The sequence below is a fragment of the Adiantum capillus-veneris genome, chromosome 18 (assembly GCF_014529385.1).
Source record: "Adiantum capillus-veneris isolate H3 chromosome 18, ASM1452938v2, whole genome shotgun sequence".
Taxonomy (NCBI): domain Eukaryota; kingdom Viridiplantae; phylum Streptophyta; class Polypodiopsida; order Polypodiales; family Pteridaceae; genus Adiantum; species Adiantum capillus-veneris.
The window spans coordinates 24,336,508-24,408,596 of NC_140948.1; the positions used below are offsets into that span (position 1 = coordinate 24,336,508).

The 72,089-nt window shown below is 42.2% G+C and overlaps 2 protein-coding genes across 4 annotated transcripts; both read left to right on the forward strand.

The window, feature by feature from the left end:
• Nucleotides 1-33,301: 33,301 nt before the first annotated feature.
• Nucleotides 33,302-34,546, forward strand: LOC147435360 (uncharacterized). The gene is made up of 4 exons (XM_086488438.1): nt 33,302-33,455; nt 33,660-33,750; nt 34,269-34,371; nt 34,451-34,546. Exons 1-4 carry the CDS (start codon nt 33,302-33,304, stop codon nt 34,544-34,546), a joined length of 444 nt encoding a protein of 147 aa, XP_086344564.1.
• On the forward strand, nt 33,872-43,554 carry LOC147435361 (uncharacterized). Of its 3 annotated transcripts, XM_086488437.1 has the most exons (7): nt 33,872-35,077; nt 35,213-36,608; nt 39,200-42,268; nt 42,447-42,474; nt 42,563-42,645; nt 42,722-42,836; nt 43,178-43,554. In XM_086488437.1, exons 1-6 carry the CDS (start codon nt 34,920-34,922, stop codon nt 42,770-42,772), a joined length of 4,785 nt encoding a protein of 1,594 aa, XP_086344563.1. In that variant the 5' UTR covers nt 33,872-34,919; the 3' UTR covers nt 42,773-42,836; nt 43,178-43,554. The 3 variants fall into 3 exon arrangements, with proteins under 3 accessions (XP_086344563.1, XP_086344560.1, XP_086344561.1); XM_086488434.1 differs by lacking the exon at nt 43,178-43,554 and having other exon boundaries at nt 39,200-42,474; nt 42,722-42,777; XM_086488435.1 differs by lacking the exon at nt 43,178-43,554 and having other exon boundaries at nt 35,213-36,581; nt 39,200-42,474; nt 42,722-42,777.
• The last annotated feature ends 28,535 nt before the right edge of the window (nt 43,555-72,089 follow it).

Sequence of the window (72,089 nt, forward strand, 5' to 3'; positions counted from 1 at the left end):
TTGGAGGTCTTCAATGAAGCTAACCCTAAGGTCTTATGCTCCATTGGTTAGCCTTGCTCTTTGATAGACCATCTCTCATTTGGGCCCCTTTACGATTGGCCCCGTGTTGAGATAGATCTATAAGCACATATCTATATCTTAACACTTGTTCCCGTTTATTCTCCCACATTAAGTGATCAATTTAATATGAGAAAATCATTTGGGTTGGTTAGATATTAGATTTTATGACATATTTTATGTTTGCTAGTATGGTAAGTTGCAAACCTGTGGTTTACTATGTAAACATCACACAATACCTAGTTCTATCTTTCACCTAAGAGGACTCCTCAAGATGGTGAAAATAGACCTGCTCCACGACAACCTTGGTCAAGGGGAAGAAGCTTGCTCTAATACCAAATGTTGGATTTAGGGGTGTAAGAATGCACACAAAGCTCGGAGAAGAAGGAGCTCAAGAGCACACATTACAAAAGTAGTAAAGATAAAGATGTCCTAGAATGGTGATGGGCATATATACAATGCACGGAAAAAAACCTCCTAGCGAGGGAAAAAGTGCCTCGACAGTCCTAAGTATGTTCACACACATCATTGCCTTATCATATCAACATGCATCCACTTTAGATAAGACAAATAATTAACCATCTTGTAAATTTACATGTATAAAGAAGAGGGAGGGTCCAGGGACATTCAAAATGATGAAAAACTAATCGTTTGAATACACATGTTCTTTAGAGCTCCTTGAGATTAACAAATTAGTTAAATACTAATATGGACATCGGCCTTCAGCCACCTCTCTGTCTCTCTCCTCCCGCACCTTTCTCTCTCTAGTTGTGCGCGCTGTCATCTGTGCCGTCGAAGCTGCAAGGCACACAAGCCGGATCAAGGAGCTCGCGACACGTGTCAAGAGAGGGGGGGGGGGGGTCACTCCCCCTTTTATAATAGTATAGAAGTATAGATATACTAGGATTGAAGAGATGGAGCGGGAGCGAGGGAAGCACAAAGTTGAAGAGGGTGTTAAGGATGCATTCCATGCAGTTTTTCTCATTATCGAGGTATATTTTAGCCTTGGCATGTGTGTGTGTGTGTGTGTGTGTGTGTGTGTGTGTGTGTGAGAGAGAGAGAGAGAGAGAGAGAAAGAGACTGCCTGAAATTGTAAAATCTTGGTTTGATTTTGAGCTTCGCTTGAAGAAAACCACATAAATTGTAGTGTAAACATCGGCAAAAGCTTCAAATTTTGACCCAAAAACCGGGAGAGTTTCAAATTTGCACTAATTTTCTTAAGTTTAGGAAAAATTTAATTTTGTAGCCTTGGCCTACATGAGAGAGAGAGAGAGAGAGAGAGAGAGAGAGAGAGAGAGAGAGAGAGTTGCCTTTCATAGGATTAGAGTTCGGGAAAAGTGTGTCAGCTTACATTCGTTTTACTGTGAAATTCAAAAATGCAAGAAAAATTCTCCATTAAGTGTTGACAAAAGATCCTGTAAATATTAAAAGATTAGGTATGTAATTCAAAATCTCCTTTTCCAAAACCCATCAAGAGACCAGCTCATTTCATTCCGGCAATCATGGTGGGGCTGAGCTGAATTGCTCTTGATAGTGAATCACTCTCCCAGTTGGGTTGTGGATCGAGTTAGTGCGTTTCATGATGTCAAGCACCAAAGACCGACATGAGAGGAGGACAGCCATAAGACTTACCACAGTTCAAGATCAGGTCTTTGATATTGACTCAAATTATTGATATGATATGGGTACGTTCAAAGACATCAAACCGTCGGAGGTGATAAGTGTTGTGAGTCAACCAACCCTCGAAGAATGGCTCAAAGTCGAGTGCAGAATGAAGAAATGATGTGGCCGATCGTACGACGTCTATAATTGATGAAGACTTCCTTCACATATGGACTCATTTTTTATCAAAACCTTTTTAGAAATGCTGGTATTGTCATTCCAGATATCATTCGAAGTACTGTTGTTTGTCAAAATACAAAAACTGGAGATTCTTTCATAGATATCATGCTTGTTCGCATGAAGATCTTTCGGCAATATTGGAAGTTGTCAAGGAATGGTGGCAACGAATTCTTATTCACAATCTTCAACCAGGCAAGAGGTGTGACCATTGTCACAAGAGAGGTCACAAGGTTTCTAATGTTGAGGATTTTCCATACTTAATTCTTCAAAATTTGATAAATATTGAGATACAAGTTCACAACCAATTGCATGTAGATACCCAGATCCAAATGGAATTTTATAGATCGTCCAAGTCTTCAAGTGATTTATTGACTGATTTTGATTTTGAGCAGCAATGCAAGAATGATCCAAAGAATTCTTATGAGGAGCTGCTAATGGTGGAGATTGATGTTCCACAGCTAGATGAAGATAGGTCACCTTTGTCATCAGCCATGACCAATTTTAATGTAAAAGAGCAATACGTTAGCAATAGAGATTTGAAATGCACTACAAGCCATGCTTAACATTAGCGATGCTCATAGTGCGACGCTCAAAAATGAAAATGCACGGCGTCTCTATATGCGTCGCTATGAGCGTCGCTTGTAACATAGCGACGCATATAGCGACGCCAACAGGGCTAAAAAAATAACCGAGAGCGTCCGAAACTCAGATCTCAGATCTGAGTTTTTGACGCGTGCTCAAGCAAGCAAGGTAACGCTTTCCATCTCTCTCTCTCTCTTTCTTCTCCACACACACACATACACACACACACACACGAGGAGAGGAAGGAGAGCCAGGTATGCTCCTTCCCTCTCCTCACTCTCATGTTCCCTTCCCCTCTTTCTCTCTCCTTCTCTCTCTCTCTCTCTCTCACACACACACACGAGGAGAGGAAGGAGAGACGGGTATGCTCCTTCCCTCTCCTCACTCTCATGGTCCCTTCCCCTTTTTCTCTCTCCCTCTCTCTCTCTCTCTCACACACACACACACATTGTGTTTTTGAGAGAGAGAGAGATAGAACGAGAGAGAGAGAGAGAGCACAAGCATAAACAAAAAAACGCACACACACATGCATACACAAAGAAAGCACACACACATTGAGAGAGGAAAAGAGAGAGAGCACGCATAAACCAAAAACGCACACACACACATGCATAATCAAAGAAATCATACACACTTTGAGAGAGGAAAAGAGAGAGAGAGCATGCATAAACCAAAAACGTGCACACACACATGCATAATCAAAGAATGCACACACATTGAGAGAGGAAAAGATATATATATATATAACAAAGAGAGAGAGAGAGAAAAGAAGAAGAAGAAGAGAGTCTTAACATCGTAGGAAAGTATCCCAAGAGACCTTAAAGATCTAGTCGACAGGAGTTGAACTCAAGACATGTTATTCATAAGGGAAATGGCATAACCAATCTATCACACTTCGGTGATAGAAAAGTTATACTATTTTTCTCCTTTTTTTATTGGCGTGCACACACACCCGAGAAGAAGAGAGTTTAATTTAACATCGTAGGAAATTAATTAAAGAGACCTAAAAATCTAGCCGACGAGGAGTTGAAACCAAGACTTGTTATTCAAGAGGAAAATGGTATAAGCAATCTACCACACTTGGGTGATAGAAAGGTTATACCATTTTTCTCTTTTTATTGGCACACACACACCCACACACACACACACACAAGAAGAAGAGAGTTTTAACGTCGTAGGAAACTATCCCAAAAGACGTTAAAGATTAGGTTAGATGTAGACTTACGTTAAATTAGATTTAGTTTATTTAAGTTAAATTAAATTAGATTTAGGTTTATTTTTAGTTAGATTTACGTTTGATTAGATTTAGGTTTATTTACGTTAGATTTAGATTTACGTTATATTAGATTAGATTTAGGTTTATTAATTTAGGTTTTTATATGTTATAGTAGATTAGATTTAGGTTATTTAAGGTTAGAAGAAATGGCGAGAAAATTTTATGCGCTCACAGCCTCGACAGTTCATGCGGACCAGCAATTCCACATGCATGTTCGACTGCTGCTACCATACAATAAGCCGTCATGTTCAGCTAATGGAAGAGCAAATTGAGCCTACACAGAAATTAGTGATGCAAGATGACGATTCCAAGGGTCACACACACACACACACACCACATCCCATCAAATCTAGAATAAGAATTAAGTGCCTTGAGTAGACATCAGCTACATTGCAAGAATGACGTACCTGCATGCTACAAACAAAGATCTACTATGAAAAGATATTAAGATGCTGTACATGTGAAATGCTACAGCTAGAGAAGAGGCAAAGGGGTTTTGTCCACTACATGCAGTATCATGTAGACGTGGGTATGTAGATTTTGTACCCAGAAATATAGGCATTGACCCACAAATATAGGCATTGACCAATAAAGACGAAAATAGCCGGCACAGTACATTCCAGATGGATGTTCTTTTTAGAACGTTTCATGAAAACGCTCAAGGGATATGTACGTCAGAAGACACGTCCGAAGGGTAGCATGGCAGAAGGTTGACTGGTATCAGAGTCCCTAGTGTACATTGGAGAGTGGCTAGACGGATTTGATAAAGCCCGGGACACGCCATGGCGAACCATAGACGATGAGCGCATATCTGGAATTGTCATGTGCAATCTCGGTGTTGAGAAGAAGATGACGGAAGATCTAGAGGCTAAAATGAACCGATTTTGCATGCTTCACAATCCAGTCATGCAGAAGTGGATCTCACAATATGAGGATGCAAAGCAAGAGCGACAAAGGGCAAGAATCGAGTGGAGACGAGGAAGACGACCACCGATGCACTATCCGACGGGTCTGGAGAGCCTACCAACATTCATGAGCTTAAGATGGTTCCACAACCAACTGAAAAGCGCACAACAGTGCGGTGAAGAAGTGACTGAGGAAGAGTGGGAGTACTCTAGGGGTTGCACGACCAAGGTAAGTTTGCAATGTATGACTAGCAACTTTCTAGATGTTTGAACGGCCACTCATAATCTTTGTTGGTTGTAGTATAAGTCATACACAGCAGCATGGTGTAAAGGTCGACATTTTAGGGTGGAACGGATCGACAAAAAACGTTTTACTCAAGATTGTGGAATCATGGCAAAATTTGAACAGTCTAGTCGACGACGGTCCTCTGATGCAGATCCTGTGGTGGCGGAACTCACTTACTTCGGCACGCTACAAGAGATTTTGAGGATCGATTATAGAGGATATTTTGTCGACTTGTTCGACGTGCAATGGTTCAAGATAATCATGGAGGGTCGCAACGCTACTGTGCGTAGAGGAGAGTCTGGTTTTCTTGAGGTGGATTCAACTAAGAAATGGACTGACCTAAGAGACACTTTTGTACTACCCGAGCATTGTGAACAAGTAAGTATGTAAATAGTTAACGTGTGTTTTAGAATTTATGTGCTTGGAAGCTCTCATGTAAGTTATGTGGCTCTGGAAGGTGATATTTCATCCCACAAAGTCTGCATCAAACTGGTGGTACGTCATAGAGGTAGCCCCTCGTAGTGCACGGATGTATGAAGGCTACCATGTGCCAATCACAGTGGCATCAATGGAGGAGATCAGAGAAGATGCTCAGTCAGAAGCCGTGGAGGTAGTGCCAGACGAACATCAAGCTGCTACTCTCTATGGGGTGCATGCAGAGGATCTACAAAATGAAACAGAGGACATCTGTTTAAACGGAGAGCTCTACATAGATATAGGAAGTTATGTTGAGCTATGCGAGGATGAGAGAGAGATCTCTTAAAGCCATAAATATTGTATTTGAACAATTTTGCTTTGTTTTGTAAATTCAGAGTTATGCACTTGCCTCTTCCATCACTCAAGTTGAATAGAAGAAGAACGCTTTCTGTTGCTGCTAGCCTTTGAACATTCCAAGCTACAAGCACATTCAAGTTCTTGTACGATTCTCCGGCTCTTTAAGTATTTGCGTCATTGCGTCATTGTATTTATATGTGTCATTGCGTCATTGTATTTAATGGTCTTTGCGTCCACTCTAGGTACGTATGCTCTAGGTATGTTCTCATAAGCAGAGACGACGAGCACCTCCTCTCTCTCTCTCTCTCTCTCTCTCTCTCTCTCTCTCTCTCTCTCTCTCTCTCTCTCTCTCTCTCTACTTGTCCATTTTTTCTACTCCATTCATTCAATATTAAGTTTAAATGTTCGTGTGTTTAATGCAGGTATGGATGATGAGGAGTTTCTTTCTTCTTTGTCACCCCAGCAGAGATAGTGGTACGTGGAGAGTCATCGCTCTGGCGCACCATCGCGCGTTCCTACTCCATCCGCATCTCCCTCTGTTTCGGAGTCCTCAACGCGCTCAGAAGCTTCGGTGTCGATGAGACGATCTTCACACTCGTCTAGGCACTGGCGCTTTAGTGGTGGCGGTGGTGGTGAAGGTTGTTGTGGGGGTGGCGCCACCGATGCTTCGACACCGCCTCGTGTTCGACGAGGCTCTTTACCCTCCCCTTCTTTGCCCGTCCCGACACCAGCCATGACATCGCCATCGACACCAGGTTTTACGAGGCTGAGTGCCGTTCCCCACAGCTACACACCACTAGCTACTCCTCCAGGAGTCACTCCAGTGGACACTCCTCGCTTCGGGGCTCAGACTCCAGTGGAGACACCTGGCGTCCGTACCCCCGTTGACACGCCGCTAGAGACCCCTGCCGAGACACCCAGGTTCACGCGTCAGCGGCGAGAGGGCTTGCCTTACTCCGTTGACTTCAGCGGCGGCATCATCTTGGATGATGACTGCAAGAAGGTAATTTCGTGCATGCGCGGTCTTTGCTCTCAGGTGTTTAGGCAGTACATACTAAACACTTAGAGTGAAGTACCGAATGAATTAAAAGAAAGAGTCATCAGCATGCTTCATGACGAGTTTCCCGTTCCAACACCGGATGACCGCTTCAATGAAGATGTGATGAAGGTTCGAATGCCCGAATACTGCAAGCATAAGCGTTTTGAAGTGCAAAAAGCAATCAAGCATGGATGGAACAGACCAGATTGGCTGGCCAAAGAAGATTGGAAGCATGCGAAGAAAGAAGCGCGCGAGAATCCCGACAAGTGGAAGCAACAAAAGGAGGCAGCTAGAGCGCGAGTAGAGGTAGGGAGCTCGCACCACTTGGGGAGCGGCGGGTGGGCATCATTTAAGGCCGATTTTGTAAGTGTTTTCGCATCTATGTTCGATAGTTTAGGGTTTATGGGATTTGAAATTCTAACATAATGGATTCTTTGTATGTTTTGACAGTGGTCGTTTACACGACGTGATCCCACACCGTACGAGCGTGAGTACGCAGGTAGGAAGGGCTTAAACGCCCTTATAGGCATCCTGACTTCTCGTGGCGGCATGGTTAGTATTAGGGTTTATTCTTTTCTATTTATTGTATTGTTTTATAAATGTCGCTCGCTATATGTTTATACTTACAAAAAGCTATATTATTGTTTTTTTTTTGCAGAATCCGACAGATACGCCGCTTGGACGCGATGAGACGTCTGATTAGACGACGTCAGTTTAGCCATATCTAGATAGCAGTAGTTTCTTTTTGTCATAGCTTATGTATCATGAGACCATGTAACTATGTATTTTTGAAAACCATGTATATTTTTTAAATAATGACAATGGTTTGTAACTATTACATTTGCAATGATTAACAATCAAGTGATTTTGCTGTTGTGTACAATTGTCATTTATTTACTTCCATCAATTCACGCTTGTCATTTTTGTATCTTTATTTTGCAAACAATACGTACTATGGATGATGGAGTTAATGATTATATTGTCTTGTGGGTGACTATTTTGGGTCTATATTTACCTTTGCACTTTTTTTTCAAAGGTAAATAAAAAAATGAAACATTCAATATGGTTGATGGGTGAAATGCCCTGCCACCAAAAAATTTTAATCTCGGGCGTTGCTATGGGCGTCGCTATAAGCGTCACTATCTATGGCCCTGTAGCGTCGCTATTGCCGTCGCTATATATCGACGCTTATAGCGACCACTATAGCGACGTTCCCGTATCGACGCTAATAGAGACGCTTTTAGCGACGCCGGGGGTTTTAAAAACCCAGTGTATTTCCGTCGCTATAAGCGTCACAAGAGCACACAACCTCTTGTAGTGATGGTCCCCAGTTCAGTTTCAGATCACCAAGTCTGGCATCAATCCAAGGTTATATGTTCCTTAAAAGTATGATGATTCTAAAAGCATTACCAAAAACACAACACTGGAACACTGTCTTTCCTACGTTATGATGGAGGATGTAACGGCTCCACAAGTGAGTGTAAGTCCCAACTAGCTAGAGACACTCATTATAGAGGAGGTAATGGTGTTCCATGAGGAAGGTGATGTACTTGTCACAAAAGGGAGAAGGGTACCAGACCACTACAGTAAGGAAGATGGTTGTGAAGATGGTTGTGATCACGGGATACTGGAAGAAGCTCTATTGTCCAAAGGTAGATGGTTGGATAAGAGAATGTTAGGTAATCATTGTAAAGACCATTGTCATGACAAGGGAAACCAACAGCAAGTCCAGATGCAAGTTCAAAATCAATTGGATCCATACACGCAGATTCAAGCAAAATTATACCTGAGCACCCCAAAAGTCCAGTATTTGGGTAAATATCAGAGTCCGATAAAACGAAAGTGTTACGTTCAGGAGTATCCAGATAATAAGAGTTCAGAAGGGAGCAGTGGTGAATGCACAGTCAAGAAGGGTAGAGGAATTCGTCTCGGCATCACCATAACCATCCATTGGAATGTAACCTTTCAAGGTCTGATCAATGATAAGAACAGAGAATATCGTGTGTGGAAACCAAATAGTCAAACTTCTAAAGCCAGATGGCCACATTCCAGAATTATTGCTTTTCAGATGGTTGCGGTTCATGAAAGATCAAGAAATTAGACTTTAGGTGTTTGGATACTTGCGTTTCAAACTTTGCATATTCAGATATATTGGATGTCAATTGGTCTAATAATGCTTGTATGGTGGGTACCAATTCATCATATGATCAAAAGATCAACAATCCTAAAGGATGAATGGCTAGCAATTGGTCTTCGGTTTTGAGAGGGTAAAGGCACAAGAGACAAATGCCAACTTGCAAATTTCAAAGAGCTGGCAATACCCATTTTAGATTTCAAAGTTCATAGAACTGCCAATTTCAGATTTCAACTTTTGAATTTTCGAGAGCTACCAGTTTCAGATTTTAGGTTTTAGAGAACTAAATATACCCATTTAAAAGAACTGGCTATATCATATTCTGAATAACTTGATTTCTAAGGATTTACTAGCAAACACACGTCTAGTGATAGGTATTCTGATGATCAGAGCAGTCTCTAGTACATCAGCTTGGGGACTGAGGTTTCAGTTGGGGAGAGTCGAGAGGACAACCTCCAGCCAACAATGGAGTGTCTGATGGTTCAGCCAGGGATACACTTCAGATTTGAGGTTGAAAATTTGGGATCCAGCCATTACATGGAGTTCCTTTACTAAGAATAATCAGTGCGCTACTGTTATTTTCAGCACAAGTATGATAAGGGAGGTTTCATTCGATCAGCATCAGCATCCGATGATCCCGTCACAATTATGGTCAGTGTTGGCTCGACTTCTGGTTGTTATTGGACATTTCCTCGTCATAGATCAGCTGGGCCATTTCAGTGCATTGGTTGGCACAATGCTAGATATCGTGATGGCCAAGAAGCATGCCAGATTGGACCTGGTGGAGACCATATGGTCAGGCATTCACATCTAGATGTATTTGATATAATTCATCAGCTAGGAGCCGGATCTTCCGCATCAACATCTGTTCACGTCAGAAATTGGCTCGCATTAACAATTGGTCATGCCAGCATTAGAAAGCATAGCTTTCTAAAAAATTTGGTACATACCAAAATTCAAGAAAGGGGAGGAGAAATGTAGATGGTGGGAACTGTCTCTAAGCTGGAATTCTAACTGGCAGCTGAGCTGGTAATTACCAAGCCATTACTACAGTAATTGCAGAGTGGACAATCAATCAGAGACCCAGTCCAACACCTATATTGGAGCCATTACTTCATTAGAAGGGGCAATTGACATTGTACGCTTTGAGTTATGACTTAAGAGCCACATGTTGTTGTAGTGTCCTGGATCTCACTATACTCTCGTATTCTATTACTGATAAGCTGAGATCATTCCCTTGGCTCACATTGGACTTTTTCCAATTGTACTGATTTGATCTTAATACAATTCAGTTCTAGCTCCAGTTCCAGTACATGTGTCATTTCCAGTTTAGTTATTAGTTCTAGTTCAATTCCAATATCAATGACTTGTCTGATCTGAAGTTTGTCTGTCTGAATTGAACTCTCTTAACCCAACACTGGAATAGCTGTCTGAATAGACCAACTCATTCCAGCGTGTAACGACAAGCTTTACAAAACCTTTCGAATTTGTAGATGGAAAATATCCACAATTATAAAACTCTCTCTCTCTCTCTCTCTCTCTCTCTCTCTCTCTCTCTCTCTCTCTCTCTCTCTCTCTCTCTCTCTCTCTCTCTCTCTCTCTCTCTCTCTCTCTCTCTCTTCTTGAGGCAAACAAGTTGACGTGCGGTGCTCGAAAATGAGAGAACATATGTATACTACTTCTAAAGTTTTTTCAGAGTAGTACCCTTCTCTAGCATTTGTAGGTTTTCTCACATGCTGAAAACATGAACCATAAGAGTTTGATGTTAAGTGGTATCATTTGACTTGGTTGCATCCTCTAATGGCATTAGGAAACAATGATGACATTAAAATGACTGTAGTTCTCTTCTAGAATTTTCTTCACTAGATGTAAGGTCGGCAATTGACGATGCTTTGCGCTATTCATAATGTGTGACATTGTGTGCTTTCCCAATCTCTCTCTCTCTCTCTCTCTCTCTCTCTCTCTCTCTCTCTCTCTCTCTCTCTCTCTCTCTCCTTATTTGTGAATTTACTTTTAAAAGAATAAGGAACAAAGTTAGATAAAAGTTAGATTTTAAAATTCTTATAATCAAAATCTAATAGTGTCTTTAGAATCAAAGCAATTTTTTGAATGCTATGCATTAAAAATCAAATTTGTTTGTTACATGGAAGTGTGTCAAAATCTATTAACACAATTAAGGTCTGCTTTTTTAGATTAGAATGGCCACTCTTGAGGAGCAAAAGAAGGCTATGTTAAAATCCCTACGCATGTCCTTGTGTACAAAGGTCATTGCACTCAAAGTGCATGAGATTGCTCACACCTTGGAGCGTCCTATTCTCTTAGACCACTTCCTTAGATAGGTCATTGCACTCACATTGCATGAGATTGCTCACACCTTGGAGCAATACTGGGAAAAGCATGGTTTATCATATTGAAGTGGACAAGGCACACTTATGTACGTCCTCAATCATCAACAACATGACAAAATGTGGCATTAATTTGCGTGATGGCTTGCCGTTTGGTGTGAACTTTGAAAGGTTGAAGGAATGGGACTTGCAATGGTGTGCACAGAAGGCAAAGACCAAGCATGCCTGCGACATACAATTTTTCTTCTCCAAGAAATTGAGAGCGGCCCACGCTCATAGGGCCATTGCTGTGGAAGATAGAGAAATATTTATGAAAAATTCTCCTAGCCTGCTGACTACTTCGATAGCACACTTAGAAATTATTCATGTACTTTCTCTATTGGCGTTGAGCATGATGCAATCTTCCGCCTTGCTACGCTAGGGTGTGGATCATATGCAAAGTGCCAGAAAGTGCAACTAAAGGGCATCTCCTTCTTCCCAAGAGGTACATTTTATGTTGCAAAAAAGTATTTGGGATGCCTTGAAATTTGTCTCAAGTCATTTGAAAAAGAGTTGAGTGTACATCTCATGCATAATGGGATTGTTCGAAGCATCGGACATACATAAGAAGTCCCATGGGATAAGTATGTTCCCTTATTTCAACGCGGATTCCATTTGCAAGATGCTTGTGTCTCTACCTTATGAAAAAGGATCCTATGTTAGAATTATAAGAAAGCTTCAAGGAGATGGCCAAGGGATTCATGAAGGTTCTTATCCAGTATTGTGTGAAGGTGAAATATGCCGCATTAAGGAATTTTGTAACAATGCACTACGCTCATTCATGCTATGGTGTAGAAGATAGCTTTTTCTCATAGCAAAGGTGTGCTACATTGTGACTTGCATTCAGGAAATGTTGTGCTAGATTTCACCTAGGATCACCAACCTCGCATTGGTATCATCGACTGGGGTTTAGCCATGAGCCTGAGTTATGAGAAGCGCATGCCCGAGACTCCACAAAGGAAGGGCCATGACTTGATACCATGGCTAGCTCTAGAGCTGATGGGAGCTGATGATGAAGATGTCTACATATATGCTTTATCTTGGATGGTTTTGGCAAATTTGCACTTTTTGTGAAGAATTTTCTTCACTCCACAAGACCAGCTGGGAGGATACTGATGCAGCAAGTCAAATACAACACATTTCTTTCATTATGAGAGCATACTACTTTTGATTTAGTGAAAGAAAGTCATTGATGGACCATGATAAGAAGCTCCATCGTATGCGCTTGGATCCTTCACAAAAATGATGCCAGCTTTCTACCTAGGGTCTAAGAAAATTCTTTAGGGGATTTAAGGAAGGAAAGTAGCTGAGTCTATTTTGTAAGGTAGTCTATGCAGCCTGGGAGGCAAGAAAATGTTTTTAGAGTATCATACTAGATGAACTTTTGTTATGTAGGCTAGCCTTTTGAGTTTGGAAATGAATTTGGAGCGTTCGTTTAAAAGCTCTCTCTCTCTCTCTCTCTCTCTCTCTCTCTCTCTCTCTCTCTCTCTCTCTCTCTCTCTCTCTCTCTCTCTCTCTCTCGTTCGTTTAAAAGCGTTGGTAGACACACGGGTTGAGGAGTCAACGTTGACCTTGGCATGGGTGATTCTCATTAAAACATAGAGAAGTCATGGTCGCCCTTTGCAAGAGATGGACTCTCTCTCTCTCTCTCTCTCTCTCTCTCTCTCTCTCTCTCTCTCTCTCTCTCTCTCTCTCTCTCTCTCTCTCTCTCTCTCGCGCGCGCGCCCACACACACAATCACACAATAACTATAGCTAATCCCTCCCTCCCTCTCTCTCTCTCTCTCTCTCTCTCTCTCTCTCTCTCTCTCTCACACACACACACACACACACACACACACACACACACACACACACAAAATAACTGCATCTATTCTCTCTCTCTCTCTCTCTCTCTCTCTCTCTCTCTCACACACACACACACACACACACACACACACACACACACGCGCGAGTTTTTGAAAGAGATATTGTTCAAGTGGTTGCTGCATAACTAATTTTGGGTCTATATCACGATATATCTACACAAACCACCACACATGTGACCGTAATTAAAGACCTTGAAAAGTGTCAATTGACCAATGGAAAGCTTGTAGTTGCCCACAATCGATGCCCAGACCATAAACGATATAGAGGGTGTCATCTTAGACTTCTTAGTGACCCCGCTTTATATTATCTCAACACTTTGATGACAACTCTCTCTCTCTCTCTCTCTCTCTCTCTCTCTCTCTCTCTCTCTCTCTCCCCTCTGTGTGTGTGTGTGTGTGTGTGGTACATAAAATTCAAAAGTGTTTTTGAAATGAAAACCAATCTTTCTAATGCTATATCAAACTCATGTAAGGTCATCATCTTAAAGCTCCAAGTGGTCCACCTTTACTCAACCCTTGATGAAGAAATCAATCTCTCTCTCTCTCTCTCTCTCTCTCTCTCTCTCTCTCTCTCTCTCTCTCTCTCTCTCTCTCTCGTGTGTGTTTTGTAGATAGGAATATCGAATTGTTTAACCAAAATACATTTTTTGTGTGTGTGTGTGTGTGTGTGTCTGTGTGTGTTGTAGATGGAAAAATGGAATTGTTTAACAAAAAGACATTATATGTGCGTGTGTGCGAGTTTTTATTCCCTCGGCATTGGGTCATTAATTTGGCTATATTGTATGCACGAGTAATCTAGGTGAAAAGACATCATCTCAATATCGCACTTTATTATATATTGGTTGTGCGTGCTATATTGAGTCGATACATATGTCAGTGTTTGACATTTAGTCATGCAATATTTGTCCATTCGTGTCACTATATATACCACAATGTCTACCTATAGAGTGTCTTCTAGATACACGTCTTCTTTTGGTGTTGCACCATGTTCTTTGGTGTTGTGCATCACGTACTCTTCAAAACATAAACCATGGAGTTTGATAAGTGATATCATTTGACTTGGTTGGATAATCTAATGGCCTTAGGGAACAACAATGGCACTAAATTTGGTGTAGTTTATTTGTTTGTAGAAATGTGAGGTCAACAATCGACAATGGTATGTGCTAATGATAATGTGTGACATTGTGTGCTTTACCAAGATCTCTCTCTCTCTCTCTTTCTCTCTCTCTCTCTCTCTCTCTATTTGTACTTACAGTTTTTCTTTTAAATGTTTAAAAAGTAAGGAAAAATGTTGGATAAAAGCTAGAGATAGATAAAATATTCTCTCTCTCTCTCTCTCTCTCTTGATTTTTTGAAAGAGATATTGTTTTTCAAGTGGTTGTGGCATAACTAAGAATAAGTCTCTATCAGCTATGTCTACAAAACCACCACACATATGATCGAAATTGAAGACCTTGAAAAATTGACCAATGAAAATCTTGCAGCTACACACAATCAATGGCCCCACCATAGCACCATAGAGTGATAGTAAAACGTGATTTTCCAAAACTTCCTAAGAAGAGTGCAAGGGTCTTTCTTCCTCAAAAGGGAAAGGAGTTGCGAGAGCATATCTATGTTGGGTATAAATATGTTGTGGGGAATTGTTAGTATAGATGGATAGCACTACAAGAGGTTGTGTGCACTTGTGACATTGTTAGCGACAAAAATACATTGGGTTTTTATACTCCACGGCATCGCTAAAACCGTTGCCAACAGCGTCGCTACGGATGTCGCTATAACGGTCGCTATATAGCGACGCCTTTAGCGACGATCATAGCAACGTTTATAGGCCACCTATAGCGACGTTTATAGCGACGATACAGAGCCTTATATAGCGACGGTCATAGCGATGCACGAGAGAGAAAAAAATTGGTGTCAGGGCATTGAATTCCCTGCCACCCATCAACCATATTGAATGTTTCAATAATTGAGTAAACCTAAATGAATCCAAGATAAGCCCATATTCACCTTTGAAAGAAAGTGCAAGCTTAGATATAGACCCAAAGTAGTCACCCACAAGACAATATAACCATTAACTCCATCTTCCATAGTATTGTTTGCAGAATAAAGAATAAAGAAAAACTGACAAAAGTAAATTGATGCAAGTAAATCAATGAAAATTGTACACATCATAGGCAAAATCACTTGATTGTTAAACTTTGCAAATGTAATTGTTATAACACCATTGTCATTATTGAAAAAATATATATGGTTTTCAAAAAGATGTAAAACGTCATCTGATGATACATATGCTATGGCAAAAGGAAACTAATGCTATCTAGCTATGGCTAGACTGACGTCGTCTAATCAGATGTCTCATCACGTCCGGCCAAGCGGCGTATCTATCGGATTCTACAAAAATAAACAATAAGACAGCTTTTTGTAAGTATAAACATATAATTTATAAAACAATACAACAAATAGAAAAGAGTAACCCTAATACTAACCATGCCGCCACGAGAACTTAGAATGTCCATTAGGGCGTTTAAGCCCTTCCTGCCTGCGTACTCGTGCTCGTACGGTGTGGGGTCATGTCCTGTCATCAACCACTATCAAAACATACAAAGAATCCATTATGTTAGAATTAAAAAACCCCTAAACCCTAAACTATCAAACCTAAAGAGTAATGCGAAAACACTTACAAAATCGGCCTCAAATGATGCCCACCCGCCACTCCCCAAGTGGTGCGAGCTCTCTGGCTCTACTTGCGCTCTGGCTGCCTACTTTTGTTGCTTCCACTTGTGGGATTCTCGCGCGTTGCTTTCTTCGCATTCTTCCAATCTTCTTTGGCCAGCCAATCTGGTATGTTCCACCCATGCTTAATTGCTTTTTGCACTTCAGAACGCTCGTGCTTGCAGTATTCCCGCATTCGAACCTTCATCAGGTCTTCATTGAAGCGGTCATCGCGTGTTGAAACGGGAAACTTGTCATGCAGCATGCTGATGACTCTGTCTTTTAAATCACTTGGTACTTTACTCCAAGTGTTTAGTATGTAGTGTCTAAACACCTGAGAGCAAAGACCGCGCATCCGTGAGATCACCTTCTTGCCTTCATCATCTAAGATGATGCCGCCGCTGAAGTCGACGGAGTAAGGCAAGCCCTCTCGCCGGTGACGCGTGAACCTGGGTGTCCCGGAAGGGGTCTCTAGTGGCGTGTCGACAGGGCTACGGACGTCAAGTGTCTCCACTGGAGTCTGGGCCCCGAAGCGAGGAGTGTCGAAACTGGCGTCTCCCAAACACCAAATGGACTAGTCATCCATCTTGGAATGGTGTCGTAGGGTAAAAAGGGATCCTCTACCCGCTAAGAAACACGGACTAATGACTAGACTTTATCTTCTCTACCTCACAGTCAAGGATGACTATGATTTCAAGAGAGAGGTAATGTCATAAAATATAATATCTAACTTTACCAAACGATTTTCTCATATTAAACTGATCATTTAATGTGGGAGAATAAACGAGAACAAGAGTTAGAATAGAGACATGTGCTTCTAGACCTATCTCAACACGGGACCAAAAGGAGAGATGATTGCATCTCAACAGGGTTCCAAAAGGAGATGGTCTATCAAAGAGCAATGTGCAATAAGTGCTTCGAGACTTACCTCAGCAAGGGACCAAGAGGAGAGATGGTTACATCTCAATAGGGATCCAAAAGGAAGTAGTCTATCAAAGAGCAATGTGCATCTAATGGAGCTTAAAAGACCTTAGGGTTAGCTTCATTAAAGAGCTCCAATGGTTAGCATTAAAAGTCCTTTGACCTTAGGCAAGCTAGGACTGAGCTTGAGATGGGAACCCAACCTAAGCGTGAGATGCTTGTCGTGCTTGATGATCAAGGTGCGTGCTTGATGATTAAGGTGCTTGATGACTAAGGTGCCTGCTTGATGATTAAGGTGCTTGAGGTGCTTGTCATGCTTGATAACTAAGGTACTTGAGGTGCTTGTCATATTTAATGAGGAAGGTGCTTGAAAAGCTTCCCATGCATGGGGGGTAAGGTGCTTGAGTAAAAAAGACACCCTACAAACTTAATGAGGAAGGTGCTTGAGAAGCTTCCCATGTATGGGGGGGTAAGGTGCTTGAGTCAAAAAGAGACCCTACAAACTTAATGAGGAGGGTGCTTGAGAAGCTTCCTATGCATGAATGTCCCAAAGTTAGGGGAATCTTTGACTTAACCTTCCACTCACCCAAAGGGCACCCCTTTTCTCAAAGGGCACATGGGACACACGTCAGACTCTCCCTATGCTTAACCACATGTGTTGGAATTATGGTTGCAGAGAAACACACACAGCTTGGAGAAGACGAAGGAAGCTCAAGGCACACAATAGAGAGTGTGTTACTTAGTGTGCAATGGAAAGATAGATAGCCCTAGAGTGATGGGCGTATATACAATGCTCGGGGGAAAAAAAACCTCCTAAAGAGGGAAAAAATGCCCCGGCAGTCCTAGTGTGTTCACACACATCGCTACCACATGTATATGGTAACAAATCCCCCATGGAGTGATGCGGTGAACGAGAGCTGGCACATGAGTAAAGGGAAGTGCCATGCCCTGAGGATAGGATCAGTCCACAAAGGGGAGTAAGCCCAAAGCTTTGCGGAAAGCTTCAAGCTTCTCACGAGACAATGCCTTTGTGAAAAGATCTGCAAGGTTGTCCTCTGTTGGCACATAAGCCAAGCTGATCTCTCCTGCTGAGAGCCTCTCCCTGACATAGTGGTAATGCACCTCAATGTGCTTTGTGCGAGCATGAAAAACTGGGTTCCTCGCAACTGCCAATGCGCCCTAACTGTTAGTGTAGATAGTGTTGGCAGTGTCCTGTCCAACACCCAAATCAGCCATAAGGCGTCTGAGCCATACACACTCAACCGTAGCTGTGAAGACTGCCCTGTACTCAGCCTCACAACTCGAAGTGGCCACAATAGGTTGCTTCTTGCTCAACCATGATATACATGAACTGCCAAGCATGAAACAAAAACCACTTGTGGACACTCGCGTGTCAAAACAACCAGCCCAATCTGAGTCCGAAAAAGCATGTAAGTCTGGCGGCAATGATCCCCCCTTGGGATAAAACAAGACAAGATGTAAAGTGCCACTAAGGTAGCGGAAAATCCTGAATACCTGTGAGACTGCAAATTGAATATCCGGCCTCGTGTTGCATACATAAATGAGGCAACCAACAGCAGTTTGGTAAAGAATGACATCAGCAGGATCGCCAACATCATGTAGACTCAACTTCAAACCTGTTTCCATGGGAGTGGCAATAGGTTTGCAATCCTCAAGTCCAAACTTACATAGCAATGTCTCTATGTAACTTTTCTGACGCAAGGAAATACCACCATCACACTGCTTAAACTGTATACCCAAGTAATGATGCAACAGCCCCAAATCTTTCATCTTGAAAGTAGCATTCAAATCAGCCTTAAATTCAACAATATGTCTCTCATTTGGTCCAGTGATCAACAAATCATCAACATAAAGAACCACAATGAGAAGTACATCACCCTCACGCTTTACATACAATGTGCTTTCTGTTGGACTGTTACGAAAGCCTTGTTTGACCAAATGAGTGTCAGCTTTCTCATACCAAGCACGAGGAGATTGCTTCAACCCATACAAAGACTTGTTACATTTGCACACTTTGTCCTCTTGTCCTTTTATGACAAAACCGCGAGGTTGCGTTACATAAACTTCCTCAAATATGTCACCATTCAAGAAAGCATTAACAATGTTTGATTGATGTACATCCCAACCAAAATGAGTTGCCAATGCACATAGAAAACGTACAGTAGTCATACGACAAGTGGGAGCAAAAGTCTCTTCATAATCTATGCCTTTTTGCAGTGCATAACCCTTTGCAACAAGTCGAGCCTTATGGCGATTGATCTCACCATCCGGTTTGCGTTTCAACTTGTAAACCCACTTCGTACCAATGGCCTTTTTGCCAGGAGGCAAATCACATAAAGTCCATGTGTCATTCTCTATAAGTGCATCATATTCTGATTGCATGGCAGCCATCCAATTTTCTGAATTATGTGCTTCATCAAAAGACAGAGGCTCCTCAACATCATGTAAGCTAGACACAGCCAAAGCATAACAATCTGATGCATAAGATGCATGGCGAGAGCCTGAACGAGTACGACTAGACAAAGGTGCATCGAATTTATTGTCACGCAAAGTGTGCACCAGCCATTTTGGCATACCTCTAGCCTGCTCATTTTCAGCCCTTTCCTCATCAAGTACATCATGTACATCTGCATCAGTAATAGGCTGATCTAAAACATTTTCAGAAACCCCCATAGGCTGTACATTTGCCTCATTGGAACTTACATTCTTATTTCCACCACTGAAAAGAGGCAACAAAGTGTCATAAATGTCCTGTGAGCTTACATTACTGTCTCTAGTACATGACAGCAAGGGCTGAACAGAATCTTCCACAAACACTACATCCCAAGAAACCAGAATACGTTTTGTTTGCGGATGATACAACCTGTAACCTTTGCTTTCAGCACTGTAACCAACAAAAATACATTTGACAGCCTTATCATCCAGTTTTCTGCGCTGCACTTGTGGCACCAAAGCATATGCCAAACAGCCAAAAACAAGCATGTGCTCAATAGAAGGCTTTCTATCATGCCATGCTTCATATAGAGTAATAGACCGCAAAGCTTTCGTAGGACACCTGCTAAGTACATAAGTGGCACACATGATGGCCTCAAGCCAAAAAGAATGCGGCAAAGCTTGACTTTTGACCATACATCGTGCCATTTTCGTAAGTGACCCGTTTTTCCTCTCAGCAACACCATTTTGCTGAGGTGTATAAGGCACTTTACATTGGTGTTTTATCCCACGACCAGCCAAAAATGCATTAAATTCATGATACATATACTCCCCCCCTCGATCGGAACGGAGGGTGCCCATAGTACATTTCGAGACATTTTCAGCCATAGCCAAAAATTGTTTGAAGCACATAAAAACTTCGGACTTCACTTTAAACGGAAATACCCATGCATGCCTGGAGTAATCATCAATGAAAGTCACGAAGTACAGGTAATTGCCCAAGGACGGAGTTTGCATGGGCCCACAAACATCACTATGCACAAGCTACAACCTTCATGTGGCCTGAATTGAACCATCCTTTGGAAACTTAGAACGCTGCATCTTACCCAAAATACAGCCTTCACAAAAATGTTTGACAGGTGCTTCAAGAGGCGGCAAAGAAGCAACCATATCAGATTTCTGCAAACGCAGCAAACTGGCAAAATTCAGATGACCAAAACGTGCATGCCAAAGATTTGCATTTGAAATAGCCCTTGAATCTGCAACAGCATTTGCAAAATTTTGTCCACACTTGTCATACAAAGTGAGCTTATACAGCCCACGGCACAAAAGGCCAGATGCAACAATTTCATCACCAAAACTAAGATCATGAACTGTACATCTATCATCCACAAATTTGACTACAAGTCCAAGGCTAGCAAGTGCGGATACAGACAAGAGATTCTTCTTGATCCCAGGTACATAAAGTGCATCAACAAGTGTGAAGGAACTGCCATTAGCAGCAGTGAGCACAATCTTTCCAACTCCCTGAACTGGATAAGAGGCGTTGTTGGCACAAGTGACTGAATTCCCATGAGGGACAGACTCGAGAGAGGTAAACAATTCACGATGTGAGGTAATGTGCTTTGTAGCACCATTGTCGAAATACCACACATGTGAATCTGCAGCAACTGACAAGCATGCATCATGGACAGCAGGATTGTAAGTGCACTCTACGCTAAAAGCCCATTCTGCATCAACATCAGCAACACAGTCTCCTTTCACAGAAGACTCAACAATGGCTGCATTTGTAGTGGAACCAGCATTTTGCAGTGGAACCACCCTCTTTCTTCTTAGCCTCTTTGGCCTTCAACTTGGGACACGACTTGATCAAGTGATCATTGGCTTTACAATAATGGCAACACATCTTCTTTTTGCCCTTATCACTAGAATTGCCAGACGAAGTGCTGCCAGCAAAAGCATGAGGAACATAATTTTTGCCACTCGCAGTAGAACTATAAGAAGTGGCTGCATTACTGTTACCACCCTTTCTTTGAGAAGCAATAAAAGCCTATTTAACTGCACGCTGCCTAGTCCTGTTTTTTCTAGAAAGTGACTCTTGCAACAGCAATGTGCATAACGCATCAAACTTGACAACTTCAGGATTTCCTTGGGTCATCAGTCTCCAAGTACTAGCAAAAGTCTGGTAGGAATCTGGTAAGGTATCAAGAACAGTCTGCACAAGTGAACTGTCTGAAATGACTTCACGTGCAGAAATAAGCTGCTCATGATATCCTTGACACTAGCAAGGAAAGTGTCCATATCATCTTCCTCATGCATAATCTTCGACTCCAGCTCTTTACGCAACAAAGCAATTTTAGCCTCATTGCGGCTTGCATAAAGACCTGCTAGAATATCCCAAGCCTGTTTTTTGCTGAATGGATGTGAGGAACAATGGTGTGCTTCACAGACAACGCAATCAATGTATGAGTCTGCGCATCCTTAACATCCCAACGAGCTTGTTCTGTAGTAGGCAAAACAACTCTAATAGCTGCAATCCTTGTAGCAAGACCTGCAACATCCTCAACATCGCCTACATCGTCAGAACCAAGACGCACATCAATGCCCTCCACAATGTTCCAGACACCCTTTGACACAAGAACATGTTGCATCATATAAGCCCACATAGGGTAGTTGTCCCCATCCAACCTGTCCTCAGTAGCAAACATCTTGAACACATCTGTGTTGTTGTTGTTAGCCATGGTAAATGCTGCACCTGATGTGAAACTTGCTCGAAAATAGGAGAAACGGAGTGGGAACAACCTATGCTATATAGCACAAATCGTAGAAGACTATAAGGCACCTGTTATGCAGAAAACGGCACTGACAGAAATTTTGCACAAAATGACGAAATAGCCTGTGCAGTACTGCCTATAGTGGAAACGGAGGCCGAAATGAGCCCAAATCAAAATTCTGAGCAAACCAAGCTCTACGAGTTCTCCCAAAATATTTGTCGACCTGCGAACACTCGCCAAAGCTCACTGAAATCGGAGAAAGTGAGAAGGTGTCGTGTGCTGGAGCAGCTGGCGACTAAGCCCGGGAGGACGTGACCTGCTCTCATACCAATTGTTGGAATTAGGGTTGCAGAGAAACACACACAGCTTGGAGAAGACGAAGGAAGCTCAAGGCACACAATAGAGAGTGTGTTACTTAGTGTGCAATGGAAAGATAGATAGCCCTAGAGTGATGGGCGTATATACAATGCTCGGGGGGAAAAAAACCTCCTAAAGAGGGAAAAAATGCCCCGGCGGTCCTAGTGTGTTCACACACATCACTACCACATGTATATGGTAACAACATGGTGTGCTTGAATGCTATTGGTTGGGCTAAAGAGGGGTCCAATGAGCTTCTAGTTCCATCCAACAAATATCTAGATATTTTCAAGCTCTCTCTCTCTAAGGGATAAGGAGGACACTTGTCCAAAGACTACCCATGTACTTGAATGTATGCTGCATGTGATTGGCCAGGGGGGAGAGGAGTCCAATGAGCTTGAAACATGTGTAAAAGCTACAACTCGCCTTAAGCAAGCAAGGGGGGTCCTGGGGGGATATACACCACACACACACACACACACACACACACACACACACACACACACACACTCATTTTGTGGATCCATTCTCACTTGGTAAAAGTTAAGGAACTTCACCTCCTTCTCCAAGCTTGTGAGAAGTGAGAGCCTACACCAACACTCTTGGCTATGGAATGCAAATCCAACCAAGAGCCATGCTTCAATGCTTAAGCTTACCATCTTCTCCATCTTCATTACTATGCTATTATGTATGCTAGCAAGAAGAGTGATGATAAGTGAGGAAGTATTTCTTTCTCCTATGGAATGTTTCTTCTTCCTCTTCCCTACCCTCATTCCCCGCTAGCTCTCTCTCACCTTCGAAGGTGTTTGAGGCCTTGGGACTGAGGCTTGGGATAGTTAATGCTTTCTACAAAGTTTATGTTATGTTTGTGATGCATGAAGCTTTCCATCTTCATTGCATCACCTAGGTCACAAGGAACACAAAGATTGTATTGTACCAAGTCTCTCTTGATGGGAGAAACTATAATACAAATGCCTATTGGAGGGGAGATCGGCTCCAAATGAATCCGGTCCTCAACTATTGTCATGTTCTCTAAACTCTCTCTCTTGCAAAAGTATTGTTCATGCCAAGTTAACTAAGTACCATGTTTATGTTGCTACCATCAATTAAATTCACCTACTATGCTCACAAAGTAATCTCATAAAAGTGTTTCACCTAATTTAGTAATTCCGCTACTCTCAAAGTTCATAGGCCATTTCCATTACATTTTTTCTCCTTCGAGTATGCATTGGAAGATAAAGGGAAATAAAGCCTGCCCATGCGATTTAGCGATGGGCGCACATATGCTATACACAATGTCCACTTTCCATAACGTCACTTTTGGGCTTCAACATTCTGATTCTCTTCTTCATTGGGAATCTCTTCAATCACTACTCCCTTGCTTCTAGTAGCCACTCTCACCGGTAATGGCTCTATGCTACTAGACACGAATTTCATGGAACTAACCTTGGCAAAAACGAAGGGGATCTCACCATACATGATTGAGATGCTTCATTACGGTTTCGACATTGACTTAACCAATATAATGGATGTAGACACAAAAACAGGTGACATCCTACTTGAGAACATAAAACAAAGATGTGGATATCAACATGACAAAATCTTGTCCGATGCAAAGTTCACATACCATTTTGACAAAGAGCTAAAACGGATTATACATTTGTCTCTCCATCTCCCTCTGTGTGTGTGTGTGTGTGTGTGTGTGTGTGTGTGTGTGTGTGTGTGTGAAACATACCAAGACTATACAAAGGCATACTAGTTTGGTGAGTAAGACTATAGTCATGTGAGGCTTAGTTATTAGTTATTTGAATTGATAACTAAGCCTCATTCTTGGCCACACACAAAAAGGATCATTTAATAACTATGCCTTCTCTTTGTAACTATGCCGATTTTGGCATAGTTGGGAGGTTGAATGGATAACTATGCCTTATGTGACCATGCAAGGAGCTTAGTTATTCAATTGATGTTCTTGTGGTGCACACATGGTGTGGCCACATCCGATGTTCGGACAAATTTAAATAATCTCGCCCACACTTTTTGGACTAATGTCGAATGCCTGGCCAACGAAGCCATTACAACGAAAGCCCCCCCCTTCCACGCCTTTGCGATGGCCACACACATCAGAGCAGTGTTTTGCTTCTGCTTCTTCAACTCCTTTCCAGAAAGACTATTGCTTTGAAGGTCAACTTGCAAGGTAATCTCTCTCTCTCTCTCTCTCTCTCTCTCTCTCTCTCTCACACACACACACACACACACACACACACTCTTTGGTATTGACTACTTGTTTGGATTGGTTAAACATGGTTTTTTTTTCCCTTGATGAATCCTCCCCAGGTCACCTTATGGTTTTTCCTCACCTACCTACTCAAGATGGCTAGTTTTCTTGCTTTTTGCATTTGGCTTCCCCTTAACTATTCCCCCTGTGGGAAGCTACCCTGATAAAGGGTGCATTGTAAATGTAACCTCATGATGGTAAGGTTGAACGTGGAGGTATAATCCCCCTGCTATCTTCTATCGAAGTCCACTTCACACCTCTATTGTTGTTCTGCCTCTCCCCCTCTACCGCATATCCTGCTCTCAGGTTGCTCTGTGCACCTTAACCTAAAGCTACTTACTCCTAGCCCCCGCTGAGGCGGTCGCATTTGTGATCCATAAGGAATGGTGCCCTGCCGGATCATGCTTGTTATGATGGGAGATATTGCGTTGCTCATCATAATAGTTCAACCTCGACCTGCTTCTATTGAAAGAGGTGATGGAGTTTTTTGCCCCCACTTAGCCTTGTTTGTGTTTTTAGTGTGTGTTTTTGAAAGAGAGGAGTGTGCTCGTTGTCGTTTTCTATATGGATATGGAGCTCATGGAGCAACCTTCGTAGGTTTGTGGAATTACCTAGCTTGGTTTCGTCATGCATTGTTGCACTTTTGATCACATTATTGCTTTCTTTCGAAAGGGATATTCTGATGTGTCTTTAGCACTTCCCGTTTGCTACTCTTATGAGTGTGGATAAGGACACACTAACTATTGGCTTAGTACAGTTGCTATGGAGACATTTCATCATTGTTGGTTGGTGCATATTGTTTAAAAGTTAAAAGGTTTTAAAAAGAAAACCCCTTGCTATGTCGCTATCGTTTATTGTCTAAAAGCTCCTTGCAATTTGTTGATGACCATGATTCTCACATATGGGCTTGATGGAGCCTCTATCGGCTGAGGATAGGCCCGTAGTTCTGTTTTCCATCACCTTGTTAAGGTGGCTTACATGCGTGCATGGGCGTTTGTATGACAATTCTATAAAGTATGTAAGGTGGCTTACATTGGTGGGTTTTTTTTAATGACACTTTGAGGTACTTGCTGTAAGGAAAAATGGTATTAGGTGGGTGGCAACACCACATGTGTTGGTTTCTTGCCCAAGGGGCTCTGGTTACATTGGCATACTGGTGGTATTATGGTTTTTCTACCTTGTTGCAAACTCTATAATGGGCTAATGAATTAACTGCATGATATGGTTTTGGATTGTGTAAATAAAGGGTTGATCTTGTAGGGACTTAGTGATGGGTCTCACACCACCTGCATGGGGTTTTCTGTGTGGATGAATGAACTATAAATAGAGGATTTACGCAGCACATACTATGGTTTTCATAAATAAGGGGTTGATCTTGTAGGCACTTAATGATGGTTCTCACATCACATGCATGGGGTGTTTTTACTGAACGAAGAGGATTTACGCATCACATCACTACAATATTTGGTTTTTGGATTGGGATATTGCATTTTTTTCAGTTTAAAAAAAAAAGGGAGTTAGATGGGACCTCGTTCTCTGATTGGCCGCCGCTATAATTTTTGGTTTGGTATTAATATCTGTGGTTGAGCCTAAACCAATCTTGAGCTATTTTTTGATAGGATAACATTGTAATTTTTTTTAAAACTTGCCGTTTACAATCTATATGGCTTTTAAAAGGTGGGTGAGTTTGAGGTGGTATAAATAAGACCGCGAGCACTTAACGTGTTCTTGGGCAAATTTTGGCTGCTTCATGAAAATATATTCAGTTTTGTAGGACTGTTGAAAGGTAGGAATTTTTGGGCTGATATTGGGATATAACACACTTGGATCAGAGGGGGGGGGTGGCCTTCCAATCAGAACGATATGTATATATATCGCTATCTAAGGTTTTTTTACTAAAAAGGGGGGTATATAACTTTATCTATTACAACTACATCAATCCACCTCGATCTTAAAGGAGTGATGACTTTTTTGACTACAGGCTCTCAAAATGAACATTAAAAAGAACAAATACACAATTTTTAAACTGGAATTAGTGATTACTTTGGACAATGGTTTTAAGTTAAAAAGGTTGTAGGTTGGACATGGATGACAACTGATATAGTCCATAGACACCTGTAAAACACATTCAAGGCTAACATATTTGTTGTCTTGTTTGAATGGATGCAGGTGAGGACTCTATCCTTTATTGGATTTTTTTTTTTGGCTTAGACTCTTGCCACTTTATGGAGTAAACAATACATGTCATCCTTTATACTTATACGTTGGAAGGAAACCTCATTCTTATAGCAATGTACAAAAATAAGTCTGAGACTGAGTTGTTTTTATGCTACCCCTGGTCACTTGTCTAAAGCCAGTTGTCTTTTGAATCGTTATGTTCATTTGTGTTTATTATTTAAGTAAAACAGCCACACACACACACACACACACACACACACACACACACACACACCTGTACACATATTGAACAGAATTGCAACATATTCATTGATTTTTCCTTTACACACACATGCTACATAGGTGCTTATGCATGAATCTTTTTCGTTTTACACACACATGCATGCATGCGCAATCGTCTAATAGTGGAATGTCTAGTGGCGTAGTAATTTTCTCTTCTTCATGCACACGCACATGTTGTACAATACATTTGACAACACTTTCATCAAATCTTCTCGTTCCTCAAATTGTGGTTTTGATTTGCAAATTGGGTCATGGACTTTGTGTGTATATGGAGAAACCGACAAAAGTAATACGAATTTCAATCGTGTGTTTATCAGCAATATTGATTTGTCGTCATCACACATCATCTTTGCAGAATGTCTTCTCCACCTCTAGCCACTACTGGCATGCAAAGAGCTAGGCAAGGGGAGGCTAATAAGCCTTCTAGGCCCTCTTGGGCAATGCATTTGCACTCTGCAACACTAGGAGATGAATGCGATGAATACGTTCCTCTTTCCTAGGGTGCGACACCTTTTGAGAAGGTTCCCTACCTCAGTTTGATGGAGGATGCTATGCTTACGCCTCCTTCAACTAGGAAAAAAGTGATCAAAGGTAGAAATACCATCGCCAGCACATATTCCAACCGAGCAACCACAAGTCACAAATGCAAACACTAAACCACCATTGCGTTCACCATAGGAAGCAGATAAAAACCGAAGTGCCAAAGGGCAACGACAATAATATATGATGACAAAATCACACATACCTTGTTGCGGGTCAATGAGGAGTAGTGGTCACACATTAAGTGTAATGGAATTGGCCTATTTAACTTGAGAGTAGCGGAAATCAATGAGAGTACTTTTGAGAAATGACTTTGTGAGCATAGCGGGTGAACATAATTGAAGATAGCAACATAATCATAGCAATTAGTTAACTTGGCATGAACAATACTTTTAGAGAGAGAATTTAGAGAACATGACAACAATTGAGGACCGGATTTATGTGGAGCGGGTCCCCCCGCCAATAGGCATTTGTATTATGATTTCTCCCATTAATAGAGACTTGTTACAATACAATCTTTGTGTTCCTTGTGACCTAGGTGATGCAATGAAGATGGAAAGCTTCATGCATCACAAACATAACATAAACTTGAAGAAAGCTTTAACTATCCCAAGCCTCAGTCCCAAGACCTCAAACACCTTCAAAGGTGGAGAGAGCTAGCAGGGAATGAGGGTAGGGAAGAGGAAGAAGAAACATTTCGTAGGAGAAAGAATTAGTTCCTCACTTATCATAACTCTTGTTGCTAGCATACATAATAGCATAGTAATGAAGAAGAAGGAGATGGCAAGCTTAAGCATTGAAGCATGGCTCTTGGTTGGATTTGCACTCCATAGCCAAGAGTGTTGGTGTAGGCTCTCAACCTCTCCTTGCTTGGAGAAGGAGGGGAGCTCTTGCACTTTGCATAGCACACAATGAGAGTGTTTGTGAGTGTGTGTGGGTGAGTATACCCCCTAAGAAACCCCCTAGCTTGCTTGGGTCGACCCCCCCTTGTAGCTCATGCTTGAAGCTCATTGGACCCTCCTAGGCCTAGCCAATCATAAGCAAGAGGCATTACAAGCAACAAGGGTAGCCTTGAGACAAGTGTCCCCCTTTACCCTTTGAGAGAGAGGGCTAGATAAATGCAAAATCAATTAATTAAATCTCCTAAATTATCATTGGACCCCTTGGGTGGCCAACCAATAGGCTTCAGGCACACCATGAGGGCAACATGAGGAGGAACTTGACAAGTGCCCCTGTTGCTTTCTTTGTACCATGCATGCCTTGTGCGAGTGTGTGGGTGTTCTCTCTCATCCCCCCTATTGTAGGGCTCGCCCCCTCCTTGTAGGGATTGGATATTTGACTTTTTGACACCTCAAGCCCCTCATGCATAGGCCCAGTTCCCACCACAAGATTGGCCATTAAGCACTTTAAGCGTGGGTTGGGTTCTCACCTCAAGTGCAACCCTAGCATCTCAAGCTTGTCAAGCACCTCAAGCATCTCAATCATCAATCACCTAAATCATCAAGCACCTCGAGCTGGGTCGCGTTCCCGCTAGGTCGGATTCCCGCAGCTCAAGGTCAGCCCTAGCTTACCTAAGGTCAAAGGACTTTTACACACATTATTGGAGGTATTCAATGACGCTACCGCTAAGGTCTTATGCTCCATTGGTTAGCCTTGCTCTTTGATAGACCATCTCTCATTTGGGCCCCTTTACCATTGACCCCGTGTTGAGATAGATCTATAAGCACATGTCTATATCTTAATCCTTGTTCCCGTTTATTCTCCCACATTAAGTGATCAATTTAATATGAGAGAATCATTTGGGTTGGTTAGATATTAGATATCAGATTTTATGACATTAAGAATGGTAATTCTTTTCCACGTGAGGTTTTCAATTGCATTCCATTATTTCTTTATGTGTGAGTCCCTTGTCGTACTCAGGTATGTCTTAACTTACTTCGCAATTTGGATATTTGTTTGCTTGCCATTATTTTGCCTTTCCAAATCAATATGTTTGTTTGCTATCATAGGATGGAAGAATGGGTACATATCTTTGGGACGATGACATTATTGTGTGAGAGTACACTAGGCCTTGGCTATTGCATCGCCAACGCTTGGAGGAATTGGAGGAAACAACTTCTTCATACTTATGTTTGCTTATGCATGGTTGGTGGGCTGTGGGATGGTGGCTCGATGGGGGCCGGGGTGCTTGATTCAGTGGCATGGTGTTTTGCACCAAGGGTATGGTGGTGTTTTCCTCTCCAACACACATTCTTTCGTAGTGTGCACAATGTGCTTTGGTCTTCAACAAGATCCCTACTGTTTTGCGCATGTGACATGTCTCACAAATTCTTTCTTTTGCTTCTAGACATGATTCGTCCACTATTGCCCCCAAGCGAAGACAAATTTAATTTGTCAGAGATCCTTTTTCTCCAGAGGCTGCACTTTCTTGCATCCTTTGGCAACTTGCGCATGGACACTCCTCACAAAGCATGGCAAATATTTTTGGCATGGGTGAAACCACCATTCACAAACATGTGGTGATCATTTGTCGCATATTGAACAATACCGACTTCTTCCATAGGGTCGACATTAGGGTGCTACATGGAGATCGCCTTGAGCAGATAATGACAAGATTTGAGGCTACCTCTAGTTTGCCACATATTGCCGGTGCACTTGATGGGACTCACATCCATCTATAGAGATAGCCAACAAGAGAGTTCTATCCAACACAATACATCAATGATGCATGGTTTTTTGATCAGCATCCTCCTACAGGGTATTGTCGAATCTGAGTGCAGTTTGTAGGATTGTGAGAGGGGTGCACGACTCTTCTCACTTCAAAGAATGCAACTTGTTTAGTCAAATCAAATGGTGAGAAGCACTCGAATGACCACTATTGCACATTCAGGGGGAGACAATACGGCCTACAAACTCAGCCTACAAAGCGAGGACGTTCTCGGTAAAGCCATATCGAGTAAAGATAGGACAACTTTTACGTCGGTTGACAGGAAACTCTCAAAGGGGAGAGTGAAAGTGGAAAATGCATTTGGTCTCTTATGATATCTCAATGTCGATCTTGCTTTCGCACCCACTCTGATAGGAGCTTGTTGTTTCCTACACAACTTTGTGCGAATCCGAGGCAAGGTGGAGCCTCCTGATCAGCGAGATCCGCATCCAACCTACCAAGAGCCAATTCCCAATGATGGTGGTAATCCTACTCACCGCGAGATGGCCTTGCAGATAAGGGCAACCTTATTCCACCATAGCAGCTTAACACTAGACTGGTAACCTAAAAGGACATAAAAGTGTCCTTTCTGGGTTTTGGGAAAAATTTCCAAAACCATAGTAGATCCACTCATTTTGAAAAATCCTTTCATGATCAGCTTATAGTTCAAGGACTACTACATATGGGAAAAATGAGAAACTTGTAAGATTTCTCATCCCTTGGTCACTACAACCCTCCAAAGTTGATGGACCAATGCATTTTGCCCAAAACAACAGTTTCTTACGGTTGATTGCATATAAATAAGAGTGGGGATTTTTGTAAGACATGAGATAAAATACCCCGTTAACTTCAATGGGTTGGTGATCAAAACATATGGTTGCTTTTACCTCACCATTTTTTTTTGGAAAAAAAAAGGTACAAAAAAGTTGCATTTTTGCCATTCTGCGGACCTATCATCAAAGTTTCTATAGTCACACTCAATACAGATACTATATACATGTTTTCTTAGTTCCCTTTGGGCCTTTGGGTCCAAAAGGAGCCATGGAGCATGTCAAAAGGATAATAAATCTCTTACTAAGTGGAACCTTGGGGGCAATGATAAAGTGCTAAATACAGCAAACATGAAAAAACTGGGCTTAGCATTATGACCTTTAGAAACCCATAGAAACTACTCAATATCTAGCCAAGTTTGTAGTTTATGATTAGATATGGTTACTACCTACAAAATACACACAATTGGCCTAAGAAACTAGCAATATTGAGAAAGTTATACTTGCTACTCTAAAATGTTTTGTATTCTTCAGCAATCAAAAAACTCAACCATCATCATATACTGTGCTATATAGCATATTAGGTCCCCCAAAACTCAAGAAAGATTAGCTTTATGTTATACATTACACTTACATGATCAAAATTGAATTTGGATATCAAGAAAGCCACCAAAAAAATCATAAAAGTGCTAATTTTGGCCAAAAAAACAGGATTATGCAATTCTTGTAAGTTGGTCATAACTTTCAATTTTAACACTTAGCTCTTCCTACAAGCATCAAAACATGTTGAGAACTATGAAGTCTTATCCTCTAGCAATCTAAACCTCACAAATATGAAGTTTAGAGTGGTATAGTTGCAAAAAATTGAAAAAAAGCCAAAAACAGGACCCATTTTTCACACAGTTTAGGTTCAAAAATGTTGTGCAAGAGTAAAGTTAGTGGTGAAATCGATACTTCAAAAAAAATGTCAAGTTTTTTTCAGCTCACAAGGCAACTTTGTGGATATATAGCACCTAGAAATTCATTTTCATACTCTTCAAATAATTCAAGCAAAATGGTCACTTAATAGAACACAAAAGTGTCCAAGGACATAAAAGTGTCCTGTTACCATTCTAGTGTTAAGGGTTCAAAGCGCAACACGTCCATGTGTAGCAGATTGTGGATTTAATAATTATTCTTATTTTTCCAACTAATAGTGTATTTTGTTTCAACTAAGATTTTAAATATGTATCCATAAAGCTTATGTCTAATGTCACGAAGTTGTGTTTTGTAGAGTTTGATGATGATTTGGAGTCCGAGGATTGAGGCATGCCATGCGGCTGTAGTTTTTTCCATGTAGCTTATTTTATGGCTGCCAATGCGCGAAACCTCTGTTGTTTTCATTATGGTTCTCAAGCATTTCTGTTTATGGCTGCCAATGGGCAGCAATTTCGAGGCTTTTGTATCATTGTCAATGATCCATTTTGATGTACTTAGAACAACTTATTTTATGGTTGTCAATCAACGTTTATGTGGTTGTTGGACATTTAGATCTTTTCTTATCATGTGTTTCTTTCATGCATTCTCTACAATGTTAGCAGTCCTGTTTTGGTTGGAAAATGCTATCTTTGTGATATCGACAATACGTGGTTTGTTTGTCACTGTTGTTTCGCATGACAACTCCAACAACGAAAGGACGCGAACAGATGACTACATGTGCACATAGGACGTGGCCGAACGAAACAGGTTGTTTTTTTGACTGAACAGATGCACGGATGGATGCATGTGCGTGAAATGGCAAAAAGTTTGCATCCGTTTGTTGTAATTTTTTGAGAATGAATGGCCTACTCTCTCTCTCTTGGCGTAGTTCTCTATAAGTGATGATTAAGTCATGTGACCATAGCATAAGCAGCCTGAGGGTGGGTTCAGACTAGGCGGCGGAAGAAAAAAAGCAAAGGGGTGTTCTTCCTCCATGGCAAAATCTAATTGGCTGGAATTGAGGCACTCTTCCGTCGAGCCCTCCATTTTTCTTCCGACCCCCCCCCCCCCCCCCCCCGCCGCTCGGAAGAGTTGATTGCCTCTCTCAGCCCCCTTCACTTTTTCACTTTTCCTCCTCCACAATGTTCACACTAGGCGGCGGCACGTTTAGGAAAGCTTGTTTCTTCCGCCGGTTCAGTCTATAAACCCACAGCTTCAGATTGTGTGGATGCATGAACCAGCTTGTAACTGGAGCTCCGTTTTCCAAGGGGAAAATGCTTGCCAGGTCAGAAGCCAAGACATGCTGGCGGCTGCCAGGGATGCCAGCGTGGCGGACGACCCTGTACCCTTCTCTTCGTCCTCACCTTCACCACCGCAAGCGAGTACCTAGCTAAACTTTCTGCTAGCCATTCACACACGCACACACCAGGCATCATCAGCTTCATCCCTTCTGCCGCAGCTTCAACATCCGCTCGTCCGCCTCTTCCTCTCCTACCCTCAGGTGTGTGTGTCCGCTCGAAGCCCCCTTTCCCTGCCTTCGTGCTCTCAGCTACAGGACGTTGCTGTGCTTCCTCTGCTTTCTGCAGATTCGCCTCCTTCCCTCCTGCAACGAGATCCTCCCTCCTGTTTCATTCAGAAGGTTTCTCAACGTCACCCGTACACTCTGGAGGCTTCCACGTGCTCCATTTGTGCGGATCTGCTCCTTCGTACCACAGATCTTGTGCCGAGTGAAGGACGTGATACTCGCAGGGGAGCTTCACTGAACATGCAGCATATCTACTTAATTGCTTAGAACACAGCCGAGAAGGGAATCACGATTCACACACCCTCTTGAAATTCTTCTGTCTTCTTCATCATTTGCTTTTTGTATGACATCCTGATCATGGGTTTCCGTTGTTTCTGTATGACATCCTGATTATGGGTTTCCGTTGTTCCTTGAAGGAAACTGCAGGCTTGCGTTGTATATGACGCATGTTCCCTTAATCTTTCGGAATCCGCGTCCAACATTCTTTGCCGTGTTGTGAGCTTAGCTAGGGACCTAGTTCTCACATGCAGAGTGGGACTCTATATTGTCCGCTTCCCCTCCATGATCATATGTTATCTATCATCAACACAAGCTAGCGATACAGCTACGCTACAGTTTGCCCCTTGCCCATCATTCATAGTTATTTTGAGGCCTTTTCGTGATATCGTAGAAGGCAAAATTCATCCTTAGTAGATTGTTGTGAGCTGTACTGCAACACCAAAGAACCTTCCACTATTCTCCCGCAAGTGGTGAGAGTCAGAGGAAAGCCGAAAGTAAGTAGCTCAGCTTCTACTTTCCGGGTCGGTTGACGTTGGATTGCCTCTCTGTTTAACTTCATACAGTTTCCTGCAGCTTCAACGTTCCTTAATCTTCGCTTCTCCTATAGCGCTTTACTTTTTCTATGATCTTGATCCTCAACTTTGGATTCCGCTCCATTTATTAGAGTAGCTTTTTCAAGCAGCTCGACCTGCTTGGGAGTTCATTTCGTTGGGTCATTGCACTTCAACCAACAGCCTCAGATCAGCAAACTCCATGCTGCAGTCGGAACCATATGCATATTGTATGTTGTTACTACACGAGCTCAGTTTCTCAAATCTGTCCTACTCTAACTTATGAATATTGGCCATGTCGGCAACATATTGGTGATTGTGAGGACCTGTTGGAGCTTGTTGTTGCTTCACACCCTTCCATGTACTGCCAGGAGTAGGGTGGAGGTATAAGCTGGGTCCACCACAGTCGGGATCTGCTCAGTGAGTGTTCCCATGGATACAGCTGCTTGTCCCTTGTTTTGAGGGTGTTTCATCGCTCACAATCTACACAAATGAGCACTTTGTTATCCGCTAACCCTGATGCCAATATAGCAGAATGCTCAGAATCTAGGTCATTTCCAGTTCAGGAGCGGCAAGATGATCATGTAAATGAGCTTAAGATATGGCAGAATGAAACGATTTTGGACGAAGCTTTTTCGTTTCAGATAAGGTGCATATTAACATGATGTTGAAATTTTCTAATTATCTCTTATAACTTCTGTTATTGTTGTGGCATAATCTGCAGGTTGCCACTTGTTTAGTATCACTGCTGTTACTTTCTTATATTGCCATGTACTCACTGCAGGCACTTTGTGTCCACTGTACGGCGAAGAGATTTTTCTAAATGCTGGCCTTTCCGTCAAAAGATCCTAGAGAAGTGCTCGATTGTTGGCCTGAAACCTTTCTTGCCCCCATTTGAGCATCTTCGTAAGGTCTGCGATAATGGAGAGGGTGAATATGATCTGCAGCAAGTATCGAGCTCAAAAGAGGATGATGGCCTTGGTGAAGAAAGTAAGGGGGATGAACTTAGCAACTCCCACAAGGAGGGTCGAGCCCCGGGTTTGGTTGAAAAGTTACCAACAGGGCAGCAGGATAGGGACTATGTTCCTGGGACCAACGTTTCTGAGGAGTCCAATGGAGTTCATTCGACTGGTGCTGATCTTACCAAGTCTTGTCCAGCTCAGTCAGCTCAGGAGATGGGCGTTACAAGTTCACAAAGGTCTCTTGACAATGATCTTGGAGCCCATGCAAGCACAAGCTTGTGCAATATGAATGGGTCTGACTGTGGAATTGGAATAGGTGGTCATGAGCAGAACGCATCTCTCCTCATGGAAAATAATAGTTCGTTGACAGTGAAAGACATTGAGTTTCAGGGCTCAAATGAGAACGAGTTTGATTCTGGTTCTGCCGTTGAGGCAAGGGTTTGTTTGAACAGTGTTAAAGGAGGCCCGGTTAGAATTATTCAGCAGCAAAAGTCCAAATCGCTTTTTAATGAGTCCCCAGCGAGTGAAGAGCAGGTGGGCTCTCTCAAGTCAAAGTCATCAAAAGTAAGGACTCTTGGGCAGTTTGAAACTCAGTTATCAAGTGACAGGCTGACCTTGGATCACACAACAGCTTTGTGCACTGATCGCAATACTGGAGGGTTGCCACCAAGATTGGAAAGAAACTGTAGGAATGGTGATGACTCTAGTTTTACAGGCCTTAACTTGGATGCTTTGGTACCCCAAGTGTGCCCTGTATGCCTGAATTTTACTTCGACGTCTAACACTGCACTTAATGCACACATCGATCACTGCCTGGAGAGTGTATTACCTGGTGAGAAAGGTGAATCAAGGGTGAACAAACACAGGATTAAGCCAAGGAAAATGCGTTCCATGGTAGATATTTGTGCTACAGCTCCTACTCGAACTTTGGAAGATCTGGAGCGAAGCTCAAAACTTTGGGCTTTGAATAACGAGACACCAAAGGAGGAGTCTTCTTGTTCTCCTAGCTGGACTGGTGGTTTAGTTCGAAGGCAACCTAGAACTTCTTTACATCGTGGGCTTGCTTGGAAAGCTAGAAGTAGTTTGGAAACAGTTGACACTCCACAATTGTCTATATCTGAGATGCAGCCACAGGTGGAGAAGTCACACGGAGAATATTTTATTGCAAAGCAGCCTGATTTGAGTGGACGGGTACGTGAGACAGCCATGACACTAGAGGTACTAACTTATTTATTCCTTGAAGTAGCTTTAACATGTTTACAGTCTTATGTGTAGTTTATTGGCACTTGTGGGCGTAGGAGTGTATGTTTTATAGGTTGGGAAAGGGGAAACAGTTTTTGATCTAGAACAATAATAGTGCAGAGGGCCTGCATGAACATCATATGCATGCATTATTTTCCTGAAGACATAAGAATGTGAGTAATATCAACCTACCTACCTATTATCCTACCTACTGATATTTGTAAAATCTAATCCGTTTGGAAACTTTAACATACACAACCATGTGATGTGATGCATGTAAGTGGACTGCTTTGTATGCTCTATCTTGAGGACTATAAGGTTCATGAGAGTGATGCATGCCACGTGCCATACATTGTAAAGTTGTAGGTGCTATTAGTTGTTACGTAACGTGTGTGTATGAAGGGTTTGCCCAACTTGAAGTGTCTTCAATCTCCAAAATTCATCATTTACTACGAGTCTAAACTCCACTGTGTTGTTTGTGGGGTTAAGGGAATGTACTCCTCGAGAGGGATGGCTCATGCTGAATTTAGTTTTGCTACCTCTGTTTGCTCCTCTGCCCAAAGTCTCTTTTCAGAGAACTTTAGTTGTAGGGGCATGCCTTGCCAGTTTAAGGGACAAAGCAATCATTCTGTAATTTGTAGTTCACAACTACTAACCTCAAACAAGATGTGTTGTACTCTGGAAAAGACCAAGTGTACATTAGTTTTTGTTCTTTACTCTACTCTTTACTGTTTCCATTCATGATGGCTTGCTTTATGTATTGTCATTCTTTCAACCTGTTGTTATCAAGTTTTATATTGTTGTGCATATCTATGAGGAGCTGCGCTCTGACTCAGAATTATTTGCTTCTTCATTAGAATACTCATGAAAGAGAGAGACCTGAGGGCTACATCAATTCCCAATCTTGATAGGAAGGGGTATGACTATTTCAGACACAAGGGACAATTCAGTGTCTCGAAAGTCTAAGAACACTTAACAATAAATATGAAGTAAAGGGATCAGGCCTAATTAGGGGTTCAACACTTGGCACAGCCCGGTGGCATGAAGTTTCTTCTAGCAAAACATTTGACTTGAGTATCTTCAATATCATTCCTTGACTTCAATTATGAAAATCGCTGACTTTGCAGCCATGTTGCTGGTGGTAGGTTCATGGAACAATTGAGTAGAGCTTAGTGGCATGCAGTCACTCCCAAAGGAGCAGTCGGCTCTTTGTTACAGTGTTGGATTTGGACTTGTATAATTATAAAGCTGAATATCATATTCGTATGATATGGTATACCATACTTGACCAAAAAAGAGGGCAACAGAAAAGAACCCCTTACGATTTGATGTTACCTTAAAGTAAAATGATTCACAAATTGGGCCGATGTAACCTGTGAACTTTTGTGCGCACAAATTTCGAGTCCAAATCGTTTACAAACAGTGAGCTCCAACTAGTCTCTCTCTTTTCTGTTTCTCTGTGTCTGGCTGTTAGAACTTTACGGTTTGGGTCGAGAATTTGCAGTTTCTTCTGATTTGCTGATTGTTTATTGGAAGAAAGGCAGGAAATGAATGGAAATTTGTTGACAAAATTAAACTTCTTGCCAAAAGGGCAATGCACCTGCAAGTGTAAGCTCTGTATGCATCAATTTGATGGGGAGACCAAGCGGTATTATGGGTCATATGCTTGGGCCGAGAGGATGGAGGAGAGGAGAATGATACTTTGAGTGATTATGATGATGGTGATGAGGATGATGAAGGGGAAGAGGGTGAGGATGAGAAAGCAGCCTTAAAGGTGAGGATGAGAAAGGAGCTTAAGGCAGGCTAGCGTGATTCAAATTTGAGACTTTCATACTTCAGCACACTATTTTTCTGTTGTGTAGCATCTAGCTCAATGGTCAGAGACAGCTACTCCTAATATTTGGCTCTTTGATGCCAAGCTCTACTTCATTGGTCTTTACAGGTAGGTTATTTGAAGCAACAAGAAATAGAGCGCAGTGGCCCAAAGCACTCACAACTGTTTGCTCTTTTCTGCCAAGCTTTATTTAATGAAGTTCACAGTGTATCAAGGATAGTTTTAATGAATCAAGATGCCTCTTTAAAAAATGTGAAAGTATCTTGTTTTGATGATGTGATTATACTGAGGAGTCAACATTCATTCAATGTTTACATTCATTTTGAATATAACCTGTATATTCGCGAATCTGTATGCAGTTTTATGCTGTGTTGCGCCTAATTATTTGCAGCTATGTTTGTGTTTTATTATGCATTTATTATGCAAATTGTACGGTAGGATCTTACAGGAAAATCTTTATGTGTAGTACTTGAGTCTGTATACATTTGATGCATTCTCACTTGCTCAAATTGTTGGACTAGTCCCTTGTCGGTTTGCATTATGCATTTAAACTAGGAGCTTTAGTACTAGTGTATATACATGCACCTTTATAGATACTAATTTTTATATCAATTTCCATTTTACTTCCTTCTCTTTTGGGAATAATACATATTTTTCCTGGCCAATAGTCAAAAGGCGTATTGTAACCCCTTCCTAATTTTGTTAACACTTTTGCCTTTTGTGGCTATAACAGAGGTCAGTTGAACACCAACATTTAACTCCTGAAGAACCCGTGAATGCAACTTCTCCTGCGATGCATTTAAAACAGATAACTGTGCCTAAGAAGAAAAAGAAGAGAGGGTTAACCAATGCCATATCATCAAGGGAGATTGTAATGCCAGAAGAATGCAATCTGTTAAGTAAAGAAGATGGGGGCCAAAGATGGTTGGTTTCTCGAGATTTTCTTGGGTTCACTATTATAGACACAAGTGCAGAAGAAGAGAGAAGGCTTTTGCAGAAGATTAAGGGTGGCAATGGAGACGAGAATGAAGCCAAAAATCTTCCTCAGGAAGATGTGGAGGCCGTTGGCACTAGGTCTGTTAAGTTTTCCAAGCATCAATTGTCAAAGGGTCCTCCCTTTTCAGATGGGACAAGTACGAAACTTGATCACAAATCTCCAAATGAAATTCCAAAAAAGCGGTTACGTACTCCAATAGAGAGTGAGCAGTTTCTGAGCAACGAGGAGACCAGTGGTGAGGACGACGAGGTTGTTTTTCAGCTGCCATCTGAGAGGCCTGTCAAAAGCAAAAAGGCAGCTCCCAAAATCAAGAGTCTCTTGACAGTAGTAGCTAATTCATGCAAAGAGAAGGGAAAGGATGTGATTGAAGGGCTTGGTAGCCCAAAGGCAAATGAACTGCAAGAAAAATCGAGCATATGTGGAATCAACACAGCACCAAGTGGTGGGTGGAGTGGCGGTCAAGAGATAAGGTTCAAAAGGAGAAGTCTCACCAGTGTACAGGAGGACAGAAGAGAGGGGTATTGTGAACTCAGCAAGCGAGCTCGCTTTTGTCCCGAGCAACCTGCATTGTCTGAGGATCTTCGTTTAGACAGTCTTTCAGAGCATGGAAGGTCCCCCAAAGAGAGGTCTTTTTCATCAGGCAGGGCTCAAATCGAGGATACTGACCGTCCTCAGCAAGAAATGCGTCAATGTCCATTGGTGGAGCTTGATGATGGAAACTTGCGTGAGGAGGGTTTAGGCTCGCTTACAAGCTTGTTATCCCTTCATCAGGTGGAAGGGACGAATTCTTGCCAGATTCCTGAAAAGAGGAATAATGTGATCACAGGGGCAAGTGTGAAAGACATCCTTGTTAAGGCACCCCTTTGTAGTACAGGAATTTCAGATTTGAGAGAGATTGGAGCTTCCGTATGCACAAGTTCCTTGATAAAGGCTTCCACAACTGCATCTTTGAATGAAGCTTATGTGGATAACAGAGATGAATTTTCCAGGAAGACATCCAAAGGTGCTGAGCAGACCGGCAAAATACATATGTGCATATCACAATATCCTGCTGTTGGCTTTTCCGATGGCAGTGGGAGTCCTTTTGCGAGCTTCAGTAACTTAAACTCAGTTGAAACTGATCCAAGGAATCGTCCTCAGATGTTATCTGGATTTCGGAAATCTTTTTTTGCAGAGAATGTAACTGACGGTCGGCCCAGCAACAATCTCAAGACCAAGCAACCGTTGTATGACAACATGGCTGCCTCACACTATCCTATGTCCACTGTCAAAGATAATGAGAGCGCACGTGCAAAACTTGCTCCACAATGTTATGAGAATCCTCAATCCCAGGCCTCTGGGATAAAAGCTTTAAAAGATAATGGGCAGCCTCAGGCAGTTTCGGAGGGCTTAGAGATTTCTGGCCAGTGCAAGTTGAAGTGCTCTGCTCAACATGGTGCTAGTCGGGCCTTTAGAGTAGGTGACATTTATGAAAGGTCAGGGGTCAGCTTAAATGACATACCGCTGAATAGAGAAAATATGCGGATTTTGGATAATGGAAACCATTTTCTCATGAATAAGATGGATCACAATCAAAGACGTCATGAATCAACTGAAACTTTGCAAAGAGGCACATTGAGCCCCCAAGTGCCACATCATCATCAACAGATGCAGTTAGCTTCAAGGTTTTTGAGCTCTGATTCAAGTCCGGTGATCTTGTCTTCAGGATCAGAATCTTTGCAAGGGAATGGGCATGTCGGCAGCTGTGATAGCAATGGTCTTGAGTATACTCCAATGTCTGCTACTTCAATTGCTGATCTTGGAAGAATATCGGCAACTGATTCTAGAAAACTGCAAGAAACATTGCAGGGAGATAGTGGGTTTTCAGGTGAACAGCAGAGGACATTGCAGGCTTTGTATCCTTGTACGAACAAGAGCCTGACAAAAGGTTGTGAATACTCGAATCTGCTGCCGCTGCAAGGGGCTGGTAAATCCCGTGTGCCATCAGCAAGTAATGGAACCATGCAGCGACATGTTCTGCACACAGCAGTGCAGGCTCTGAAAGCAAACACCTCCATTATAAATCCAGAGTTTGTGAATGGAATGGGAGGCAGTGTGACTGTTTCCCAGAAGGTTCATAATACCTTGCCATCATTTTCTCCTTTTAGAAGAGATCCTTCAACATCTTGTGTCAATGGGACAAGGGAAGGTTTCCTCGGCGCAGAGTTGACTTCTAATCTTAGTAATTATGGGACCGTCGAGTACCCTGTGGATCAAGGTGTAGTGCACATTTTTGGTAATCCTGTCTTTAAGCTTATGGGCCAAAATGTCATTGTAACTAGCAACAGCATTAAAGCATTAGGTTCATGCAATCAGAATGGAGTCCAACACTTCCATCCTTCAAGCTCTATCAAGCATCTTGGAGTTCTACCAGAAACTCAAAATCATTATGCACATAATTTGAGTCCAGAAATATATTCTTCTGCACGTCTTGAAGCATGGCATGGGGATCCATGCATGTCAAGAAGCCATTCATTTATGACTGACAATTTGGAAATTCAATCTCAAGCCCTACAAAATTCAGCCCCAAGTAAGTCTGTCCATTTGAAGATGCCTGCTCATAAAGAACCCGGCATTTTCACCCCTCAAACCCCAATGTGCATTTTAGATGATGGATCACGAAGTTTGAGGACAACCAGAGAACTGGTTATGAAGAAGCTGGCTGTGGCTAATCCTAGCAGCATAATGTCTACTGAAGTTTTTATTGACCCTTCGCCTGGTGCTAGCAGCTTGCTTCCTTCAGGTCTGAACAGAGGCAGTGGCAAGGTAGTACAACAGAGCGGGAGGCAGTTTACTACAATTAACTGCTCATTGCAGCAAAATGAACAACAGAGTCGAGCTTTTCCAGTGCAACCCTCCTCAGCCACCTACTTGGAAGACATTCAGAAGCTGGACGGCAGTGGCTGCAGTACTCGATACAGAAGTGGCACATTAGCTGATATAGTACAGAGCTCAGAGAGGAGCAACAGCTGGTATGCACTTTTGTTTAACCACAGTACCCTCAAGTTGTCTTCTCAGCTGATGCTTTCCATTTTCTCTTTGTCATTATTCTGAAATCAGATTTTGGAGAACATGATGAGGGCAACCATTTGCATGTTAGTGGATACAAGATATCCAAAGTCGTGACATTCTACGATCCACAGGTAAGCAAGGATTTGACGGTTTGTCAAGGTCTTGTCCCGTTCGAAAAAAACTTATTTGATGTATGCCTTCTTTCAGCGAAGAGACATGCCGTGTACCACAGCTGAGAGCTCTTCCCTTGTCTGCTGACATGATAACGAAGAGGGCCTCGCGTTTCTCATCAAATGTCTCTGCCCCGCTTCCCTGCCTCAAGGTTTGTTACTTGCTAAAACTATGTCGTTGAAGCTGATTGAGTGTGTTGTGCATGTGACATGTCACGTGTGTAAGGATTTGTCTCATGGGCTGACTTTGGCCTCACATAGACGTTAAAAGATCTTCCTTGCTTTCTTTCTCAATAGTGGAGTGTTTGTAAAGAAATGCTGGCTCATGTAGAATCTCCACTCTTACCTTCTGCGATAAAGCAATGTTATAGGTCTATTAGGCGAGAAAATTGGATCTGTCTTATTATTCTTGCAGACAAGAGGTAGTTTAAATAAAACGAGCTAAGTATTTACTTCAGGATAATTCAAAGTTTAACGCAATGTTTCGCGCCAGGTCTTCATCGCGGTGTTCACTACAGTACCTGGGCGTTTTTCCAGGCGTCAGTCAGCCTTTACTCATCAATAAAGATAATTCATAGGTCAATTATTCTTGATCGATGTGCTGGACATTGTATGTGGCATTGTCGTCATAGAGAATCTGGTCTTCTCTTTGTATCAGATGATCATGATGACACAAAGCTATGTTTGCCAAGGCTTTTTGGTACTGCATCTGCAACCAGGGAGTAACCTTTGTAAAACAGTGTCTCTTTCAGCTAAATGTAAAGGTGAGTGAATGGGGCACAAACTTGCCATTGCTCATGAAAAGAATCAATCTTAGAGATGATTGTTGTAAACAAAAGCAAGAGTCTTTTATGCTTTTTCAAGTTTGTTCCCACGGCTTGTCAAGGTGCTTGTCATTGCAGGTGCTGCCTAACAGAAGTGGATCCACCATGTTTGAGCTTGTAATGTCTGCACTTCACTGTGGTCTGATGCATAAACCATTAACTTCGCAGCTTATGATCTCCATGGTTGATTGTCCATTACTAATTTACTTCCACGATGTTTTGACTGCAAGGAAAGTCATCAACTGCGTTTTTTTTTGCTTTTGGCTTGTCAGCTATCCTGCGCAAGTCACATGAATCTTGTAAGTTCTGTTTAGGTGCTTGTGGGATGTTCAACTACAACTCAATTCTTATCTATGAAAGTAATCTGTAAAGAGGTCTCTCAAAAAGCAAGTGGTGTGGTTGGTTGATCATCTTCGAAGAAAAATGCGTTTGAAGAGAAAAAGTGGGGCTACCTCCTGTTCTAGGTTATTGGGGGAGTCCATTCTGGCCGTTCCAGGAACACCTGTAGTTTGCTATGTTCTTTCTCGTCTCTTTTGTCGGCAATTCTGGAAGTCATATTAACATATCAGGGGCTTTGCATCCAGATTCTTTTCATTAAATGGTTGTTGAAGAGAGCCTATCCTGTGAAAAAAGCTTGGTCATATGATGTGTTCAAAAGAGCTAGAGTGAGATGTCTGCAACACTGTTCACGCAGAGTAGAGAAGCCCAATCATCAGAGTGTGAAATAAATGCTTCTAAAATACTCTTCTATAATATTAGAGTGAAAGAAACAAGTTGAAGGGTTATAATTCACAATATGTTGGAATTAGTGGAGTTGATGTTTGAGAAGTACCTCAAACATCAAGTCCCAATCATAATTTTGTAGAAGATCAAGGTAAAGAGAGAGAGGAGGCAGTAGATCAACTGGAACAGAATCAATGTTAATAAAATGGAGAAGCTGGAAGATGGAGGAAATGGCACCATGTTTTGACTGTCGACTTTACCGAAACTCTTTTATATACAGTGGTGCATATGCTATCTCAGTACCTTTTGATTGTATTACTTCTGATGATAAAGTAGAATCAATGTTTAGTTAATATATAAATGCGTTCTTGCACTTGCTTTATATATACCTAGATAATTTGAGGAAAAGCCCATAATAGGAAAAGCAAGTTAGAGAGAGACTCATAACAATCATCCGCAAGACAATGAGACAATTAGCTTAATCGCACATAACAATATTTGATTACTACAACATTCCACCAACACATCAGTAACCAGGACATACCAACATATGCTCCCGCCACCACTAAGCTTCATCCAACACCACCATGTAAGCTTATGATGAGCGAATCTTGTTTTGTAAAGGTGTGAATATCTTGTTTCATAAAGGTTGGCTGTCTCTGAAAAGTTAGCTTGAGAATTTTAGTAGTACATCAAAATGTGAAGGTGATGGCTCAAGACTTTGAAGGAGTTTTAGAAGGACATCATGAAGAGTTTTTCCAAAAGAGTTCATAGGTCATGATTCCAACTGGGGAAGAAGCCCCATTGTATTGTGTAAAGAGAAAGTCGTGGAGAGTCAGAGCGGAAACTAATGGCTTGAGCAAAATGAGATTTATACGAGTGCCCAACAGGAGTGACATATCTGCAGCAGCATATGCATTTATTATTTCTATTTTGGACACAGGGAAAAGGCACTGAGAAGAAAGTGCTGTAAGTGGTCTGTAATTGATAGGAAAGAGAACACATCCTGTAAAATGCAACGGGTAAGATCAAGAACATGTGGGTTTTACTAGGGAAGAGATTCATAATGGCTACAATGTCGAAGTTGCTAGCAAATAATTTGTTGGCCTCGAAAAACTGGCTCTAATGCGGAGCTCCCTTCACATTAGGCGTGAGACTCATGGCATGAGTTTTTTGGTTGTTTGTAAATGTTGGATCATTGCCAGTCCTCCTGTCTTATGTTGGAAACCATATGGTACTTTTGTACATAATTGTATTTGTAGATTTTACTAAATATTCTTGGTTGTAAACAATGAACATTTATTGTCTGTCAAAGTCTAGGTTAAGGGGAGTGCACTCTGGACCGCACATCTACTGTACTTTCCTGGTAGGAATCGTGCCGAAGCACCGTTAGATCTCTGACAACCCAGCACACGTAATTAAAAACGACACTAAACATTGCACAACCAATGATTGTTATCCAAGTCAGCGCAAGGAATGTTGCGTTGCATGGAACAATGAGCACTTCAGAAGTTCACAACATGGAATGATGACGACGTGCATCACGTAGCATTGTGACTATCTGTGGTCTCCTGCAAAGAGTTTCTATGTATGACGTGTCAATGGGGCATTATTATGGGTTTAAATACTTGACCAAGCTACATTCTTTCCCAATGCAAGGATAAATTAGGTTTTGAGCTTAAAAACTTTTTTGGGCTCCTAGTCTTGGTACTAATGTTGTTGGTCTTAACAGTTAAAAGTGATAGAATCATGAGGCATGCTAAATTGAGACAGGTGGAGAATCTCCATGGCAAAAGAGACATGAGCAGTGAGAAGCAGACATAATGAAAGGGAGGCAAAAGGGGTGTGACCAATGAATAGCTAACATTTCCAAATTCATAATCTAGATTACATCTTTTTTTTTGAAGCCAAAGTAATCTTTCCATTGAGATAATGACCCAACTTTTTATTGCACTGGACAAACCAACACAAACACAAGCACAAGAAGATTTAGAAATTTTCTCATGTAGGAAAATGGAGTCTTCTCCACTGTTTTACATACAGTGAATAACATCATGAGCTTCTCCTTGAGAGACACCGCATACCTAACTAGGTACGATTGGGGGCAAGGGGACCCCCCCCCCCCGGGCCAGTGGTCCCTTGCCCCCAATTGTACCTAGTTAGGTCTGAGGTGCCTCCCTCACAGAAGCTCATGATGTTGAGGTAAGTCACAATGTGGGAATTATTGTGAGAATTTGTCCAAAACTTCCTGTGAAGGCTCTCTCCCTCTCTCTACTGAGGCGATCTACCAAAGAACAATGCTTTGGGTTGTTTACACTATGAAAAGGGGAATCTTCTCCTTAAATGAAGTTGCCTAATATGCTTGCATCTTGAAGGTCCATGGCATTGTGCAAAACATTGCCTTGAGTGAGAGATTTCAGTGAGATTGCTGCTGGAGAAACATGCCCTGTTTGGGAATCCTGTGGTCAAAGTGTATGGTAAATGTGATGCCCTCAGCAGAGCCGAGAGAGGCCGGCCACACGCCACATGAGAGAAGCAGCCAGGAAAAGAGCTCCTCCCCTCTGCACCCACACCTGCATGCTGTATCGCTTACATCCTCAACCTCCCCGGTTACCTGCAGCCCTCAAAGCCCACTTACGACAGCAGCCCCGCACCTCGACTGCGCGTTCAACTGCCTACGCCATCAGCACTTCGATATTGCTAGCTGCAGTAGCTGGGAAGCCTTTGAGTCATGAGTAGACAAGCGCGGGCAGGCTGTGGCGGTGCTGCTGGGACGGAGGCTGGGCGGTCTGCCGTGTAGATTGTCTGTGTATTTAAGCGCCCTGCTCCACCATTCTTCTCTTTCTGCGCTCTGCATGTCGCCCTGCTACCCCCGCCTTGATTTTGGGAATTTTTGAAATTTGAGGGGTATTTTGGGAATTTCCTCAAATTAGAGGGGTATTTTGGTAATTTTCCCATATATTTATTGGCTTGCTCCAGGGCTAAGGCTTTAATCCTTTTTTGCTAATGGAAAATAAAAATAAAAATACAAATTTTCAAATTAATTTTGGGATGTTAAAAGAAAAAACACTATGTGTCATGATTGGGTTTCTTTTCAAACACTACCGCAAGAAATGGTTGGTTGGGCAAGCTGGTGAACCCAACAGTCCTCAGAAAAGAAATCCTAGGGTAAGGTTGATGATAAGGCGACTCAGGGTGATTCATAACCTTATCACTTGAAAGTTTGTTTCTTTTCTTTAAGGTTTGGGGTTGCCTCTCTCTTACTGAACCACGAACATAGTAGTCAACATGAGGACATAACCGACAGAAGAGAAGGTCGACGAGAATATGACACAGAGGATAAATATAGAAGGGCTCGTAGCCACAACGATGTAGTGAATGAAGGAGTACTAGAGATAATGTTGATTGCAAAGATGGAAATATTGACAGTGATGACAATGATGAATACATAGACAAGAGCAGGAGGGATCGAGATGATGAATACAAAGGCAAGAGCAAGAGGGATCGAGATGATAAAAACCATAGCTCTTTGAAAGGGCGTGAACCACATGAACTTGAGTTAGCGTTTCAAGTGTCAAGGATCATGGCTACTTGTGCATCTTGCACCCTTTCATGAACGAAAGTTTATGAACGAAAGGAAGGGATTGTACACGTGTCACAAATTGCCACACATATGATTGCTAATACAAAATATGTAATGAAGAGAGATCAAGAGGTATGGGTTAAAATTGTTTCCATGACTGGGAATAGAATTAGCCTTCCCATGAGAGATATGAACCAAATGACAGAGTAAGATCTTCTTTACATGAAAAGAAGCTGATCTCGGAACTGGAATCTAATCTCTCCACTATGAATCAAACTTCAACAAGTGGCAAAGGGCTTTCTGAGATTATCACCGTAGATGAAGATATCAATGGCTCTTGTAGGCAACCACTAAAGACAATGAGTTCACATAAGCAACTAACAACGTCAAGGATTTTGGGTGTCACAATATGATGCTGATAGATCTCGGCTCTTCTATTGAGACAAAAAAGCTAAAAAGGAGCAAGGCAAATCAGTCTTATCAAGAGAACAAACAACATACCCATTGATATATTACCTGTAAAAATCATAAGACGTCCAGACAATTTATTTCACAAAGCTTCATTAAAACAATCTGTCTTGGCCAAAGAGAGAAGAAAATTACAGGAGCAACAGAGAATCTGAATTGTCCTTGAGAAGGATAGATACAATGGATATGCTAGCGATGATGACGCTGATAACACATGGAAACTCAAAGACCCACAAAAGGCGTTTGACCATGCGGCGAAGTTGAAAGATAAGAGAAAACACAAAAGCAATGGTGGTGGTAGACATGATAGAAAATGAAAACGACATACTCAACATAATGGCAAAAGTCACAGAAGAGATGCTAATGTAGCTTGACGTAGACATGATCTATACGATGATGGATATTGTGGTAGACATGCTCGACAAAAGAGAAGGTATGAAAGATGAAGCGAGCATGAGAGAATATAAAAGGAATTGTAGCCACAGGGATAATGATTGAAATACTCACAAAGAGCACGATGATTATAGAGATAGATACAATATATATATGTTGGCATCGATGATGATGATGATGAATGCAAAGATGGGAGCAAGAGGGATTCAGAGGAATGTAGTTTAGGGCTCTTCTTCACAAAATCTTTTGGCAAAGATTTGCATCCAACACCTACTTTAGTGTACGACATCGATCAAAAGTTGTGGTATATACCGCCCCTAGGGCTAGAGGAGGGATGTGGTAAGCCTAATGTCGTTTTTTGAAATATGGCCAAAAGATTGAACCAAGGAGCCCTGGACTGTCCTCAATAGATACGAAGCCAGGACATAGATCTCTAGATGCAATCAACCACGCTTTTGTTTTGAAGACATGTGGCATTGCCTTGTGCTAACTTTGGTCATCCTCGTTATTATTATTGAGCCATGGGCCGGGTTTGTTGGCTCCACACATGTATTCATGGGTGATCACCGATGATAGGTGCACGCCACATTTAGGAGAGAGAGAGAGAGAGAGAGAGAGAGAGAGAGAGAGAGAGAGAGAGAGAGAGAGAGCATACTAATTGTCGGCCAAGCGTGGTTGGGACGACTCACATAAGGGCTTGTAACCCTAACTCTTATCTCATTCTTGAATGTATGGTTTGCTTGCTCTCTTTCTTTGCAGCTAGCGTAGACTCCTATTGTGTGTGAGTGTTTGAGAGCGTGTGTGCGAGAGTGAGTGACGGCGGGCTCCCTCTTCACAACGGCGCAAGATTCTTGCAACGACAGAAAAATAGAGGTGAGTGACACACCGTTGCAGTCCTGAGCTTCCCTGCACATGGGTTGCGGTGTTTGCAACCTTAGTGGTTCACACGTAGTGCACAACAAGTCCCCTGCGATACGACATTTTTCGCGCTGCTGTCGGGGAGGCGCTATGCGTTTAACTTATGATGCAACTGTTTATTGTCCTTTTTGCAATTTTTTAATTTTTTGATGCTTTTTGCAGATCTGTTGTTTGGCTGAGGAAAGCTTAGGGTTAGGGTTGGATCTGTTGTTTTTGCATCAGAGTTCTGCGCTTTCTGTAATTTTTTGTGTTTTACAGTAATTTTCTTCATTGTCTGCATTTCTAGTATTGTTAAGAATGTGAAATCTGCTTTATCTGTAATTTACTGCGGGGCTGCAACTCACTATATAAAATCTGCAATTTGCTGTTTTTATCAAATTTTTGAAAAAAAAATGAAAAACAAAAACAAAAATAAAAAAGCAGTCCAATAACGAAAATAAATTAAAAAAACCGCACATCAAAAGAAGGATCGGGATATGGATCATTGCCCATGCCCAATCCCAGCCCATGCCTCAATCTTATGATATAGCATAGCCTCAATACTATATATATAGTCTACTCCCCCAAGAGGAATGAGGGAATGTGGGATAAGTCCTCCTCCCTCCCCTTTATACTTGCACCCTTGGACTTCTTTGAGTCTTGTGCCCAACTAGTAAAAGACAATTTCAAGGATTCCGAGGAAGTAAAGTAACCAAATATAGGGCTATAAAGCACGCCACATCGCTCTGACCGAGACACTCGTTTTGAGCTATCACATGCTATATTCCATAGCTTGGTTAGAAAAAAAGACCAAAAAAATAAAAAATTTGAGAGTAAAACCGAGTTGCAAAACACCCAAAAAACTAAGTGACCGGCCTTCATGGACACTCACCAACACTTCTAGGGTGCCAAGGTCACATGCACCTAAGCTCTAAACGTGTGCTAGAGCATGAGAATATATAGAGTGCCTCTGCTTACAAGGGCACCCATTATCCCTCCACATTAGGCTCTAGGTCCTCAACGAGAACCTAGGGCAGTATTACTCAAGACCCCCACCTAGCAGCTAGTGACTCTTTCCTTTGACTCAGATGTGACGGAGGGATATCCTACACAAAACTTTGAAATCTCAAGTCAAGACATGCATGCCTTTGCCACACGGCATGGGTCTAGAGTGTTTTGCCGCTTAAATGAGACCTTTAGTCAAGCCACCCGTTCGGAGCCCACAACTAGTAAAGTGCACCTTGGACCTCATTCATGAGTAAGCACCGCTACATAGTAGCACAATGCCCACAACGATACCTACAAGTGTACATCCCTCATATGTACCTATTGGCCCTCATACCCATGTAGCTCCCACACCCCCGATTGTCTCGACAATCTACACTCCACAACCACCCTATCCGAGTACTCATTCTAGTGGGACCTTACCACCTAGTATTAACATGTCATCCTATGTCTGTTATGCTTAGGGCCACACATATGAACTTTGGGCCACCACATGTCACAACATCGTACCCAGCTTGGGACCCGATGGCATCCCCATTCCACATGTAGTCCCGAGAGCGCATGTCCCCACTATACCTGCTCACTTGGGTGACTTGGCAACATTTGCTCAAGCTATCGGTCAATCTATTGTTGAAATGTGACCACCTTTGCAGGTACGTCGAGAGGAGAGAGGAGAGAGGGAGAGAGGGGATCGTGTGGGAGCGTGCTCTGCATCGACGTGTGTGGCGACAACAGAGTACCTGACCACACGATCCGGGTATGTGTTGTGTGTGTGTATGCGTTGTGTGGTAGCGTGCTTTTTGTCGTAGTGCACGATAGTAATAAGGTACCTTACCACACAATGAGAGTGTGTGTGTAAGCTGTTCTACAGAACAATGCTTATCACGGGGGCATCAACTCGGTGACGCGGGGAAGATGGTGTCCTTGTGGTAAGTATTGGCTTACTGTCTGGGGACTACGTTGGTAACGCGGAAAATCTAGTATCCTTATGGTAAGTCTACTTCCCTTCCCCTTTCCAAAAAACATATGGGCATCGATCGGTAACGCGGCTATATGATGTTCGTATGTAGGCCATTGTTTTTCCTTTGATTCAGGCGGCACTCGGTCGGTAACGCGGCTAATAGAGTGTCATTTGTTAGAAGCATATGTTTTTGCATAAATGTGGCGTTCAGGTCGTTAACCCGGCCGTACGAACGTCATATAATTTGTATGTGCATGTGCATTTAATTTTTTAAGTATTAGGAGTATTTCATATACCAAATGTATGAATTGTTTGATTTTGTTGTTAAAAATGTCTATTTGAAATTATATACTAGCTAATCATATTCAAAAGAATACTTTATTCATTAATCATCGCTATTTTAAATGTTCCATTTATATAGAATACTTTATTCATCAATCATCGCTATTTTAAATGTTTCATATATATAGAATACTTTATTCATCAATCATCGCTATTTTAAATGTTTCATATATATAGCATACTTTATTTATCAATCATCGTTGTTTTAAATGTTCCACTTATATAAATTACATGTAAAAAATATTTGCACACAAATTGCATGTTTAATATTTGCTTTTAATCTTTCTAAAGGACTCTCAAGCATTATCGCTATTTTTAATGCTTTACATAAATTCTTTGCAAAAAATCTAAGTGCACACAATTTGAATGTTAAATATTCTTTTGTATTTTTTTAAAGAGCATCAATTATCATCGCTTTTTGATTGCTACATTTACATAAATTCTATGTAAAAAAGTGTGTGAACACAATTTGCTAATTCAATTTGTATACTTCCAATGTTTTAAATGTTTTTGAAGATTTTAAGTCTGTGTGTGCTTTGTTTGAATTAGTATGTGCGTACGGAGAAAATTATAAGTTAAAAATTCAATATATGCTGAAATGTTAAAGATTGTTAACATGTATTGTTTGATCTGAATTAAGTTCTTATAAACCACTTGTTTGAACTGCTTTTTACACGTGTAGCAGATTGCAATTTTAAGTGAAGATTATATTCAATTTTTATCAATATTTCCTTGCACATTGTTAAAGTCTTCAAGTGGTGGTTAAGAGTTTACCTGAGATAATGTGAGAGTGGTAGTGTCATTCGCAACCATGAATTTGTATTTGATATGCTGTTTTTGTATTATCCAGTGCAAATATGACACTAGATCAAAAGAAACGTATTATGCGTGCCATTTGTAAAGAATGTATTTTGACAATCTCATAATGTGCAGCTGATCGCATACAGCAGATTAGTGAAAGCGATGTCTACATCAAAGACATCACTAGCGCTATATGGGAGAACACAGAGTGCAGGTTGCAACTTGAAGGCCAATACGAGTTGTTGAGTCCAGCTGGGATACGAGAATTTGACCCCCACCACAAGGTTAGGACAGTGTTGGGCAATATGAAAGTATGTTGCAGAGACTTAAAGGAAGATATCCCACCTGCTTGCGACATGTGAAAATTAGAGCTCTAGGATAAATTGTGGGAAGAACAGAAGGTAAAGATGAAGCGTGTGAAAGCGCAGGACCAAGCAGCCTTACCCAAGAGATTGAAGATGGCCCAAGATGCGCAAACAGCTTTGGGAGGTCGATCCGATGCCAGCGACACCGGCACAATCATGCGCACTGCTTTGAATGCAAAGTGCGCTCATCTTGTCGGCATCCATCATGAAGCCTTGGTAGAAGGTATGAGGATTGGAGCAGGCTTCTTCGGTGTGTGCACATTGTACACTATCAAAGGCATCTCATTTTTTACAGACCACATTACATATGTGGAAAAATGTTACAAGGGAGGGAGTGAGGCGAAATTTGACAGCTTTCAGACAGAGCAAGGAATGCAAATGCTTCACCCCTTCATTGTACGGTGCATTGGGTTTACTACAGAAGCTCCTTGGATCACGATATTCCCATACTACAATGGGGGTATCGTGGGCGACATGATGTGCCGCTTATCGTTCGCTCACGAATGTTCAGACGGCACATGCACAGGCTACAACACGACTGGAGGTCATTGCCTGTAGCAAACAACCCTGTAAGTGAGATAGACACAGTGCGTATCAAAGCAGTGGTGGTCGAGCAGATGCCGGCAATTTGTCATGCCTTAATCGACGGCGTCGCGGCTGCCCACTCGGCCGGTATAGTGCACAGTGACTTGCACCCGTTCAACGTAATGTTGGACTTTACTCGTGCCAATAAACCCCGCGTCGGTATCATTGATTGGGGTATGATGTTGAGAACACCTGCTAAGCGTGTAGCAAATAACTATCTGTCTCCAAGCGCACAGTCGAACGAAGCAGTTTTGAATGCACAGACAGCAGGGAATGCCGAGATGGCTAAGCGACCGTGGATTGCTCCCGAACTATATGATCCACGGTGCACAGATGCATACACAAAAGCGAGCGACATTTATGCATTGGGCTACCTGTTCGACATGCTGGCAGATTTTTGGAGTGCAGCCAGAAAATTTTATTTTCCAGAAGAAGTTTTTCACCACCGGGACGAAGATGTTATGAGGGCTATTTGAATTAAAGTAGATTATTGGATGAAGTTAAAAGAGAAGGACTAAAGAAGGAATGATTTTGACGCGTTGATACTTTTTAAAGAACATTTAAAAACAGACACTAACCTTGTCCAATGTCCACTTATTGAACTTGCACCATCATTTTATCCGATTTAAACATTTCTATGATATACATGTCTTGTCAGGCGTATTCTTTTTTTTTATTGAAGTGTATTATGTGGTTTGAAGTGGTTCACCTCATTGAGTCAATTATCTTTAGTCATTTCACGACACAATTGGTAGAGAAAGATGAAAAAATAACATGTCTTTCCATAGCCACCCAGATACCGCAACCCTCACAAGTCCGGATGGAGAAAAGCATTCACCACTTAAGTCAGGACGTTCAAAACCTAACACAACGAGTGAATCCAACACCTGTACAAGGGACACATATCAGCCACCTTGTCTTGCATCCGGAGTTGGTCCCCTCGTCTACTTCAGATGCATCCTCATCTTTCCAATGTCCAATTTGCTACAAGCATTTTGATGGATGGAGTGGGTACTATACATTGACATGTGGTCACTATTATCATTTAGTTTGTCTTATTCGTTTGATGCAAAACAATAGTTGTGCACTCCTTGCCGCACTGTCGAAGCAAGGGACTTGCCGTTACACCGTGTGCGAGCCATAGACGGCTCCAAGCACACAACTAGCTTAACTAGTAAGCTCAAAAGAGGGCAATGGTGTGTGATCACTCACCGCTCTATGCTCCTGCCGCGGAGGATTCCTCGCCGCGAAGAAGAAGGAGATGCCGCTACGTCGCGCTCAACCGCTTCACCGCCGTCGTGCCGCCGCAATGCTCGATCGCACTCTCTCTCTCTCTCTCTCACACACACACACACACAAGGAGGTGAAGAAGAAGAAGATGGAGATGGAGATGGAGCAAGAGCACTCTTCTATTGCACAAATGAGAGAATGAGTGAATTTTAGGTTTAGTTGGCTTTTATATGAGCTCACCCCATTCACACTTGGGCGCCCATGCTTAGCCAACTAATCCCTTGAATGTCCCAGTTAGAGTGTGCCTCTCATTGGCGATCACTCTTACCCTTTTCCTATTGGTCCGACAAGCCCGGTACTTGTCTCTACCAAATACATAATACACGTCCTTCGTAGGTGATGGGGTGTCCGTGAGCCGCGAGGGTTAACATGCCCCCCTTCCTAATGTAGATTCCGTCCTCAGAAGCTATTGAGTTGAAGCTCTTTCGTCGAGGTGGAAGAGCATTTGAGATGAATGTCCTTAGCCTTCTTCAGTCACTGCAAAATCAAACAACATTGGCACAGTAATTGCATTCTCATAAGTGATTAAAAATCATATGCAGTTTTAGGTAGACAAATTGATTGGTAAAAGAATTTCAAACAATTTGTCAGCAATGAACATTAAATTGCAATGTAATCAAATGCATAAATAGATGTAAGGGTAAAAAAATAAACAAGTTTGGGGTCGCTAATTTGACGGTCGAAAGGCACTAGAGATCGAATATTAATACCATGGGTAAGCTTCTTAATTTTTTGTGGTCAATTAAGTTGTTTAATCGTGAGAGCCAAGTATTCATGTTCGAGGGCTGACTAGAGGCTATATCTAGAAGACCTTGTAGTTAAGCTACCATAAAAGGAATTTCTCATGAAATCATCGCCTGACTGATTACTTTTTCTTTGACCCCCCAAGTCTTTTCACAGTGATTCAATTTTGATGTGTGTGCTTATTTTGTATGCCTTGGGTTTTTTGCTTTTCAAGTAAAAGCACCCATACTGGGAACCTCTAGGGCTCTAGTACCATAGACAATACATGTGAGTGAAGTACCAAATCAAGATGAGATTTCTCTTCCAGCTTAAGATTTTACAGTGTGGCACTTTGATTTTTTGTTTATTCATTTTCAGCATTTTAATTTTGTAACTTTGGGGGGTCATATAACACTGATACACCTCCCCAGGCTCATCACACTAGTAAACTCCCTTTATAATACTTAAGCTAAAGGTCAATAGGGTCAAGCCCACTAGAAAGCCCTAGTACATTTCACACAATGCTGCTTAAATCGGATTAAGAACCTAAGTAACCATTAATATTAGGAAGGCATTCCCCATGGTATTAAGAGAAGATTTCTAATACCTAACTTGGTTAAACTAGCTTAGTCGGACTACTTGATTTTTAAACCTAGACAAGTGATTATGACAAAAAATTACATTGAATTAAATGTTTGATACTAAGCAGATGCGGTGAATATTAGGCTACCAATCGCAATCAAAGTAGACAATCATAGATGCAAAAAAGATAAGGGGCAATGCTAATGGACAAGAAACACCTGTTTGTGTCGATGGTCGCGCTTGATTTGAAGAGTGAGTCGAGATAAAGATTCCATGAAGGTCCAAATCCTATCAATAGCAACACGCTCCTGTACATACTAGGAAACAAAAGGAATACCTCCAGGAGGCACATTAGTGGGAAAAGGTACCAACACTTATTGAACACAACAAAAAACATAAGGAATTCTAACCTAATTATTTGCATTCTCCCTAGAGAGTCAAGGGAATAGGATATTGTAGAGGTTGGGGGGAAACCCTAAGGCTAAACCCCTATCCTCGTCGTCGAGATAAACAAAGTCATCATCCATGAGACCATATGTGCCATCCGTGTAGTCGTGTAAATTTTCTTCTTCATCATAGGTGCCCATGTTTACTAAGAACGTCACTAGACACCTATAGTCATCTTGGTCAAAAGGGTAGGCTTGTGCAATGGGAGAAACGATCTCTACTAAGTATGGATCAGACGTGGTCAAGAGACGTATCAGCCATTCTAACTCCTCAAAATTCCTCTCACATGCTAGCGTACCTATCAAATCCCATTCACATGCAAGCACTGGAAAGACCATGTGAAATATTTGTGAAAAGTAACGAGGGTACCTCTCACCCAAGACAGGAGTGGATGACTCTAGCGTACTAGCCATATCTGTACACGCAAATAGATGATGGTTAGAGTGCAAATATTACAAGGGTCGTGTTCTTGTGCATAATTTGGTTTTATGATTTTGTGTTATGGCTCTTGCTATTTTACTTTTTTATCTTGTTTTTGTGAGTATAAAGCTTTATATATACATTCCCTAAGATTGGAGATTAAGGGGTCAGGGGGAAAGGTTGAGAGGGAAGCAAGTGAATAATGGATGTCCACAAACACTCCCCCCTCCCTTGGGTAGATCATACCGTTTGAAATGATGTCGTCACCCTTTGAAACCAATTGTTCCAGTTGGTAATAGGTGAGGATTTTTGCCAGTAGTTTTCTATTACCCTAGGTGCCTCGTCAAGTTGCAAGGGTGGTAAGGTACTCTCCCAAGATCGAACTTGAAGTGGTTCATCAGGTGATTCTTGAACACTAGGAGGTGTGGATTCTTTTGTAGCTTCATGGAGGTCCACTACTATAGATGGAGGCTGTGTAGAAGCTTTTACCTCTATGGATGTATTACATGAGGAGCTAGAAGCTTCATGGAACTCCCCCCTTCCTGAGCTAGGTGGAATAAATTGGTTTTGCCTTGGAGCCCAAACTAGCTCTAGACTAGGTGTGTAGCATTCTGTGATCTTTCCCTTCCCACGGTCTGCCATTGGCTTTAGCGTTACACTGTTTGACTCATATGGGTTTGTTGTCGATAGGGAAGGACACATTTTACGTTTAGGTACCCAAATTTGCTCATTTCCATCATATTAGCCTTGGGCTTCTAACAGTTGTTTTTGAATCCATCGTGATTTGGTCTTGACTCTCCTAGGGCGCGCTCTTGGTTTTCCGGGGAAATTTTTTCTTGGAATGGATGGGAGGGTTGAGGTAGTTGGAAGTAAGGACTTGGGGACCCATTGATATGTACGCTTAGGCCGTGCAGGTTGAGTACTTGCAATATTACTGCTTGCTGCAACTACAAGTGTTGAAGTGCTAGATTCATGGGTAGCCAGCAAAGACGAGTTAACCACCTTGGCTTGTGAATGTTGGCTCTCCTTCAACTTTGCTAGAGTTTGCAACGTAGGTGACTTTGATTGAATGATAGGGGTAAGAGTCGGTGGTCGCGTCGTGACACTACCAGTATCCCAATTAATAGTGCATTTGGTTGCCAACATCCACGTGCATCCCAGGTTTACGTTGCCTTCCATAGCTCCTGCAGGCATGACTAGAAACCTCTGCACTATGATTCCATTGTCATAGAAAACAGGGGTCTGAAGGACTCCAAGAATAACAGTTTTATTTTTATTAATGCCCTTGACTTGCATCGTACTTGGGGATAGGGTCGGTTTCCCTAATTGACACCAAACTCCATAGGATAACAAATTGTGTTTAGCTCCCGTATCTAATAAGGCATTGTATAGTACTTTCCCATAGGGGCTATTTGGCTCAATTGGGTATTGTAGGGGTGGCTCAGATTCTAATGAGTCGTCATCTGTGTCCTCGAAAAATGCTTGCGTGATTCCCAGATTAGCCTCTCGTTGGCGTCTAAGATGTTGTTGTCGTTCTCGAGCCTCAACTCTTGCTTGGATTTTTTAAAGCTCTGGTTGTTCCTTGGCAACCTTCTTTTGATGGATGGCTTGCAACTCTTCCTGGCTTAGAGGATCATAATATCTTTTGAATTTACTCCCATTAAGGAATCCAATGGTTTCAACTCCATCTAGAGTCTCCACACGAATGGTACCTTGCGGGGTAATTTCACACACTCGATATGGTCCCTTACCAGCGTATTTCAATTTCTTCTTTTCATTACGTACCCCGTACATAAGAACTTTATCACCAACCTTGATGTCTTTATCCTTTAAATGGCTATCAAATCACTTCTTTCTCCTATCCTTCTCCACTAGAGCATTTCGCACAGCTAATTGCCTCTCTTCATCTAGCCTTTCCAGGATATATAATCGCTCCACTAAGGGGTTACCATCCCAACCTTCTTGAGAAGCTACTGGAAGACTAGGAATGACAAACTCCCATGGCATAACTGCTTCTTGGCCATACACCATCTTAAACGGTGTGCAATTATTAGCAACTTTATACGCAGTACGATAAGCCCATAAAGCTGATGTAAGCTTTAGGTCCCAATCAGTGCGATGAGCCTCGACTGTCTTTGTCAAAATGGAGATGAGAGTTTTGTTGGTGCTCTCAGCTTGGCCATTTTCTTGGGGATAATAGGGTGTAGACTTGTGGTGAGATATCATGAAGTTTGATGTGAGTTCTTTTATTACTTCATTTATAAAATGAGTTCCATTGTCACTCACAAGTTCAAAGGGGCATCCAAAACGTGTGATAATGTTCTCAAAGAGGAACTTAGCTGTTGTTTTTGCATCCGCCTTTCGTGTTGCTTGTGCTTCAGCCCATTTGGTTACATAGTCGGTAGCGACAGTGATATATCGTGATTGCGTGTTACGTGCAGCCGGACTAATCGGTCCTACAAAGTCTAAGCCCCACTTTTCAAATGGTTGGGTTACCTTGATGGGATGTAGAGGCATCCTATCACTTCTTTGTGGCTTCTTGAAGCGTTGGCATTCATCACATCCGTTTGCAAAAAGTGATGCATCCTTAAACAGAGTGGGCCACCAATAGCCTCTGACTGTAAGATCTTTCGGGCAGTCAAGTTTCCTGAAAAGTGACCACCAGTACGCCCACGTGTGCCTCTTGTAGAATATATAAATACTCATCCTCGCGGGCACAGCGTCTAAGAACATCATCTTTTCCTCTCTTATAGAGAGTTCCAACCAGTAAGCAATAGGGTTCGCATTCCTTGATTAATTTTCGAGCTATATCTTTTTGCAGTTCTTTGGGTGGAAAACCATTAACTAAGAAGTTAACAATCTTTTCACTCCATTCAGGCATTGTCTCAACAATGAACAAAGGAGTATCAGGCAATTCATCATCAACCCCCTTAGGAGCTTCGCCATTAGGGATACGAGATAAATGATCCGCCATGACATGTTTCCTCCCAGGTCTCACAACAACGGTGAAGTCAAACTCAAGAAGAATTAACAACCATTGTGTAATTCGACCTGTGGAACACGGCTTGTTTACCAAATATAGCAATGCTTGATGATCAACATAAAACACAAACTTGGTAGCAAGAAGGTAATAGCAAAATTTCTTTACTGCGTAAATCATAGCTAGACCTTCGCGCTCTGTAGTAGTGTAGTTCATCTCGGCATCATTTAATTGGCGACTTGCAAAGCTAATAGGGTAGTCCAAATTATGTTCTCCTGGTCGAGTTAGAACACACCCAATAGCAAAATTTGATGCATCAATATGCACATGAAAAGGTACATTCCAATCAGGTGTTCGCAGGATTGGAGCACTTGTTAGGGCCTTCTTTAATAACTCATAAGATTGATGACATTCTTCCGTCCAGTGAAACTCGATAAGAAGCTTGTACAATGGACGCGCTATCTCGGCAAAGTTTAAAATAAATCTTCGATAATAACCAACATGGCCCATAAATCTTTGAACTCCTTTATAGTTCGTAGGTGGTGGCAAATCGGCAATGGCTTTAATCTTACTCTCATCTATGGATATCCCGTTCTTGGACACTATATGCCCTAGAATGACTCCATGCTTAACCCAAAATTGGCATTTGAAAGGGTTCAATGAGATGCGATAAAATCTGCACCTTTCAAATATTTTTCATAGATATAACAAATGCTTCTCCCAAGAAGAATAAACACAAAGGTCGTCTAGGAAAGCTTCACAAAACTCCCTTAGAAATTCTTTAAACGAAGTGTTTATTAATCGTTGGAATGTAGCAGGGGCATTCGTTAAGCCAAAAGCCATAACACGAAATGCAAACACTCCAAACTCTGTGATAAAAGCAGTTTTAGCTTGGTCCTCTAATGCAATTGTGATTTGATTGTAACCAGAGTACCCATCTAAAAAGCTATAAGCTTCCTTGCCCGCAACTCTTTCAAGCACATGTTCTGAATATGGCAAGGGATAATGATCTCTCCTAGTGGCTGCATTAACTTTCTTGAGGTCCACGCACACTCTTAGTTTCCCATTCTTTTTTGGCACAATGACGATTGGAGAAACCCATTCTGAGTGCTCAATAGGGTATGCGAATCCACATTGGATAGGTTTTTCAATCTCCTCTTCTACAATTTTGGCGTACTTGGGATTCATTGGATAGGGTCGTTGCTGGATGGGTTTAGCAGTGTTGATAATGGGAATTGTATGTTGCACCACAGAAGGTGGAACGCCCTTCATGTCATGATATATCCAAGCAAAGATATCCTTGTATTCCTTGAGGAGCTCCTTAAGTATAGCCTCTTCAGTTTCGGTAAGGTCTTGAGCAATAAAGACTGGTTTAGACTCCTCACCTGGTTCTGCTAATTCTATCTCTTTAACTACCGCTGGACCATCATAGACTCCACTGCTTCCATTGGTAGGTATTCGTTGGGCTTTGGCATACACAACCTTTCGCTCCCCCGTGGTATAAGATTTAAAATGTTCAGGAGCCGTATGTAAGTCAGCAGGGTCTTGTCCTGACGGAGACCTTTCTTTTAGTTCTGCGTCCTTTTGTTGTTGTGCTAACTCTCGGTTTTGACGTCTTCTTATAGTTCGACTCAATTTCGGCTCTGTAACCTCCAATTGAGCGAGGTCAATGGGTCGCGGGCTGCACCACATGACACTCTGGAGATGTTCACCCCAATTGTCTACTAGCTTTCGATGAGCATCACATGCCCCTAGATAGCTAAGCCATTCTGCAGTAGATCTTTCCTTGTTTATCCTAGCTCTCACATTTGCTCGATATCGTCGTCTCTTATATGACCTTTGTTTCTTGTTAAGGTTTTGATTTTGGTAAATGTTTGAACTCGACTCGCTTGATAGGTCTTCGCTTGTATCTTCTTCACTCTCATATAAATTACCATAGATGGTCGTACTAGACCTTGAGTGTTCAGTTTCTTTACTTGGCTCACTCGATGTTTCCTCAGGTTCTGAATCCATTTCTCCCTGAGATTCCGTTTCTGATGTGTATTGGCTTGAAGCCTTTGAGGAATCATCGGTTTCACTCTCAGGTAGGTGTGCCTCTTTCTTATCGGATGTTACATGCGCTATACCTAACATGTTTACTGGTGCAATGTGTGGTATCTCTTCCCCATCTGGTGTTACCCAGGTTGTTCCTCTAGCTCCCCATGTATCTATAGTTGCCGCTAGGTGTACCCAATCGACATTGTCTGACTCAGCCATTCCGGGTAGGATATCCATATAAGGAGAGTTCTCCCCAATATCCGTGTCTTCGTTACACGTGTAACAATACTGTAATGGAGCTGAGTGAATTGTTATGTCTGATCGATTATCAATGATGAATTTATTTCCTAGAGGATTCGTCCGACCACTTAAAAGATCAACTCGATTGACAGAGTCTTGGAACTGTAAGTAGACGTGGTTTTTGGACTAGTCATGCACCATTTTTGCTTCCCTCATGAATGGACGCCCTAAGATCATCTCAAATGACATAGGATGCTTGGAAAAATCCATAACAATGAAAGTCTGCCTTACCTTGTGTCCCAAGACCTTGATCCTGAGATCCTTAAGCATTCCAATAGGCGTAACAATAGATCCATCAGCCATTTTTACCACTACGCTTGTGGCTTCAAGGTGAGGTCGCCCCATAGACTCCCAACAACTCTTTGTCACCATGCTGACTCCCGCACCACCGTCAAGGACTCCCTTTACAGTTAATCCTTTAGTAGTGATTGGCAGAGTAGCATTAGATTCATCACCTTCAAAGTATTGCCCCAACTTGTTAACGGGTACTTCAATTACAGATTCATGTCCCGCTAGGTCAGATGGTGGTGCTAAATGTTCCTCATCATTCATTACCGAGTCAGGTTTGTTCATATGTGCAAATTGTGGTAATCCGGCCTGTAATTCTCCATTGAGGAAGGCTCGAAGAGCTGAGACTAGCTCGGGGTCTTTATATAGTTTGGACATGATGGTGGTTCTAACTTCTGAAGACATGAAATCCATCAATTTGGCAACATTTAATGGCATCTTGTGGGACGTAGGACCCTGACAAGAGAATGGTGAAGATGGAATCTCCACTTCCTCAAGGGGATCGGGCATTCCCTCACCAAACATTCTCTCTAGTAGGAAAGGTGTGTGTCCACTTTCAGATGTCCTACCCTCACTCTCTTCCCGAATGATACTGGGTATAGCTAACGGCCTGTAGTTCTTGTGAGGTTGAACTTGTGTGGGAAACACTGTGTTCGACATCTGGATATGTTTGGGTTCAGGTTCTAATGTTCGTTGAGTTTCTTCCACCAAACCCCTCAGTTGTTGGACTCGTTCAATTTCCACTGTTGGGTTTGGATAGGTTCCAATCTTTCTCTTGCAATCCTCATTTTTTGTCTCTCGTGGCTTATCTTGGGGGTTCGCAACTGGGTAGTTTAACTTTGAATACTCTTTTGGTGTTCGTCGTAATTCCCTCTCGTGATCCTCCTCATTGGCTTTTTCCTTTGTAGTAATAGTTTTGGTCTCCGTGGTCTCTATTGAATCTGAGTCATCCTCAGGGTCATTCATATACACGGGATCCTCTCCTGTCCCTATGTTAGTCTTTGAACTAGGTTTTGAGCTAGAAGCATTAAAGGATTTCTTCTTCGTGTTTTCTTCTTTCTCGCTCGGCCAATGGATGCAGCATCTCTTTCTTCGAGGATGTAATTTTGCTTTTGGAGCATCGACCGTGTGAGTGCATTCACTAGTGCTATGTTTATAGTTGGTGGTGTCCCATCAACAATCTCTATTAAGTTCAATGGTGTGATTTTTGGTGCGTTTGGATTGTTAGGATACTGTGCAATCAAATGATCTATGCCACAACGATTACAAATGAGTATTGGCATTGCCAATGCACTCCCTTGACTTGCTTGCATTAGTGCAGCATTCTTTTGCATTCTAATGGGGCACTCAGCTACTCGATGTGGTCCACCACATTCGTAGCACTGAAGAGGTGGTCTCCTGGCAAAACTATTAATGTTTTGGCCTCTTGCTGCTAGCGCAGTAGCTTGATATACCGGTTTGATTTGTCCCCAATGGTCTTCCATATAGTACATGGGACACTCCGCAAGCATGTCGACTCCATAGGTGATACTAGGGTCTATGTCCCCTTCGCAATCTACATAAGTACTAGATGACTCGCAACCTATTTGGTTCATAGGTGTAACTCTTGGATGAGGGGGTTGCGGTCCTAGCACTGGAGGTGGCAACGGTGTGGTTTGGAACACATTTTGGGTTCTAGGGACCATGTGCTGTAATGGCAACTGTTGCTCCATGGGTGGGGTAGGCATCAATGCAGAAACTCGAGGTGAGTCTGCCCAAGCTATAGGCGGTCTATTTTCCATGATGCGTTTAAGCATTAGGCAATCCTTCACTTGATGGCCATACCTACCACACGCATTACAAGTCCCGTTAAACTTTACTCTGAAAGTAGGGCATTCACTCGTAGTATGTGGGCCCAAGCAAATTGAGCACCATTGTTGCTCCCTTCTTGGATACATATGAGTGTTTTGTGGAGCACGATTACCCCTAAGGATTTCTTGGATGGCCTTGGTGAGATCTGCCAAAGTCATCTCATATATCGTTTGCTCTTTCACGATTGGCTTTATCTTCATTGGCTCATGCCCTGATGCTTGCGAGCTACTTGACTTCGGCTCGACAGACACTCTTTCTCCTGCAATCATTAAGTTATCCTCCAATTGGATTGCATTCATGGTGACTGCTTCCCAAGTAGTGATACCTCTAATGACTAGGCCATTATAGATACTTTCATGTCGTAGTCCCCTAATGAATCTATCGAGCAATTGGTTGTTGTTGAATTGCTCGTTTGGATTGCATCGAGAATTCAAATTCTTTATTCGACTAATAAAGTCTCTCACGGATTCACCTTCTTCTCATTGGGCTTTCTGGAGCTTAGAGGCTACACCCCAAAGTACTCCCTCTCGTATGTATTCTTTTAAGAACAGTCTCCTAAGAGTAGAGTAGATCGTTTTCTCTTCTACTCTTAAGGTTCTATACCAATCTCCAGCCTTTTCGCTTAGGGTCAAACTCAAAGCCTTACACTTATGTAGCTCATTGTGCTCTTCCGAGGAATCGCACACATGTTCAAAGACTTCCATATGCTTTCTAGCATCTCCGTCTCCACTGAATTTCTGTGTGAGCTTAGCTACTTGAGCTGCCTTGCTCCTAGGCTCTCTATCAGGTGCACTACGCATGTTTTCCACAATAGAGCGACCGATAGTTTGAGAAAATGCTGCCAAATCTCCTATTTGAACAGGTATAATGGGTGTATGTGCTCCTGGAACCACATGTGAGATGGGAGTTGGCCTTGGCCTTGGCATACGCGCGGCTCTTGGGTCCCAAATTTCGTATGGTGGTGTACCAGACAGTGGTCCAAAGTTTACAGGCGTGGCCTAGGCATAGGGGGTGCCTGATATGGCATGTTATTATTAAATGGAATGGCTCCACTTGTATAAGAGCTTGGATAATTCCATTGTGGATTGTAAGCTCTTGGAATAATCGGAGGTGTAGGAGCTACATGAGGCTGAGGTACGACAGGTGCACATGATTGATACATACAAGTAGGTATAGTTGGGGGCACTGTGCTACTAGGCATCGGCGTCGTGTTAACAAATGAACTCCATGGTGTACTTCTTGTCATGCTCACCATTGGGATATGCATGGTAGCCGTAGTGTCATTAAGAGAAAGATGAGCTAGATCTGGAAAGGTAAAGCTGCCACTTATGGGCTCAGATTGTACTGAGGCTCCTGGCGATACAACATATGGAGGATCAATGGGGCTCACCGAGGGGTCCTCCATTTGTGACAGGGTTGGTTGGTTTGCCTTTCCCGTATCCAAGAATCTCATTAGGCTTGTTGAAGGCATGTTGATCCCTATGTTCTGTCTTTCTAACTCGACAATCCTATGGAGGACATCACAGACTTTCTGTTGTTGCTCATCTATGCTAGTAGCACCCGATGTGGATTGTAGAACATCTAACCAACCCACATGATAGGTGTGCCCTGTGTACCGATCAATTAAAGCTTCTGCTTGTAGGTCATACTCTCAATTTTCGTTTAGGAATATCCCATCTAGGCCTGGCATGCTGGAGGTTTCCCTTGAAGTGGAAGCATTATTGCTCCCCATAGCTTTCCCCTCCGTGACTGCTACCTTGGGAGCACTCGGTTGCTCGGCTGGCATGATTGTTGTCATAGGAGCCTTTGCTTTCAGGGCTCGACTTTGTTCTAGCCCTCGTAGGTTTTCAATTTCCCTCTCCCTTGTTGCTTGCATATAGCGTTCGATCTCTTGCACTTCGGCAAGACTCCTACCATCGGGTAGTAAAACCTCAGAGGGAGATAGTCCTAAAGGATCAGGAGGTGCAGTGGATGGAACATTCACATGCACACTCTCAAGAAGCATAGGGTCCATTTTAGGCAGGAATGACGAATTTACTTCCCCACTCCCTTCATTTATTTCATTAACCGCATGTTTGGAGTGAGTAGCTCTACTAAGGGTCTCTTTTAAGCGGCTAAACACGCTGGACCCGGGCCGTGGGCCCATGGCATGCATGTCTTGACTTGAACTATCATGGTTTGGTGTAGGATACCCCTCCATGACTTCGTAGTCAGAGAAAGAATCACTAGACGCGATATGAGGATCTTGGGTCGGGCTACCTTGAGTCCTGGCCGAAGGTCCAGAACCTAGGGTGGAGGAATAATGGGTGCCCGCGTAAATGGAGGCACTACCAATATGCTCGTGCTCTAACACTCATCCAGAGCGTAGGTTCATATGACTTGGATCCCCTAGAAGTGTCAGTGAGGGCCCGTGAAGGCTACTCACCTAGTAATTTTGGGTGTTTTGCAACCCAAGTCTTTTCTTATTTATTTATTTTTTGATTTTTTGGTCCTTTTTTCTGACCCAGCTATAAAATAGAACGTATGATAGCTCAAAACGAGCGTCTCGGTCAGAGGGACATGCCGTGCTTTACAGCCCTCCGTTTGGTCACTTTATGCCCTCAGAATCCCTAAAACCGTCAATTTCTAGTAGGGAACTAGGCCCAAATTAGAAAATCTAAGGGTGCAAGTGGGAAGAGAAGGGAGGAGAGTGGAGGACTTGCCCCACATGCTCTCATTCCCTCTTGAGGGGGTAGGGTATATATATAAGAGTGAGTCTAGTATATATCATGAGACTGAGGACTGAGGCCTGGGCCTGGGCTTGGGCTTGGGCTTGGGCTTGGGGAACCGATCCCGATCAAAATTTTAGTGTAGCCCCCGATCGCGATCAAAATTTTAGTGTAGCCCCCCAGTCACTCACGCTTAAATATTTTCGGTTTTTTTTTTTTCAAAATTTTTTGGGCTTGGGGAAATGATCCTGATCCCGATCAAAATTTTAGTGGAGCCCCCCAGTCACTCACGCTTAAATATTTTTGTTTTTTTTTAATAATAATAAATGGGCGACGACCCCGCACGGTTTTGGTGACCCTTTCTTGGCGACACACACTGTCACCTACCTAGCCTCCCAGTCAACAGGCTCACATCTCACAGACAGCTCACTACCTTATCTACTTACTACCAGTGCTGCTGACCACTAACTAATCTACTAACTAATCTGTTATCTGCTTACTAACAGTGAGCTAACTGTCCACCTACTTCCTCTCTCACTACCTTACTGTGCAAAGACTGTGTGCATGCAAACCTTGACAGAAAATTGTGTACAGACTGTGTGCAAGCAGAAATTGCTAACTGCCTTCCTACTTATTCATTCACTGCAAACAAGCTAACGACTACTAATTGTGCAAAGACTGTGTGCAAACAGAAAACACAACATTGTGCAGAAATCACAGAACTTGCAGACAACACAGAAATTAACAACTTGCAGAAAAACAACTCATTCCTCTTCCTCTTCCTCTTCTTTCCTACTACAAACAACTCATAGGAGAAGCACAAAGTGCCTCTTGGGCTTAGTGCAGGGCGATTCCCCGGCAGCGGCACAAAAAATGTGCGCTCCTTGCCGCACTGTCAAAGCAAGGGACTTGCCGTTACACCGTGTGCGAGCCATAGACGGCTCCAAGCACACAACTAGCTTAACTAGTAAGCTCAAAAGAGGGCAATGGTGTGTCACTCACCGCTCTATGCTCTTTCCGTGGAGGATTCCTCGCCGCGAAGAAGAAGGAGACGCCACTACGTCACGCTCAACCGCTTCACCGCTGTCGTGCCGCTGCAATGCTCGATCGCACTCTCTCTCTCTCTCACACACACACACACACACACACACACACACACACACACACACACACACACACACACATACACACACACAAGGAGGTGAAGAAGAAGAAGATGGAGATGGAGCAAGAGCACTCTTCTATTGCACAAATGAGAGAATGAGTGAATTTTAGGTTTAGTTGGCTTTTATATGAGCTCACCCCATTCGCACTTGGGCGCCCATGCTTAGCCAACTAATCCCTTGAATGTCCCAGTTAGAGTGCGCCTCTCATTGGCGATCACTCTTACCCTTTTCCTATTGGTTCGACAAGCCCGGTACCTGACTCTACCAAATACATAATACACGTCCGTCGTAGGTGATGGGGTGTCCGTGAGCCGTGAGGGTTAACAATAGTCGATGCACAATCTATTCACAAGATATTCCACAAGGAATATATATTATGTTTGGCATGGCAAACGAATATAAATTCAAGCAAGCACGCCCAGATACCCCTAGCACAATTAGAAATCGGTTTGATGAGCAAGATGCTGCTTCAGGGCAACACAATTGAGATTGACAAACTATGTAATATCGCGACAAACTATGTTCTATCGAGAATATGAAGCATTGTAATTACTCAAAACACATTTGAATACAAGGTCTTTTACAATGTTTTTTGACATTTACTCATTCTACTCTCAAGCTATATTGAATCAGTTGAGTTGTTATCTGGTTCTAAGTCTGAGTATTGTGGTTCTCCTTGTAATTCAACCTCCACATCTATTCTCAAATTCTCTTCTATTTCGTCTACAGTGCATTGAGATACACCAACATTGAAATCTTCTTCATCTTCGTTTTGACAATCATACAACCAGGTTGGCATTTCCTCCTCGTAGCCAGCACTCTCGATGTGATTCAATATCTTATAGTTGCAATACATATACACTAATTTCTCTGATGTGTCTGCTAATAGTGTTGCGGATAGTGTTGTGAACATACTTGTACATACTCCAGTTTCTCTTTGAAATTGAATTTGCTGCACATTGTGCGAGTACTTTCATTGCAAGAGGACGTAAGGTAGAGTAATGCTCTCCACCATTCATCATCCACCACTTCCATGCAGGTTGCTCTTTTGCCATTACCTCTACAAAATCATTCGCAAAAGGATCTTCTTTTAATCTAAATGCACTCATTTCTTTGATGCAATTAATTCGGTCCTGAAAGTTGGAGTAGAACGTGTTGGCCACGTGATAGAAATCACCTACCACCTCCGTATTGGACATCAGATCTAAATTCCAATACTCTGGATCAAGCATGTAGGAGCCACACTATGGAGTGGACTATGAGTGCTCTTCCACCTTGCATGAAAATACTTAGCCAAAATTTTCCGCTGTTTGCAAGAGAAGGGTAATCGCCACTCCTTCTCTACTACAGACTCTTTCAGCTCTTCAAGATTTTCAAGACTCTGTTGGACTGACCACCATGTCATTCACACTTTTCCCAAGTTTGGCGCCCTTTGATCAAGATTGCGGATCATGAACATAACGGGCATCATTACATGGTATGCATCCATTACACTCCTCCACCAAGCAACCTTGTTTACATTGCCACGTAGACATGTAATTTATCTTTCACTGTTTCTTTCTGCTCAAGCTGCCATTCATCAAAGGCCGCACAATTGAATGTGTCAATCACATCACATTTATTACGGAGAAGTGATTCCAAGGTATAAAAGTGTGTGCAAAACCGAGTTTCAATAGGAAGTTTCAGCATCATAGACATGCGCATCCTATACAAACCGAGCACTCTTTATTGTTTCAAGATAAATTTCGCAACTTGATGTGCTGTATCAATTATTTTGGCAAACCATGTGGTTTCTTCGCTAGTGTACCAATCTTTCAGCACCAAGTTCAAGCTGTGCGTATTACAACCATTGGCAAAAATGTGTGGAAAGCACTTCTTTATTAATTTACTGGCGTTTTTATAATTCTTTGCGTTGTCCATCACAACTTGAACGACATGTTCAACACCAATTTCTTTAATTACATTAATAAAGAACTCAAAAATGTATTTGTCACTTTTAATTTCACTAGAACTATCAATCGCCTTTATAAATGTTTCTCTCCTTGGACAAACCAGCATTACATTGATCAACGGTCTTCTTTGAACATTTGACCAGCCATCACTCACAATTGTACATCCTGAAAGAGAAATATTCCCAAGTATTATTTTGCCAACATACTCTTTGACTTCAATGTAACATTTGTCCAAGAAAACATTTCTTATCATGTGATAAGTAGGAGTTGAGAATCCTGGACCAAACTCACCAATTTTCTTCCAAGCAGCCTTCCAATGATTGCTGTCTACCATGACCAAAGCACTTCCAGTAAAGAATATTGCTTTGGCGAGTGCTGTTTGTGCTTCTTCTAGAGACTACACTCGAAAGCTTTGATGTAATGATTTTTGATGCATTTGACAAAGTCTACCTTCATTGTGACGTTTAAAAGGAACACTGCCTGGAATTTCCTCTCCTTGCGCAGGTTGTTCTCCAAGGTTGGTTGGCGTTACTACAGATCTGTGGAGTTAATATTTGGCTCTAGGAACGACAGATATATAGCTCTGTGCCCCAAGGATTTTCCTAGCTAAAAGACCGGGGTTAGCACACTATTTACTATATATAATTACACCCGCCGGGCTTTTTCATTTTCCCGGCAGGCCTGTCGGGAAAATAAAAAAGCCCGGCGGGCCCCTCAAGGAAAATGAAAAAACCCAGAGGGCTAACCGGCTCTATAGGTTTTTGCAGGTCAAAATCAAAGTCACGTTAACAATTAACGTGATCACGTGACTTTTTTGTGTAAATACTATAGTTATTTACATAATCACCCGATCGTGATTACGTTAATGAAATCCCTGGTACTACTACTACTACCATCCAAGTCAAGGGTATTAACAAGAAGAAAACTATTGTCCTTGGAATCTTGCACACTCCTGTCAGTTATGACAACGGGTTCGTGGCTCAAAGCTTTTTGGTCATGCCTGCGGGTGCTATGGAGGGCAACATAAGCCTGGGACGTAAGTGGATGTCTGAAACCAAGTGTACTATTGATTGGGGAACTGGGAGTATCACAAAACAGAAACAAACTATCAGTCCTACCACTCAAGCGATAGTCCCTGAGTTATCACCACCGAGGAAACACAGAATAGAACATTGCATATCCACCCAAGAGGTTGAAACATCTGTCCCTATAACAAAACCCTCTAGAGCTTCAAATTTCGTGGCTGAAACAAAGAGCGAGGCACCCAAGAGTCAGCGTGATTTGTCAAGGGAAACATACGCATGTGTCCCTAAAGATTCATTAAAAACCACTTTTGATGCTCAATCTGGTTCAAAATAGAAGCCTTATAAGAGACGCCCCACTCGCCTCAGTTATGACAACAGGTTCGTGGCTCAAAGCTTTTTGGTCATGCCTGGGGGTGCTATGGAGGGCAACATAAGCCTGTGACGTAAGTGGATGTCTGAAACCAAGTGTACTATTGATTGGGGAACTAGGAGTATCACAAAATAGAAACAAACTCTCAGTCCTACCACTCAAGCAACAGTCCCTGAGTTATCACCACCGAGGAAACACAGAATAGAACATTGCATATCCAAGAGGTTGAAACATCTGTCCCTATAGCAAAACCCTCTAGAGCTTCAACTTTCGTGGGCTGAAACAAAGAGCGAGGCACCGAAGAGTCAGCGTGATTTGT

What these genes read in the sequence shown, in the direction of transcription:
- LOC147435360 (XM_086488438.1), top strand. Translation starts at nt 33,302, where the DNA reads ATGCATGAACCAGCTTGTAACTGGAGCTCCGTTTTCCAAGGGGAAAAT. An exon ending in ACCTTCACCACCGCAAGCGA is followed by an intron (nt 33,456 to 33,659) that starts GTACCTAGCTAA and finishes TGCTTTCTGCAG; the next exon opens with ATTCGCCTCCTTCCCTCCTG. An exon ending in GAGTCAGAGGAAAGCCGAAA is followed by an intron (nt 34,372 to 34,450) that starts GTAAGTAGCTCA and finishes AGTTTCCTGCAG; the next exon opens with CTTCAACGTTCCTTAATCTT.
- LOC147435361 (XM_086488434.1), top strand. Translation starts at nt 34,920, where the DNA reads ATGAGCACTTTGTTATCCGCTAACCCTGATGCCAATATAGCAGAATGC. An exon ending in GCTTTTTCGTTTCAGATAAG is followed by an intron (nt 35,078 to 35,212) that starts GTGCATATTAAC and finishes TACTCACTGCAG; the next exon opens with GCACTTTGTGTCCACTGTAC. An exon ending in AGACAGCCATGACACTAGAG is followed by an intron (nt 36,609 to 39,199) that starts GTACTAACTTAT and finishes TGGCTATAACAG; the next exon opens with AGGTCAGTTGAACACCAACA.